At 41.2% G+C, this 70,609-nt stretch overlaps 7 protein-coding genes across 7 annotated transcripts in view; all 7 read left to right on the top strand.

Annotated features, from left to right (window-relative positions):
• LOC114593431 (vomeronasal type-2 receptor 26-like) overlaps positions 1–192 on the top strand; it is a 900-nt gene extending 708 nt beyond the window's left edge. Inside the window, exon 1 of the mRNA XM_028721766.2 lies at positions 1–192. This exon is cut by the window's left edge and continues 708 nt beyond it. Coding sequence (XP_028577599.2) covers positions 1–192 — 192 coding nt within the window.
• Positions 193–2,082: 1,890 nt separating this feature from the next.
• On the top strand, positions 2,083–13,609 carry LOC114583347 (vomeronasal type-2 receptor 26-like). The gene is made up of 6 exons (XM_077918079.1): positions 2,083–2,300; positions 2,856–3,147; positions 3,583–4,383; positions 7,961–8,188; positions 10,373–10,499; positions 12,708–13,609. The coding sequence occupies exons 1-6, from the start codon at positions 2,083–2,085 to the stop codon at positions 13,607–13,609; spliced, it is 2,568 nt and encodes an 855-aa protein (XP_077774205.1).
• Positions 13,610–16,020: 2,411 nt separating this feature from the next.
• LOC114583348 (vomeronasal type-2 receptor 26-like) lies at positions 16,021–26,233 on the top strand. The gene is made up of 6 exons (XM_077918078.1): positions 16,021–16,238; positions 16,783–17,074; positions 17,626–18,486; positions 21,768–21,995; positions 23,767–23,893; positions 25,335–26,233. Exons 1-6 carry the CDS (start codon positions 16,021–16,023, stop codon positions 26,231–26,233), a joined length of 2,625 nt encoding a protein of 874 aa, XP_077774204.1.
• Positions 26,234–29,607: 3,374 nt separating this feature from the next.
• On the top strand, positions 29,608–38,314 carry LOC114582805 (vomeronasal type-2 receptor 26-like). Its single transcript, XM_028704089.2, has 6 exons — positions 29,608–29,825; positions 30,413–30,704; positions 31,085–31,945; positions 33,362–33,589; positions 35,411–35,537; positions 36,779–38,314. Exons 1-6 carry the CDS (start codon positions 29,608–29,610, stop codon positions 37,681–37,683), a joined length of 2,631 nt encoding a protein of 876 aa, XP_028559922.2. The 3' UTR covers positions 37,684–38,314.
• A 3,621-nt stretch (positions 38,315–41,935) lies between these two features.
• On the top strand, positions 41,936–49,446 carry LOC114583349 (vomeronasal type-2 receptor 26-like). The gene is made up of 6 exons (XM_077918077.1): positions 41,936–42,153; positions 42,839–43,130; positions 43,566–44,366; positions 46,085–46,312; positions 47,649–47,775; positions 48,545–49,446. The coding sequence occupies exons 1-6, from the start codon at positions 41,936–41,938 to the stop codon at positions 49,444–49,446; spliced, it is 2,568 nt and encodes an 855-aa protein (XP_077774203.1).
• A 3,136-nt stretch (positions 49,447–52,582) lies between these two features.
• On the top strand, positions 52,583–63,293 carry LOC114583350 (vomeronasal type-2 receptor 26-like). Its single transcript, XM_077918076.1, has 5 exons — positions 52,583–52,800; positions 53,475–53,766; positions 55,901–56,128; positions 57,050–57,176; positions 62,392–63,293. Exons 1-5 carry the CDS (start codon positions 52,583–52,585, stop codon positions 63,291–63,293), a joined length of 1,767 nt encoding a protein of 588 aa, XP_077774202.1.
• A 4,722-nt stretch (positions 63,294–68,015) lies between these two features.
• LOC114583352 (vomeronasal type-2 receptor 26-like) overlaps positions 68,016–70,609 on the top strand; it is a 6,463-nt gene continuing 3,869 nt past the window's right edge. The window contains exons 1-2 of the mRNA XM_077918075.1: positions 68,016–68,233; positions 68,698–68,989. Coding sequence (XP_077774201.1) covers positions 68,016–68,233; positions 68,698–68,989 — 510 coding nt within the window. The remainder of the gene's footprint in view (positions 68,234–68,697; positions 68,990–70,609) is intronic.

Genomic DNA, 70,609 nt, shown 5'->3' with positions numbered 1-70,609 from the left:
TGCAGTGTTTGGTTATCTTTTGTTCCTACCTACATGAGCACAAAGGGGAAATACATGGTGGCTGTGGAGATCTTCTCTATCTTAGCCTCCAGTGCTGGCTTGTTGGGTTGCATCTTTTCCCCAAAATGTTACATTATTTTGCTGAAGCCTAAGCTGAACAGTAGGGATCTCTTAATTAGAAGGAAGTCTTGAAGAATGCATGAGAGTATCTATTTTCTATATTGTATAGGCCGGGAATTTGTGTCCAACCATTGCATTGTCACATTGTCTAAATGAGGAATCTGGGGAGGGGCGGTCATTGTATGAAACCAAACCCACTGGTCAAATGTGCTGATCAAGCTGGAACAGCAAGAAAAGGAACTGAGCAGGGATTATTAATGAAAAACTAAGGATCTGAGGAGCCTGTTATAATGAGACACCTCAAGTGAGTTGGAAATAGGGAAACAGGAGTCCAGTGCATCTATCACTGTTTGATGCAGAATGTCAGGAGACTCCAATGAACTCCACATTTACGCCTTCATGCATGGAAATAGGATCCCTCTTGGAGAGTGTTGGGGTCACATTTATAATACATCTAATGAAATAACATACTTATACAGGGATTTGCTACCTTCAAATATTACTCCTTCTAATGATATAAAATCATTCATCATACATGAGCAGCTCATATTCTGCTATTGCGTATTTTAGCTCTTAATATTATATCAATCTATATATTATTATGAATTCAGGCTGGGATGGGGAGATGTAGGCTGCATGTGAGTTTCTTGTAACTCCTGGGTTATAAGGCTAATTCTGAGTTGAGATTGCAGTAAGCTTTATTTTACTTTGTCTTAAAACAGCAGTGTTTGATGTCTGTTTAAATCCAAGGCTACACCTTTAGGGATGTTAATGCTGTGAACCGCTCCATCATAGGCTCAAGTCGTATGTATGTATGTATAAATAAATAAATAAATAAAACATGTATCTTAAAAAGTCACAGTCTCTGCTGTGCATAATTACAAAAAAAAAAAAAAAGACAAAGTTTGGATCAGGGCCTGAAGCCCCAGCAATCTCACACCACTTAGAGATTGGGGTGGAGTGCAAGAATAAGTTTGCCTGCCCTTAAATTATATTCCCATTTGTAAAGCACAAAGAAAGGGAAAAACGTATTTCTGGCACAACCATTTAAATTTTGGCAAGGAAAGATGTGACAAGATGAGATAAGGAAAGTGAGACGCAGGAATAACAAGAGGTAATATTGAGCACTGCCGACAAATTACAAATGTCTTTCCCTGTTGGTGGACATGCTTCATTTTAGTTTCTCCAGCATAAAATGTGATGCTTTTCTCCCATCCATTGGCAAGACATGGAGACCAACTCATGCAATTGTTGTTCATTCATGTGAAATTTGAAAGGAATGTAATTAGGGGAAAACTCCGCTCTCCCTAGGTTTCTTCTTTCCAGGTCAGAATTTCCAGAGGCCAGTGCTACAGTCAAACATGTTCCTTTCCTCCCTCTCTTGAGAGCAAAGGGTTGTATTTCCAGTATTTTTTCCTCCTCGTTTATTATTGTAAGCCAAAATCTTATGCAGCTAAGAGGATATGAAAACTTCTGTTAGGAAAGATGCACAACTGACTATCTTCCCTTTAATTATCAAAATAACTGTAATTAAAGTTCCCACTTGTCTAACCAACTCATGGACTTGCTCAGTACACTATCAAAGCTAATGAGGAAGTCTGTGAAAGGTACTATAATTGAGCCTTTCAAAGCCTGGTGCCCTTGGACTGTATTGGATCACAAACCCATCAAATGCAGTCAGCTTTGAATGCTGTGAATTGCAGTCTAAAATATCTGAAGGATATAAGGTTGGAGAAGCCTGATAAAAATATATCACCTCCAGCAATCACAGCTAGACCTAAGAATCATAAAGAAGCAAGGATCCATCAGTGTCATCACTATTCCCACCCACCCACAGTTTTCACAGTCTGGATTTCAGATATATGAGCAGACTAAAAGGTCAACTAGGTCAAACTACTTCAGTCTCATAAGCTGTAATAGTACTAGGGGCATCTTAGTGCATAGGGGAAAATAGTACCAAGGATGGTGGCATTATTGGTCTTGCTGCTGATTCTACTTCCTCATGCAATAAGCAAATCTCCCATTGTTAACTGCCATGTCCATGATCCACACACTCCACTTCATCAGTATCATGCGGAAGGAGACCTCATCATTGGTGGCATCGCCTCTCACAGCATCATCATCTCCATTTCAATACCCTTCATTGAAAAACCCCCACCAACATTGCTTGAAGAGCTAAAGTAAGACCTGGGTAATTTCTCTTTTGCATTTTTATTCCTTCTTTGGGCAATGAAGCAAATCAGTTTAAGAGGTGGGGTGGCTAAACGGTGGTCCTGAAGTGGTTGTTTGACTCCAACAGTTGCAGCCAACAATGTCCATTGATAATAATAGAAGTGTTAACAATTTATATCAGGAATATTTTAAAGTCTGTGCTCCCTTACGATAGAATTTTCCCCTATCTGCCTTTTCTGCCATTGTAGGTAAGGAGGAGGATCACTTGTAGTGATACCTGTTCAAGATAATTTAAATAATTGCAGTAATAAAAAATACAAATGAGCAATGCTTTTTCCAAAAAAAAAAAAAAAGTTTAGTTGTACCCTCATTTTCCTACTTATATTGAAATACTGCCCCTCAATGAGACCAAACTTAGATTCACAAAATGTTTTGGGGGTATGTGTACCCCTGCGTCTCCCAAGAAAGAAAGCAGTGCTAATGAGGATAGTGTAGAACTGAGTTGTGATAAATTTACAAAGAGTTACATGCCCTTCTGATGGAAAATGAAACTCTTTTTTTAGTGCGGTGCCAAAGAATTACCAGCACATCCTGGCCTTGCAATTTGCAGTGAAGGAGATCAATGAAAACCCTCAGCTCTTACCCAATGTCACTTTAGGCTTCCGCATCTATGACAGCTATTTCAATGCCAAATGGACCTCTTATGCCACAATGTTACTCATATCCACACTGGAAACATTTGTCCCCAACTACATCTGTGACATCAACAAAAACTTGATAGCCATCATTGGGGGACTGGACTCCCAAACTTCCCTTCATGTGGCAACAATCTTGGATATCTATAAGGTTCCGCAGGTGAGATATGCATCTCTTTGTCAAGTTATGGGAACCTAAGATATCCAAATAGATTTTGATAAATCAATGTGCACATTTCAAATAATCAGGCATGCCATGCTAATGACAGAGCCAAGTTAAGAGATAAAGCCTTGATAACACATAGGTTATTGCTTCAGATGTCCCTTTTGGCCTAGCCAGTTCCTGATATATGATAACAGCTGATTGGCAGGTGAGAATCGCTTGGCTTAGCAAAAATAGCATGCACAGGCCAAATGGTGAGGATTGGAAGGCCCAATTGGAGATTGCCCCAGTGATGCTTGTATTACACAAATCTAATACCTAAAAGTTATTGTTGCTTCTGTCTCTTTCTCCTCCTCCAACAACTATGTTTAGCTGATATATGGCCCTGCTCCAGTGATGAATGATAAAACCCCAGGCCTTCTCTTCTACCAGATGACACCCAAGGAAACCCGCCAGTATAAGGGGATCCTGTCTTTGCTTCTGCATTTCAGGTGGATATGGATTGGGATCCTTACTTTCTATGATGAGAATGCAGAAAGATTTGTGCAAATTGTGGTTCCACTATTTTCCCAGAGTGGCCTCTGTTTTGCCTTCATAGAAAGAAGTCACACATTAACTTACGTCACTGAAATTAACAATATGTTTAAACTGGGGGCAAAAATTCATGACAAAATAAACGATAGCAAAGCCAATGTAGTCTTGTTTTATGGAGAATCAAATTCTGGGGCATTTTTTCGATGGTTGCCTTACCTATCAGAACTGGAACAAAGTTCAAATACCCCAAAAGGTAAAGTGTGGATTATGACAGCCCAGGTAGAGCTCACTTCTTTTGTCTATCAACGGACTTGGGATACAGAAATACTCCATGGGGTTCTCTCATTCACAACTCACTCAAATGATCCACCAGGATTTCGTCAATTTGTCCAGAGCAAAACCCCTTCCAGCCCCAAAGGAGATGGCTTCATTTTGGACTTCTGGCAACAGGCATTTGGCTGTGTATTTCCAAATCGAGTGGTTGGCAGTGTGAGGGGAGATATTTGCACTGGGCAAGAGAAGCTGGAGAATCTTCCTGGTCCTTTCTTTGAAATGAGCATGACCAGCCACAGCTACAACATCTACAATGCTGTCTATGCTGTGACCCATGCTTTACATGCCATGTCTACATCCCGAGGCAAACACAGACCAGTAATGATCAGGGGAGGAGTCAAATTTCAGAATCAATTGCTTTGGCAGGTAATGGGCTGAACACCCTGAAAGAGGTTCAAAACATGTTCTGTTTGCTTTTCTATCTATTGTCACTTTCCTATGTAACCCCAGCAAGGGTCCCCAATGTCGGTGCAGCAATGCTCTTGAACAGGGGTCAGCAAACTTTTTCAGCAGGGGGCCGTCCACTGTCCCTCAGGCCTTGTATATATTTTTTTTTTGGGGGGGGGGGATGAACAATTTCCTTTGAGCCACAAATAACCCAGAGATGCATTTTAAATAAAAGCAAGCATTCTACTCATGTAAAAACATGCTGATTCCCAGACCGTTCGTAGGCTGGATATAAAAGGTGATTGAGCCGGATCCGGCCCCCGGGCCTTAGTTTGCCTACCCATGCTCTTGAAATCTTCCCCATCTGCCTCCAAAGCACCTTCCTCTATTCACTGCCCTTTGGCCATGAGATAGTTGCTTTATCTCTCTTGAAATGCAAATACAGTATTGGTTTTTCTACAGATATCACCATATTGTCTGCAAATGCTTTCAGTTGATATTGTCTCTTTCCCAATCTTATGTTTTAATATCTTGATTACTTCTTATTCTTTGCACCAGTACTTCTAAAACTCTTATAAACAACAAATGTGACAATGAGCAGCCTTGTCTCATTCCTTTAGTTATTTTACAGTTCTCAGTCAGGACACTATTTACTATAAACTTAGCTGACTGTTTTGTATATATTGCCTTAACTCCTTTTATAAAAGTGTCTCCACAACTCATATGCTCTAAGACTTTAAACGTAAAATCCCTGGCACGATTATAAAATGCTTTCTTGGCATCGAGAAACATTAAACCCAATTGTTTTTCATTTCTCACTTGCAAGTATTCTCATATATCAATTACATTTCTAATATTATCTTTCATTTGTCTTTTTGGGGAAAATCCAGCTGGACATGGTGGATTACCTCTTTTAATACCTGTTTCAACCTATTTGCTAATATGTTTGCAAAAAGTTTATAATTATTATTCCACAAAGATATAGGTTGATAATTTTTTTTGCTAGTCAGGATCTCTGTCTTGTTTAGAAATCAAAGTTATATAAGCATTCTTCCAGGATTCTGGCAGCTCCCCTGTATTTAAAATCATATTCATAATGTCCTTTAATTGTTGTATTAGATACTTCTGCAACTTCTTATAGTATATTGCTGAAAGACCATCAGATCCTGGTGCTTTCAAAGGCTTTTCCTGTAAAATTGCTTGCTGTAATTCCATCATTGTAACCGGTGCATTCAAAGTTGTCATTTTATCTATTGGTATTTTAGACATTCCACTGTCCTATAGATGTTTTTGCATTTCATCTAAATTACCCCATTTCCCACAAAATAATTCCGTATAAAAACACACAAATTGGTCTCTTATTTCTTTAGGACTTTCCACAACTCTACCTGCTACATTAATTTTATTTATACAGGCTATCGCTTGCCTTTGTTCTCATTTGCCATGCGAATAATTTCCCTGGTCTATTAGCCAGCTCAAATTGTTTCTCAAATTTTGTCTCCTGTTTCAAATTGATTTCAAAATAATCTTTTAATATCTCCGCCCTTTTCTAATATATCTTTAACTTTTAATAAATTCTCATTTAATTTCCCTTTCAATGGGGAATTTTGCCCTCTTCTTAATTCCATAATAATAGAGCATCCACTTTTTGTCAATAAAGGATTTATGGCTCTGTGTTCAGGTGCTGCTGGAGATCATAAAAATCTGTAATTTAAAATGAACTTTAAAATGTGAGAAAGTCTTGGCTTAAATATTATAGATATAAAAATAGAAGAAATAAAAAAATCTGCTTTACTCCAATGTTGATATTTCAAAACAATTCCTAAAATTATGGAGAAAATAAAAATCTTTGTCAGGATAGCAGGATATTCCATAAATTGGACAAAATCAGAGATTTTACCAAATAGGGCCAAGGGCTACATTGTATAGAAAACATCAATTTAGGATGTGCAGAGACTTTATTAAATACTTGGGTATAATGATTTCATCAGATATAGACCAAACTGTAAAATTAAATTTGAATCAAATTATAAATGAGATTTCTTTTGATATTGAAAGGTGGGGACTTCTAAACCTCTCCCTTTGGGGGAAAGGTTAATGTCCTCAAAATGAACGTTGCTCCAAAGTTTTTATACATTCTAAGAGGATTAACAAAATATATTCCCAAACTATACTTACAAAAACCAAATCAGCTATTTAGATCATGCCTGTGGGGTACAAAGCCACCAAAAATATCACTACATAAAATGCAACTTCCAACTAAGGAAGGCAGCTTTGGGTTTCATGCTGCTACAAGATTTAATCTCTGCAACAAAACCAAAAAACCCTACACTTGCCCTAAACTCTACTCAACAGGAAGAAATATGATTTAGAATATGATAGACAAAAATGGAGTGAAGAGTTAGGTCCAGTCGTGACCGACTCGGGTTGCAGCGCTCATCTTGCTTTACTGGCCGAGGGAGCCGGCGTACAGCTTCCGGGTCATGTGGCCAGCATGACTAAGCTGCTTCTGGAGAACCAGAGCAGTGCACGGAAACGCCGTTTACCTTCCCGCTGGAGCGGTACCTATTTATCTACTTGCACTTTGACGTGCTTTCGAACTGCTAGGTTGGCAGGAGCAGGGACCGAGCAACGGGAGCTCACCCCGTCGCGGGGATTCGAACTGCTGACCTTCTGATCAGCAAGTCCTAGGCTCTGTGGTTTAACCCATAGCGCCACCGCATCCCACAGCTACCCCAAGAGTTAGGGGTACAGATAACAAATTATATATGGGAGTCAAATATAAAATCAACAGAAATAGCCTCTATGGATCTCAGACTAAGACTTATTCAACAGAAAATAATATTCAGAGTCCACTGGACTCCAGCAAAACTATACCAGAAGAAATTAACAAGTGCAGACAATTGCTGGAGATGTGGGAGTAAAAATGTGAACTTAATACACATGTTGATTAACTGCCCGATTATAAGATCGTTTTGGTGTGAGGTGAGGAGTAATAAAAATAAATTGTTATTTATAGGAACTGAATTTAATTCTAAATTATATTCCGGAAACGTGGGAGATTTCAAGGGGTCAAAAAAAATTGGATGTACTGTGCTATATTGGAAGCAAAAAACCTTTTTTTGATGAACTGGAAGAGCTGCAAAAAGATTCCATTGATCACATGGATTGATAATATGGACAGATTAGCTACATACAAACGAATTGCATGTCGACGCACAATAAGAATAGATAAATATGAAGAAATCTGGAACGAATATTTAAGTGATAAGGCAGATAGTGGTGGGAAGTAGAGGGAGGAGAGAGAGGTGGGAAAGTATTGTTGTTGTTTTTAAAAAGGTATAGTCATAGGTATATCATTGTATCCAAATTTGAATTGTCAAATTGTGCTATTACTGTTATTATGGTGTTTGTAGTATATGTCTTTTGCAGTTGATGTTTGTATCAAAAAATTGATTAAATATTTTTTAAAAAAAAAAAAACTTGCGATGAAAGTGAACATCATGATTGTCCCTTGCTGAATTGAGGCCTTTCTATACTTTCTCTTTATATCTAGCTCCATCATTTTCTGAGGGGTATCTCATTTAACAACAGCGCTGGGGATAAGATTTCCTTGGACCAGAATGGGGAGATATTGGCTGGATTTGATATTACCAATTGGATCGTTTCCTCCAACCAATCCTTTCAGAGAGTGAAGGTAGGAGGGGTGGATTCCCTGGCTCCTCCACAGCAAATGTTGACCATCAATGAGGGAGCCATAAAATGGCACCATTGGTTTAACCAGGTAGGATGTGAACATCACCCATTTGTTAATGCGAACACTTTAACATAACATACAAAGATAATTTCATTGTGCATTTTTCAGCCTTTATAAAATCGGATTAAAAATAGCACAAGCTATGTATTAATGTTATAAGCTAAATGCACAGCCTCTATACTGGTTCCTGTTACACTGAAAATGAATATATTAACTGACAATATGAAGAAGTGAATTCTAAAAAGATTTTGTTGATATTCAATATATTGTTATGAGTTTGAAGGATCAGTCTGGGTGAAACCCAGGTTCCCTGTGCTGAACTACAGTGGTGCCTCGCAAGACGAAATTAATTCGTTCCGCGAGTTTTGTCGTCTTGCGATTTTTTTCGTCTTGCGAAGCACGGTTTCGGAAAAGTTTTGGAAAAGCTTCAAAAATCACCAAAGTCTTCAAAAACCTCAAAAAAGGCTACCACATCACGTGCTATGAGTTGCTCCTTGAAGTCAAGTCGCAACTGTATTAACGGTGTTAAGAAAAAGGAAACAAACTTGCAAGACGTTTCCGTCTTGCGAAGCAAGCCCATAGGGAAAATCGTCTTGCGAAGCAGCTCAAAAAACAAAAAACCCTTTCGACTTGCGGGGTTTTTGTCTTGCGAGGCATTCGTCTTGTGAGGTACCACTGCAGTTTAAATAAAGCCGTAATTCAATACAAATTGTACCCAATGGGCCAACCTAGATAGTATCTGAAATATGTGGGCTGCCACACATCTGTGCCTATGTCCCAAATTTATGACAATGCTTTGATAAGGAACAAACATGATGGGACATCAACTTTTACTTAAGTCCCATAACAAAAGCTTAATCCCTATAACCTCTGGTTGTTATATTCCTAAAGGTAAAGGTACCCCTGCCCGTACGGGCCAGTCGTGTCCGACTCTAGGGTTGTGCGCCCATCTCACTTAAGAGGCCGGGGGCCAGCACTGTCCGGAGACACTTCCGGGTCACATGGCCAGCGTGATGAAGCTGCTCTGGCAAGCCAGCACCAGCGCAGCACACGGAAATGCCGTTTACCTTCCCACTATAAAGCGGTACCTATTTATCTACTTGCACTTAGGGGTGCTTTCGAACTGCTAGGTGGGCAGGAGCTGGGACCGAAGGACAGGAGCTCACCCCGCCGCGGGGATTTGAACTGCCGACCATGCGATCGGCAAGCCCTAGGCGCTGAGGTTTTACCCACAGCGCCACCCGCGTCCCAAACTATATTCCTAGACAGAAGTAAAGAACAAAGTAAGGTCTTTGGTGTTTAAAATGTTTTGTACAATATCATCAACAAGGGAGTCCTTACACCTCCCTGTACCTTGGTACCCTCTGGCAGTCACTAAGGATCATTTTCAAGGGCATCTGAATGCTCCCCCTTTGATACTGATATGAAGCCCACAGTTGAATAGCTCAGTGGAGTTACCTGCCATCACTTATAGAGCAGTGACTCTCTATTGTGGCTTGCTAAAAGACTCAAGGCAAGGATGTGTGATGATAATATAATACAGATTGCACAAAAACACATTGGATCACACCACACAGTTTGTTTAATTCACATGATAATTTTAAAAATAGAATTGCATTAAGATAAAAAATAAAAGGTTGCTTCTAGCTCCCATATGCTTTAATGGGCAAGGAATATATTAATTATGTTGTTCAATTGTTCGATTCTCAAAAATCTATTAATAGTTTTATAAAAAAGTAAAGCATTAGTCATGTTTGAACGACTCTGACCTTTGTCAACCAATGAAAGTGTGTCATTCTTGACAAACCTGAACAAATTGCATCAGTGGTTTTCACCAAAATTAGAAAGAAGCCTATCTATGGCTTGCAGGTACAAATATTTCAGTAAAACAGGGGACCATTTGGAATTGTAGTCCCAAACATCTGGAGGGCCGGAGTTTGTCTGTGCTTGCTATAGAGGATATAAAAAACATTACTAGCCACAAAAGTAACTGCAAAAAAACAATTTATTGGAGTTTGCACATTGAGTCAATGGAAAATGCCAGAAAATGAGTCAAAATGGAATTGAAACAAGCTATTAAATGAATTCCTGAAATGAATGTTGTTGTTCTTTTGCAAATCCCTTTTAAGGAAGAGCTTAACTTTTCCTTTTAGCTTTTCTTTGAACCCACTTATTTTAAACATATATCTCTCTCTCTCATTTGTGTATTAGACACAGCCTAAGTCTGTATGTACTGAGAGCTGCCGCCCTGGTTTTTGCAGGAAAGTGAAGGAGGGGGAAGCATTTTGCTGCTATGATTGCATCCCATGTCCAGAAGGGAAGATTTCAGACAAAGAGGGTAAGAAATTTACTGCATATATTTATAGTTTGTTGCCTCTAATCGAGAACATGCATATGAAATGATGCATTCACCAAGATTCCATTTGACAGTTTATGAAATATTGAGAAATCTGGCTGAAGAGGGACTAATGAAAGTGTGTGTGTGTGTGTGTGTGTGTGTGTGTGTGTGTGTGAGAGAGAGAGAGAGAGAGAGAGAGAGAGAGAGAGAGAGAGAGAGAATTTGTGATTGTGGATGTTGAATGCTGTTAATAAGGAAGAATCCTATAGAAAGATCCACCAGGATTAGTATAAAGTGGATTTTCAGATGAGCCAGGAGGGTTCTGTAACAGCTGGAAGTATGTAATCATATCGCCCTCATCCAGGCTTACAAATAATATATTTTTCCTTAAAATAATATTTGAATGTGCATTTACTTTCTGGTAACATATTTAAACATGTATTCAGATGCACATCAACTTCAGAGAATTGTGTCGTAATGTTTGATGAAGTGTGAAACAGAAAACAGTTAAAAGGTGTTGATTAGGTCATCAAATGTAGAAATTTGCAAAGACTGAATTACACTATCATTCCTTAATTAAGGAGTGAGTAAGTGTGAGCAACTACCAAGTGTGGGCAAGGTTCTGAAGCGAGTGGTCACAGACCAGACCCATGTGGTTTTGGAAGAAACTGATCTTCTGGATCCATTTCAATTGGGGTTTAGGCCTGCTTATGGCACAGAAACTGCTTTATGATGACCTCTGTCAAGAGAGAGACAAGGGAAACATGTCCCTGTTCATTCTTCTCGACCTCTCAGCATCTTTCAATACCATCAACCATTGTATCCTTGTGGAGCAACTCTCCGAACTAGGGTTGGGTGGCACCGCTTTGAGGTGGTTCCAGTCCTACTTGGATGGTCGTTCCCAGAGGGTGTTACTTGGGGGGTGCTTTTTAGCCCCGTGGAACCTTCAATGTGGGGTTCCTGTCCGAACCTTCAATGTGGGGTTCCAATCCTATCCGACATGTTGTTTAACATCTATATGAAACCGCTGGGTGGGGTTATTCGGAGGTTTGGAGTACGTTGTCAGCAGTATGCTGATGACAGTCAGCTCTTTTTCTCCTTTACATCTGCAGATGAGGCAGTGGAAGTGCTGAACCAGTGTCTTGCCTTGGTAATGGACTGGATGAGAGCCAACAAACTGAAGTTCAATCCAGATAAGACTAAGGCACTGTTAGTGGGTGGTTCCCTAGACCAGATGGCTGGGAGGTCACCTGCTCCTGATGGGGTTATACTTCCTCTGAAGGAGCAGATTCGTAGCATGGGGGTACTCCTGGATCCTTTGCTGTCGCTCAGGGCTCAGGTGGCCTCAGTGGCCCAGAGTGCCTTCCATCAGTTTCAGCTGGTGACCCAGCTATGCCCCTATCTGGACAGGGATACCCTAACTACTGTTGTCTACGCTCTAGAAACTTCAAGGTTATATTACTGCAATGTGTTATGTGTAGGACTGCCTCTGAAGATGGTTCAGAAACTTCAGCTAGTGCAGAATTCAGAGGCCAGGTTGCTCACTGGAGCAAGACGGTTTGAGCATATTACACTGATCCTGGTCCAACTGCTATCAATTAGTTTCCGGGCCCAATTTGAAGTGCTGGTTTTGACTTATAAAGCCTTAAAGGACTCAGGACCGCAATACCTCAAGGACCGCCTCTTCCCATATGAACCTACTTGGTCCCTGAGATCATCTTCTGAGGTCCTCTTTCGCGTGTCTCCTTCTCAAGAGGTCCGGAGCGTGGCTACATGAGAATGGGTGTTTTCTGCAGTGGCTCCCCATCTATGGAATGCCTTTTTAACCACGCCATTGGTTGATCTTATTGTGAGACATCCAGATATAGGGGGGTGTATAAATTGAATGAATGAATAATAGAACAGTGAAAGGAAATTTTTAGTTGGCTTCTGGCTGTAGATCAAGAAGTGTCGTTGTGGCCCTCGTGCTTTTTGTCTCAATCAGTATTCTACATCGGATAGGTGAAATGGGCATGGGTCTATCATTTTTAATCTTTATTGTTTGGAACTCCTTGAACACTCTTTAAAATATTTTAATTATGTATTATCAAGGTCCTACTTTAATTTTTAAAAAACTGGTCCAAAATGTTGAAATAAAAAAAAATAGAAGAAGAGTAGCGGCATGTTGGTCATAATTTTGGGATAAAACACCATGTTTTTCTTTCTCAGACATGAATGACTGCTATGAATGTGAAGATGAAAAGTATCCAAACAAATATAGGAATATATGTATTCCCAAGAGTGCAACTTTCTTGTCCTTTGAAGAACCTTTGGGCATCAGCTTAGCCTGTTCTGCTCTTTCCTTTGCTTTCATTACAGCACTGGTACTGGAAATATTTGTGAAGCACAGGGACACTCCCGTTGTGAAAGCCAACAACCGGGACCTCACCTACACTCTGCTCATCTCCCTCTTGCTTTGCTTTCTTTCTGTATTACTGTTCATCGGATATCCTGACAAGGTGACGTGTCTCCTCCGACAAACTGCTTTTGGCATCATCTTCTCAGTGGCTGTTTCTTGTGTGCTGGCAAAAACCATCACTGTAGTTCTGGCTTTCATGGCCACAAAACCAGGATCCCGGATGAGGAAGTGGGTGGGGAAGGGACTGGCAAACTCTATTGTCCTTTCCTGCTCCCTTATCCAAGCAGCCATCTGCACTGTATGGCTGGTGATCTCTCCTCCATTCCCTAATCTTGACATGAAGTCAGTGGCTGAAGAAATTGTACTGGAGTGCAATGAGGGGACTGCGACCTTCTTTTACTGTGTCTTGGGCTACATGGGCTTCCTAGCTGTGGTCAGTTTCACTGTGGCTTTCCTTGCCCGGAAATTACCTGACAGTTTCAATGAAGCCAAGTTCATCACTTTCAGCATGTTGGTCTTTTGCAGTGTTTGGTTATCCTTTGTTCCTTCCTACATGAGCACAAAGGGGAAATACATGGTGGCTGTGGAGATCTTCTCTATCTTAGCCTCCAGTGCTGGCTTGTTGGGTTGCATCTTTTCCCCAAAATGTTACATCATTTTGCTGAGGCCTGAGCTGAACAGTAGGGAACACCTAATAAGAAGAAAATCCTGAAGAAATAAAAAATCTCTGTGACTGGTTATAATACCTAGTATAGCAATTTGCATGTATCCCTGAAAAGAAGCACCCAGAATTCTTTTCAGGCTACCACTCCGCAGGATTTAACCCTCCTCTGATGTCTCCTTTCCCTGCTTGTTCCCAACTCTAATTAGAATTCTTAACACACCAATTAAATACTAGCCCTACCTCCAAATTGCTCTGAGGATGGATGCAAGGCAGGGCCATTGTTCCCTCAGCCAGCCCAATCCAGGGCCCCAGATTGCACCCCCAGATCACAAAGGCTGTGCAGATGTCCACTGAGCATGTCTATTGCCTATAAATCCCCACTACTTGCCGTCTTTCAACACACTGAGTCCCCCATATTCAGCAATCCCAGACCTAATTTAACTTTTCCTCTGCTGACTATGAACTCTGCATTTGTCATTCTTCGGCCTCGGCACTGTACTATTCTGCCCTGATGCTCTTTCCCACAACTTTTCCACACTAGAGATGAACAGTTTTACCCTGTCTAATCCCATCTTATTTTTCTGCATGTAGCTGTGTTAATATACATCCTGCCCCACTCCAGTGGAGATTTTTAGGATAATTCGGTGGGTATCCCTTAAAATGCACATAAAACCGCCCAGTACTATAAGGTTTATGAAGGACCTAGCACTGTTTAATGAAGAAGGTCAGGAGATTCCAATGAACTCCACATTTACACCTTCATGCATGTTAGTAGGGTCCCACTAGGAGAGTTGGAGTCACATTATAATACATCTAATGAAATAAAATGCCTATACAAGGATCTTGTACCATCAAATATTACTCTCTCTAATGGTATACAATCAATCATTGGACTTGAACAGCTTGTATTCTGCTATTTCTTGGTTTTGGTCTTGTGTATTTTAGCTTTTAATATTGTATCATTTTATACACTGTTATGAATTTGGGCTGGGACAATGGGTAGCAGGCTGCATGTAAGATCCTTCCATCCCCTGGATCCAGAAAGTATTAAAATATATAAAATTTAAGCGAGGGTACCTTCCTCTGTTGAGGTGATTGCCTGGGTGATGGGCCATTAGGGGAACAAAAGAAAGAAGGCTGTATGAAAGACATGAAATGGTTGGGGCCCCTCCCTCAATTGGTTGGAAGGACAAAGCCTGGGTTTAGATGTGACATGGAAATAAAGCAGCAAGCTTTATTTGATGTTTGAGCAATGTTAGAGCAATGTTTGATATCTGTTTGACTCCAAAGGCTACAGCTATGACAAAAACTACATCTTTAAGGGGTGCTAATGCTGTGAACACATCTATCGTAGGCACGGGTTGTATATATGTGGAAATAAACCATATATCCTAAAAACGCCACCGTCTCTGCTGTGCCTCATTCCAAAAGGAATCATAAAGGCTGGGTGAGCACCTGACGCCCCAGGACGCTCACACCACATAGAGATCAGGGTGGTGTGCAAGAATAAGTATGTCTGCCATTAAATTGTATTCCCGTTTGTAAAGTGCAAAGGAAGGGTAAAAATAAAAACGTATTTCTGGCACAACCGTTTAAATTTTGGCAAGGAAAGAAGTGACAAAATGAGATAAGCAAAAAGAGACACAAGAAGAGGTAATATTGAGCACTGCCAATGAATTAGAAATGTGTTTCCGTGTTGGTGGAGACATTACCCATGCCTCATTTTAGTTTCTCCAGCATAAAAACTGGAGTTTTTCTCCCATTCATTGGCAAGACAAGGAGACAAACTAATGAAGTTGCTGTACTTTCATGTGAACTTTGCATGTAATGTAAGTAGTGGAAGAAACCTCTCCGTAGGTTTCTTCTTTCCAGGTCAGAATTTCAAGAGGCCAATGCTGTGATCAAACATGTTCATTTTCTCCCTCTCTTGAGACCAAAGGGTTGTCTTTCCAGAATTTTCTTTCTTATAGTTCATTATTGTAAGCCCAAATCACATGCATCTAAGAGGAAATTAAAACTTCTGTTAAGAAAGACACACAAGTGACTATCCTGCCTTCAATTATCAAAAGAACTGTAATTAATGTTCCCTCTTGTCTAACCACCTCATGGACTTGCACAGAACACTATCAAAGCTAATTGAGAAAGTCTGTGAAAGGTGCCATAATTGAGCCTTTCAAAGCCTGGTGCCGTTGGACAGTTTTGGATCACAACCCCATCACCTTTAGCCAGCTTTGAATGCTGTGAATTGTAGCCCAAAACATCTGAAGGATACAAGGTTGGAGAAGCCTGATAAAAATATATTACCTCCACAAATCACAGCTAGACTTAGGAATCAGAAACCAGCAAGGATCCATCAGTGTCATCACTGATGACCAATTAGGTCAATTAGATGAGACTACTTCACTCTCAAAAGCTGTACTAGGGGGATCTTAAGAGTATAGGGGGAAATTGTACTAAAGATGGTGGCATTATTGGTCTTACTTCTGTTTCTACCTCCTCATGTAATATGCAAACTTCAAATTCTTAAATGCCATGTCCATGATCCATATACTCCACTTCATCAGTATCATCAGGAAGGAGACCTCATCATTGGTGGCATAGCCTCTCAAAACATCATCGTCTCCAGTTCAGTACCCTTCGCTGAAAAACCCCTACCAACATTGTTTGAAGGGCTAAAGTAAGAACTGAATAATTTCTCTTCTGTATTCTGATTCCTTCTTTGGACACCGGAGCCATTAGTTATAGGAGAATGGTAGCTAAACTGTGGCTCTGGACTCCATCAGTTCCCATCAACAGTGTCAATCAATAATAATGGGCATTGTAGTACCATTTTCCCCACTAAATCAAACATTCAGGTATCATACGAAGACATGTAATACTTTTGTGGAAATAACTGCATCACTTTTGCTTCCAGGTCCCAAGACAATGAAATAAGGGCAGGACTTCTACACAAATTATGAAGCCTGCCTTAAAAATGTAGACCAGGAACATTTTGAAGTCTGCATTCCACACCCATAGAATTTCACGTCCATCCCTTTTCTACAATTCTAGGCAAGGAGGATGACTTGTAGGGATACCTGTTCAATAGTTTCCTCAACTGCGAAAATAGTTAAATAAATGCAGGAATAAATAATACTAATGAGGATGATGTAGAACTGTGTTGTGATAAATTTACAAAGTGCTACATGCCCTTCTGATAGAAAATGAAAATCTCTTTTTAGTGTGGTGGCAAAGAATTACCAGCACATCCTGGCCTTGCAGTTTGCAGTGAAGGAGATAAACGAAAAGCCTCAGCTCTTACCCAATGTCACTTTAGGCTTCCACATCTATGACAGTTATTTCAATGTGAAATGGACCTTTTATGCCACAATGTTACTCATATCCACACTGGAAACATTTGTCCCCAACTACATCTGTGACATCAACAAAAACTTGATAGCCATCATTGGGGGACTGGACTCCCAAACCTCTCTTCATGTGGCAACAATCTTGGATATCTATAAGGTTCCACAGGTAATAAATATATCCCTCTGTCAACTTATGGGAACTTTGCACATCAAGATTAATTTGGATATATACAGTTCTTTTTTTCTGGGTGGATGCAGGGGTATTCATACCCCTAAATATTTTGTGAATATTTGTACTTTTGTCCATTTACTGTATTTAGTGTTCTCGATTTGAAGTATAAAATGGTGATTTTCATGGGTCAAAATGACAGTAGCCATAAACTTTTCTTTAAAAAAAAGCACTGGATATATAAATGTGCACATTTCAAATAACCATGTTTATCCATGGTTATCCAAGCTAAGAGATAAAGTTTTGATAGCACGTATTGTTTTGCTTCAGACGTTCCTTTTGGCCTAGCCATTGCCTGCTATATGATAACAGCTGATAGGCAGGTGAGAATCACTTGGCTTAGCAAAAAATAGCATGCACAGGCCAAATGGCGAGGATTAGAAGGCCCAGTTTGAAGTTGCCCCAATGTTGCTCTTAATACATAAATCTAAAAAATAAAAGCTATTTCTGCTTCTGTCTCTTTCTCCTACTATCACAACGATGTTTAGCTGATATATGGCCCTGCTCCAGTGATGAATGATAAAACCCCAGGCCTTGTCTTCTACCAGATGATGCCCAAGGAAGACCACCAGTATAAGGGGATCCTGTCTTTGCTTCTGCATTTCAGGTGGATATGGATTGGGATCCTTACTTTCTATGATGAGAATGCAGAAAGATTTGTGCAAACTGTGGTTCCACTTTATTCCCAGAGTGGCATCTGTTTTGCCTTCATAGAAAGAAGTGACAAACTTACTTATCTCACGGAAATGAATGATATGTTTAAACTGGGGGCAAAAATACATGACAAAATAAATGATAGCAAAGCCAATGTAGTGTTGGTTTATGGAGAATCATATGCTCTAGCCTATTTTAGATGGTTGCCTTACCTATCAGAACTGGAACAAAGTTCAAATAAGCCAAAGGCTAAAGTGTGGATTATGACAGCCCAGGTGGAGCTCACTTCTTTTGTCTATCAACGGACTTGGGATACAGAAATACTCCATGGGGTTCTCTCATTCACAACTCACTCAAATGATCCACCAGGATTTCATCAATTTGTCAAGAGCAAAATCCCTTCCAGCCCGAAAGGAGATGGCTTCATTTTGGACTTCTGGCAACAGGCATTTGGCTGTGTATTTCCAAATCGAGTGGTTGGCAGTGTGAAGGGGGATATTTGCACTGGACAAGAGAAGCTGGAGAATCTTCCTGGTCCTTTCTTTGAAATGAGCATGACCAGCCACAGCTACAACATCTACAATGCTGTCTATGCTGTGGCCCATGCTTTACATGCCATGTCTACATCCCGAGTCAAACACAGACCAGTAATGATCAGGGGAGGAGTGAAGTTTCAGAATCAACCACTGTGGCAGGTACTGGGATGAACATCCTTCCTGAAAGAGGTTCAAAAGCCTTTGGTTTTATACCTTTGCTAATTGTCATTTTTCCTAAGCAACCATAGCAGGGGTCAGCCATGTGGGTGCAGCAATGCTCTTGAAATCTTCCCCAGGTGCCCCCAAACCACTTCCTCTGTTCACTGCCCTTTGGCCATGAGATGGCTGCTTTATCTCTCTTGAAAGGCATATAAAGCCAAATGGGAACTTCTCCACCTGCTTTTCTAGGTTCAAGTTCAGCCTACTGGACTTCCCTGCCTATTGACATCAGACAGACACCTTCACTGTATTCATTTAGGCACCTGCTTGAAATATTTTTGCTTAGGCAAGGCACATATTTTACATTCACATATTTTAATCTCCTTGCATTTTAAGGACTATAGAGAGCAAAGTGATATATTTTAGACAACAAAATGAACAGAGCACCCACTTTCCTGTTAATAAAGTTTTTAATCACTGTGTGTGCATTTGCTGCTGGAGATCTTAAAAATCTGTATTTGAAATGAACTTCCAAATGTGATAAATTCCTGGCTTAAATCTTATATGTTGTTGTTGTTGTTTAGTCATTTAGTGGTGTCCGACTCTTTGTGACACCATGGACCAGAGCACGCCAGGCACGCCTGTCTTCCACTGCCTCCCGCAGTTTGGTCAAACTCATGCTGGTAGCTTCGAGAACACTGTCCATCCATCTCGTCCTCTGTCGTCCCCTTCTCCTTGTGCCCTCCATCTTTCCCAACATCAGGGTCTTTTCCAGGGAGTCTTCTCTTATCGTGATGTGGCCAAAGTATTGGAGCCTCAGCTTCACGATCTGTCTTTGCAGTGAGCACTCAGGGCTGATTTCCTTAAGAATGGATCGGTTTGATCTTCTTGCAGTCCATGGGACTCTCCAGAGTCTCCTCCAGCACCATAATTCAAGAGCTTCAATTCTTCAGTGACCAGCCTTCTTTATCGTCCAGCTCTCACTTCCATACATCACTACTGGGAAAACCATAGCTTTAACTATACGGACCTTTGTTGGCAAGGTGATGTCTCTGCTTTTTAGGATGCTGTCTAGGTTTGTCAGGACGCAGGTGGCGCTGTGGGTAAAACCTCAATGCCTAGGACTTGCCGATCGTATGTTCGGCGGTTCGAATCCCCGCGGCGGGGTGAGCTCCCGTCATTCAGTCCCAGCTCCTGCCCACCTAGCAGTTTGAAAGCAACCCTAAATGCAAGTAGATAAATAGGTACCACTTTATAGCGGGAAGGTAAATGGCGTTTCCGTGTGCTGCACTGGTGCTGGCTCGCCAGAGCAGCTTCGTCACGCTGGCCACGTGACCCGGAAGTGTCTTCGGACAGCGCTGGCTCCCAGCCTTTTAAGTGAGATGAGCGCACAACCCTAGAGTCGGACACGACTGGCTCGTCCAGGCAGGGGTACCTTTACCTTTACCTTTACTAGGTTTGTCATTGCTTTTCTCCCAAGAAGCAGGTGTCTTTTAATTTTGTGGCTGCTGTCACCATCCGCAGTGATCATGGAGCACAAGAAAATCTCTCACTGCCTCCATTTCTTCCCCTTCTATTTGCCAGGAGGTGATGGGACCAGTGGCCATGATCTTCGTTTTTTGTTTTTTTTTATGTTGAGCTTCAGACCATATTTTGCGCTCTCCTCTTTTACCCTCATTAAAAGGTTCTTTAATTCCTCCTCACTTTCTGCCATCAAGGTTGTGTCATCTGCATATCTGAGGTTGTTGATATTTCTTCCGGCAATCTTAATTCCGGTTTGGGATTCATCCAGCCCAGCCTTTTGCATGATGAATTCTGCATATAAGTTAAATAAGCAGGGAGACAATATACAGCCTTGTCGTACTCCTTTCCCAATTTTGAACCAATCAGTTGTTCCATATCCAGTTCTAACTTTAGCTTCTTGTCCCACATAGAAATTTCTCAGGAGACAGATGAGGTGATCAGGCACTCCCATTTCTTTAAGAACTTGCCATAGTCTGCTGTGGTCAACACAATCAAAGGCTTTTGCATAGTCAATGAAGCAGAAGTAGATGTCTTTCTGAAACTCTCTAGCTTTCTCCATAATCCAGAGCATGTTTGCAATTTGGTCTCTGGTTCCTCTGCCCTTTCGAAATCCAGCTTACACTTCTGGGAGTTCTCGATCCACATACTGCTTAAGCCTGCCTTGTAGAAGTTTAAGCATAACCTTGTTAGCATGTGAAATGAGTGCAATTGTGCGGTAGTTGGAGCATTCTTTGGCACTGCCCTTCTTTGGAATTGGGATGTAGACTGATCTTCTCCAATCCTCTGGCTACTGCTGGGTTTTCCAAATTTGCTGGCATATTGAATGTAGCACCTTAACAGCATCATCTTATAAAATTTTAAATAGTTCAGCTGGAATACCATCACTTCCACTGGCCTTGTTATTTGCAGTGCTTTCTAAGGCCCATTTGACTTCACTCTCCAGGATGTCTGGCTCAAGGTCAGCAACCACACTAGCTGGGGTGTAGGAGCCATCCATATCTTTCTGGTATAATTCCTCTGTGTATTCTTGCCACCTCTTCTTGATGTCTTCTGCTTCTGTTAGGTCCTTACCACTTTTGTCCTTTATTATAGTAATCTTTGTACGAAATGTTCCTTTCATATCTCCAGTTTTCTTGAACAGATCTCTGGTTCTTCCCATTCTATTGTTTTCCTCTATTTCTTTGCATTGCTCGTTTAAGAAGGCCTTCTTGTCTCTCCTTGCTGTTTTTTGGAAATCTGCATTCAATTTCCTGTATCTTTCACTATCTCCCTCACATTTTGCTTGCCTTCTCTACCCCGCTATTTGTAAGGCCTCGTTGGACAGCCACTTTGCTTTCTTGCATTTCCTTTTCATTGGGATGGTTTTCGTTGCTGCCTCCTGTATAATCTTACGAGCCTCCATAGTTCTTCAGGCACTCTGTCCACCAAATCTAAATCCTTAAACTTCTTCCTCACTTCCACTGTGTATTCATAGGGGATTTGATTTAGATTGCATCTTACCAGCCCAGTGGTTTTTCCTACTTTCTTCAATTTAAGCTTGAATTTTGCTATAAGAAACTGATGATCTGAGCCACAGTCAGCTCAAGGTCTTGTTTTTGGTGACTCTATCTTATATAATATATATAAATAAAAAGATCAAAAGAAAACTGCTTTCCTCCAAGGTGGGTATTTGGAAACATGACATGAAAGTGAACATCATGATTGTCTCTTGCTGAATTGAAGCCTTTTCTATACTATCTCTTTCTTTTTCTATCAAGCTCCATTATTTTCTGAAGGGTATCTCATTTAACAACAGCGCTGGGGATAAGATTTCCTTGGACCAGAATGGGGAGATATTGGCTGGATTTGATATTACCAATTGGATTGTTTCCTCCAACCAATCCTTTCAGAGAGTGAAGGTAGGAGGGGTGGATTCCCTGGCTCCTCCACAGCAAGCGCTGACCATCAATGAGGGAGCCATAAAATGGCACCATTGGTTCAACCAGGTAGGATGCGAACATCAGCCCTTTGTAACATTGAACACATTAACATAACAAAAAAGATAATTTCACTGTACATTGTTCAACCTTTATAAACTAAATGCACAGTCTCTGTACTGGTTCCAGTTACACTGAAAGTAAATATGTTAACTGACAACTTGAAGAAGTGAATCCTAAATAGATTTTGATGATATCAAATATATTGTTATGCGTTTGGAGGATCAGTCTGGATGAAACCCTGGTTCACATTACAATTCTGGGGTCCTGCACCAGCGAGGGGAGAATGCATAAAGGGAAGTTTGCTGGACTAGTTCCTTTGTCAAGGTAATGTCTTTGACTGCCTAGTTAAGACCTATGGATTGCAGATATAGATATTTCAGTTTAAAAAGGGTCCATATGTCAATTTTCAGCACTTTCTCCACTATGGCTCTTTTTACAAAATTGGTTTAAAGTTTCGACACATTTGAACACCTCACAAGTCAGATTATGCATGCCATGTTACAAGGTTTAAGAATGAGCACTCACACGTTACATTGTGGGTGCCCTTTGCGGGATCGCATGCGGTGGTACAGTTCCCAGGGAACATACTGGCAAACAGGGACTGGCCTGCCTCTCAGTGTTCCTTTTTAGAGGTTCATGCCCTGTCTCAGTAGTCAAGTTTCATTGCTTGGAAGTGGGGCCAGTCATATATATATATATATATGGGGGTGGAGCCGACATTATCCAGGCAGTCGGCTCAGGAGCTTCAAGTTACTTTAATGTTTTATTGTTTGCTCGTTAACTTTTTCTTCCTGTTTAGTGGGTGCTGATGCAGTCTATGGCTGGTTACTGTTGAAGGACCGGGAAGAAATTTTCCTGCATTGGCAGGTTTTGTCTTCCCCGTAGCAATTAGTCACAGCTTTGGAGGTTATGGCCTTGGGTGGAATCCTTTAGTCTTTTCTTCCCTATATGGCGGGGCGGGGGGCTGAAGTGGTGAGTCACACCCCTGCAGTGGCGATTCCAGGGTCCCCCTCTTAAAGGGGTTTTATATATGGGTGTCATTGGCCATACATTGAAAGGTCGTCAGTGAACTACCCTGCGTGCGGGGATATGGGCTTGGCTACCTGCTACACTTACATCTCGCAGAGCACCCCCATATCCCATTTACCCTGATGTGCCCCAGTTCCCCCAGCTGGGGGGCTGGGAGGGATACATGCCCAAGGTCTAAGCTAAGGTCTTCATACATTTGGAAGTTTAATAAAGTTGTGGCCTAATTTTAATTCCATATAACGATGTCAGAGTCTTTATTCCTTCCTTATGATCCCTGGGGGCTGGGGCTGTCGCTGCTTGGTCACACAATAGTGAGTGTGTAACACTGAGGCTTTACATTTGTAGACGTCACAAGTCAGATTATGCATGCCATGTTTCAAGGTTTAGAATAACAGGTGTATAACTCTGAGGTTTAATTTTCATTAAGCGGCACCACCACAACCCTTTAATGCCACTTTGGCAGAAAGAGGACTATAGAGGATATTAAAAACAGTACTATCCACAACAGTAACTGCAAAAAACACACACAAAAAACCCACCACCAATTTATTGGAGTTTGCACATTGAGTCAAAGGAAAATGCCAGAAAATGAGTCAAAATGGAATTGAAACAACCTATTAAATGAATTCCTGAAATGAATGTTGTTGTTCTTTTGCAAATCCCTTTTAAGGAAGAGCTTAACTTTTCCTTTTAGCTTTTCTTTGAGTCCACTTATTTTAAACATCTCTCTCTTTCATTTGTGTTCTAGACACAGCCTAAGTCTGTATGTACTGAAAGCTGCCGCCCTGGTTTTTGCAGGAAAGTGAAGGAGGGGGAAGCATTTTGCTGCTACGATTGCATCCCATGTCCAGAAGGGAAGATTTCTGACCAGGAGGGTAAGAAATTCAGTATATATAACATGCATTCATCAAGATTCCTTTTTACTGTTCATGAAATATTGAAAAATCTTGCTGAAAGACCTAAGGAAAGTGTGTGTGTGATAATTTGTGATTGTAGATGTTGACTGTTATTCTTAAGTAAGAATCCTATAGCAAGATCCACCAGGTTGAACAGGATAAGTATAAAGTGGATTTTCAGATGAGCCAGGAGGTTTGTGTAACAGCTGGAAATTTGTCCTTATATCTCCCTCATGCAGGCTGAGCTGAGTGATATGCTTCTTAAACTGGTGTCAGCTTTGAAAGGGGAATATTACAGGGGTTGAAATGGGGGGGGGGTGTACTTAGGATACAATGCATGAATCCCATTCAGCTTGGTCACTTGACCTAGAAACCCAGCATAAATTAAGCCAGTAAAATACTATTTTAAAAGCTTGTTTATTGGCTCACTAAACCATGCTCCTGAATGGATTTTGGATCTGGTGTACTTTATGCCAGTCAGCAACCTTTTTCAGCGATGGGCCAGTCCACTGTCCCTCAGACCATGTGGTGGGATAGACTATATTTTGAAAAAATAATAATGAATGAATTTGTATGCCCCAAAAATAACCCAGAGATGCATTTTAAATAAAAGAACACATTCTGCTCATGTAAAAACACAATGATTCCTGGACCGTACGCGGGCCGGATTGAGAAGGCGATTGGGCCACATCCGGCCACCGGGCCTTAGTTTGCCTACCCCTGCTTTATGCCATCTTAATTTCTGCCAGGCTTGCATTATGTCATATTCTTGGCATGGATTTTCTCCCTAAATGTGAAATGTTCTTCTACAGCAGATCTTGAAATCTGTTTTGACACTTTGGCTAGAGTTGAATCAATCCCTGTTACTTTCACAATTTTTTTGTCCATGATTTGTTTGATTGATTACATACTTAATCATGCATTTTCTATCAAAATGTGTGTAGGCATATATATTTTTCTTCACAAATAATATTTGAATGTGCATTTACGTTTAGTAACGTATTTAAATATGTATTTTGATGCCCTTAAACATCAGAGAATTGTGCTGTAATGTTTGGATAAGTTTGAAATACATAAATCCAGGGAACAGTTGAAAGGTGTAGATTAAATCATCAAATGTAGAAATTTGCAAAATCTCAATTATGAAGGAGTAACTAAATGTGAGCAACTTGAACAATGATAGGAAAATTTGAGTTGGCTTCTAGTCGGAGATCAGGAAAGGTCTTTGTGGTCCTATCTCTTGCATTTTGCCTGAATCAGTATTACACATTGGATAGGTGAGAAGGGAACGGTTCCATCAGTTGTGTTTTTATTGTTTTAAACTCCTTGTACACTTTTAAAATCATTTTAATTATGTATTTACAGGCAGTGGAATGTTGCTCATATTTTTGGGATTAAGGACCATGTTTTTCTTTCACAGACATGAATGACTGCTATGAATGTGAAGATGAAAAGTATCCAAACAAAGATAAGAATATATGTATTCCCAAACGTGCAACCTTCTTGTCCTTTGAAGAACCTCTGGGCCTCAGCTTAGCCTGTTCTGCTCTTTCCTTTGCTTTCATTACAGCACTGGTACTGGAAATATTTGTGAAGCACAGGGACACTCCCGTTGTGAAAGCCAACAACCGGGACCTCACCTACGCTCTGCTCATCTCCCTCTTGCTTTGCTTCCTTTCTGCATTACTGTTCATCGGATATCCTGACAAGGTGACGTGTCTCCTCCGACAAACTGCTTTTGGCATCATCTTCTCAGTGGCTGTTTCTTGTGTGCTGGCAAAAACCATCACTGTCGTTCTGGCTTTCATGGCCACAAAACCAGGATCCCGGATGAGGAAGTGGGTGGGGAAGGGACTGGCTAATTCTATTGTCCTCTCCTGCTCCCTTATCCAAGCACTCATCTGCACTCTATGGCTGGTGATCTCTCCTCCATTCCCTAATCTTGACATGAAGTCAGTGGCTGAAGAAATTATACTAGAGTGCAATGAGGGGACTGCAACCTTCTTTTACTGTGTCTTGGGCTACATGGGCTTCCTAGCTTTGGTCAGTTTCACTGTGGCTTTCCTTGCCCGGAAATTACCTGACAGTTTCAACGAAGCCAAGTTCATCACTTTCAGCATGTTGGTCTTTTGCAGTGTTTGGTTATCCTTTGTTCCTTCCTACATGAGCACAAAGGGGAAATACATGGTGGCTGTGGAGATCTTCTCTATCTTAGCCTCCAGTGGTGGGTTGTTGGGTTGCATCTTTTGCCCAAAATGTTACATTATTTTGCTGAGGCCTGAGCTGAACAATAGGGAGCATCTAATAAGAAGAAAATGATGAAGAAATCAAGGGTCTGTGTCACTGGATATAATATTTAGTTCAGGGATTTGTATGCATCCCTTAAAAGAAGCACCCAGAATCCTCTTCAGGCAACCACTCCACAGGATTTAACCCTCCTCTGCTGTCAGTCAAAAAGTGGGAAGGAGATGGTGTGTCTCCTTTCCCTGTCCACTCCCAACTTTAATCAGAATTTTTAAAATACCAATTAAATATTAGGCCTTCCCCCAAACTGCTCTAAGGATGAATACAGGGCAGGGCAGTTGTTCCCTTGGTCTGCCCAATCCAGGACCCTAGATTTCACCCCCAGATCAAGTAGGGTGTGCAGATGCCCACTGAGCACTACTATTGCCTACATATCTCCACTACCTGCCCTCTTTCACTGCACTGATGCCCCTATATTCAGCAATTCCAGACCTGATTTTTCCTCTGCTGACTATGAACTCTGCATTTGTTATCATTAGGTCATGGCAGTGTATTATTCTGCTCTTAGGCTTTGTCCCACAACTATTCAGCAGTAGAGATGAACAATTTTACACTGTCTAATCCTATCTTATTTTTCTGCATGTGGCTGTGTTAATGTACATCCTGCCCCATTGTAGTGGAACACACAATATGGTCACCACCTGTATACATAATTGCAACTGGCAATGACTTCGGCTGGCAGGCACTCATGAAGGCCTCGTGGGTTGGTTGCTGATATGCATGGTTTGCTGGTAAGTTGACAGGATACCAACATAAGTGACATAAGAGGTCGGTCTTTTTTTCAGCCAGAATTCACTGGAACTCAGTTCTGTCACCTCTCAGGTAGGCGCCATTGCCATTATAAGAGAACAAGGGAGGCATTCATACAGAGTTTTGGCAATTCTTTTTCTAGAAAAATAGCACTGAGAAGGGGCATTCGGGTGGATCCTTGGTGGCAATGGGCAGGAAGAGGGGCCCCCTCCTAGTGATCCTGTGGGGTTCCCCAGGAGTGGCTCACACCATAGGGGCTTCCGTAACTAAGGGTTATGTTTCACCACTTTCCTTTCCACATTGAAGGAACTTTTATCTCTTCAGATTAAGAAGTATGAATGAATTAGAATATTAGAATTAAAATGCACCCATGTAAGTATTGTATTGCATTGATTATAACATAGTGCCTGAAATCTCATTTCCCCGAACCCATCTGTAATAAAAGTTTGCTCTTGAAATGTCTGTGTTGTGAATTTCTGGGTTTAGAACTGTTTAGGCACATTTTCAGGGCACCATGAGTTTGACTCTCAAAAGAGATCCACCTCTCATACATGCATGTTTTTAGAGGTTCATGGGTAAATTATGTGTGCATGCATCTCCCAGCACTTCCTGGGTATCTGCATAATAGCATAGCCAGAACTCCCCCCCCCCCGCCTTCTATATTGGTACATCTGACAACATTATTTTGTTGAGACCAGAACTGAATGATAGGGATCTATTAATTAGAAGGAGGCCTTGAAAAAAGCACAAGAGTATTTCTTTGCTTCAGTGTACAGGCTGGGAATTTGTGTCCATCCAACACATTATCACATTGTCAACATGAGGAATGCGGGGGGGGGGTCATTGTATAAGACCACACTTGCTGATCAAATTTGCTGATCAAGCTGGAACAGCTTGACAAGGAATTGAGCACAAAGTTATCAATGAGAAACAGAGAAAGATCTGGGAAACCAATTAGGAAGAGGCACCTCAAGTGAGTTAGCGATAGGGAAAGAGAAGTCCAGAGTATCCATCACTGTTTGATGCAGAAGGTCAGGGGATTCCAATAAACTCCACATTTACACCTTCATGCATGGTAGTAGGATCCCTCTTGGAGAGTTTTGGGGTCGCATTATGATACATTTAATGAAACAAAATTCCTATACAGGGATCTGCTACCTTCAAATATTACTCTTTCTAATGGTATAAAATCATCCATCATACATGAGTTACCCATATTCTGCTATTTCTTTTTCTTGCTGAATTGCAATTTAGATTTTTAATATTATATCATTTTATATACTGTTATGAATTTGGACTGGGACAGGGAGAAGTAGACTGCATGTCAGATCCTTCTAATTCCTGGATCCAGCAAGTGTTAAAATATAAGCCAGGCTACCTTCCTGTGTTGAGGTGACTGCCTGGGTGATGGGCCATTAGTAGAATAAAGGAAAGGGGGCTCTATGTGAGACAGGAAATGGTTGGGACCCTGAATAGGTTGAAAGGAAAAAGCCCGGGTTTAGAGTTGAAAGTTTGCACTGATGCGACGTAGAAATAAAGCAGCAAGCAGGAGAAAGGGTCAGAGAGCAATGTTTGAATTCAAGGCTACAGTTAAGAGGGGGGGGAATAAAGACTTTAGGGGTGTTAATGCTGTGAACCACCACCCCCCATCATAGGTTCAGGACGTATATAATGTGTAAATAAACCATATATCCTAAAAATGCCAAACTCTCTGCTGTGCCTCATTCCAAAAGTAAACACAAATCCTGGCTGAGCGCCTCAAGTCCCAGGAATCTAACACCACTTAGAGATTGGGGTGGTGGGCAAGAATCAGTATGTCCGCCCTTAAATTATATTCCTATTTGTAAAGCACAAAGAAAGGGAAAGGGGGAAATAATAATGTATTTGTGGCACAACTGTTTAAATTTTGGCAAGGAAAAAAGTGACAAAAGGAGAGAAGGAACAGGAGATACAAGAATAACAAGAGGTAAAATTGAGCACTGCCAACGAATTAAAAATTTGTTCCATGTTGGAGAAGACAGAATTTCAAGAGGCCAGTGTTATGATCAAACACGTTCATTTCCTCCCTCTCTTGAGAACAAAGGGTTACATTTCCAGTATTTTTTCTTCTTCTTCAAAATCTTATGCAGCTAAGTGGAAATAAAAACATCCATAAAGAAAGACACACAAGTGACTATCTACCCTTCAATTATGAAAAGCAATATAATTAAAGTTTCCATTTATCAAACCACCTCATGGACTTGCACAGTACACTATCAAAGTTAATGAGAAAGTCTGTGAGAGATACTGTAATTGAGCCTTTCAAAGTCTGGTGCCCTTGGACTTTTCTGGATCACAACCTCATCACCTGTAGCCAGCTTTGAATGCTGTGAACTGTAGCCCAAAACATCTGAGGGATACAAGGTTAGAGGAGGCTGATAAAAATATATTACCTCCAGCAATCACAGCTAGACTTAGGAATCAGAAACCATCAGCAAGGATCCATCAGCACTATCAATATTTTATTTTTTCCAGTTTTCACAGTCTAGATTTCAGACATATGAGCAGGCTAAAAGGACAATTGGGTCAAATTAATTCCATCTCAAAAGAAGTAATATTACAAGGGGGATTTTTGATTATACGGAGCAATTGTACCAAGAATGGTGGCATTGTTCTTCTTGCTGCTGATTCTACTGCCTCATGCAATATGCAAGCCTCCCATTGTTAAATGCCATGTCCATGATCCATACACTCCACTTCATCAGTATCATCAGGAAGGAGACCTCATCATTGGTGGCATAGCCTCTCACAGCATCATCGTCTCCAGTTCAATAGCATTCACTGAAAACCCCCCACCAACATTGCTTGAAGAGATAGAGTAAGAACTGAATAATTTCTCTTCTGTATTCTGATTCCTTCTTTGGGCACTGGATTGATCATTTTTAGTGGAGGGGTGGCTAAACTTTGGCCCTGCAGTGGTTGTTGGACTCCATCAGTTCCATCGATAATAATGGACATAGTAGTATAACAACATCTAGAGAGCCACAGTTCTCCGTCCTTGACCTAGAGGCAGAACTAATGTTTGGGTCAAAGGAGATATGTTGTAAGAGAAATCTGATCAGGAGGAATTTCCACAAATTTGAAGAAAATGTTGCCACTTCCCCCACTGATTTAAACATTCAGGTATCATATGAAGACATGTAATATTGTTCTGTAAATAACTGTATCACTTTTGCGTCAGGGCTCCAAGACAATGAAATAAGGGTAGGACTTCTACACAGATGATGAAGCCAGCATTAAAAAATGTGTATCAGGGACATTTTAAAGGCAATTTCTTCCCCTTTAAAAAAAAGTTAAATAAATGCTGTAAAATATAATACTAATGAGGATGATGTAGAACCGTGTTGTGATAAATTTACAAGGTGTTACATGCTCTTCTGATGGAAAATAAAACTCTCTTTTTAGAGTGGTGACTAAGAATTACCAGCACATCCTGGCCTTGCAATTTGCAGTGAAAGAGATCAACGAAAACCCTCAGCTCTTACCCAATGTCACTTTAGGCTTCCACATCTATGACAGCTATTTCAATGCCAAATGGACCTCTCATGCCACAATGTTACTCATATCCACACTGGAAACATTTGTCCCCAACTACATCTGTGACAACAAGAAAAACTTGATAGCCATCATTGGAGGACTCGACTCCCAAACTTCCCTTCATGTGGCAACAATCTTGGATATCTATAAGGTTCCACAGGTGAGATGTGCATCTCTTTGTCACCTTACGGGAATTTAACACATCTAGATACATTCTGATAAATGAACGCACACATTTCAAATAATCACGTGGGCCACGCTAATGGCAGATCCAAGTTAAGAAATCAAGTATAGATAGCACATATATTATTGCTTCAGACATCCCTTTTGGCCTAGCCAGTTCCTGATAAATGATAACAGCTCATTGGCAGGTGAGTATCACTTGGCTTAGCAAAAAGGGCTTAGCATGGGCAACCCAAAGGGCAAGGATTAGAAGGCCCAATTGGAAAATGCCCCAACAGTGCTCTTAATACACAAATCTAATATAAAAAAGTTATTTTTGCCTCTGTCTCTTTCTCCTCCTTCCACAACTACGTTTAGCTCATATATGGCCCTGCTCCAGTGATGAATGATAAAACCCCAGGCCTTGTCTTCTACCAGATGGTGCGCAAGGAAGACCACCAGTATAAGGGGATCCTGTCTTTGCTTCTGCATTTCAGGTGGATATGGATCGGGATCCTAACATTCTATGATGAGAATGCAGAAAGATTTGTGCAAACTGTGGCTCCACTATTTTCCCAGAGTGGCATTTGCTTCGCCTTCATAGAAAGAAGTCACAAATCTACATATGTCACTGAAATTAACGATATGTTTAAATTGGGGGCAAAAATAAATGACAGAATAAATGATAGCAAAGCCAATGTAGTCTTGTTTTATGGAGAATCATATGCTCTGGCATTTTTTAGATGGTTGCCTTACCTATCAGAACTGGAACAAAGTTCAAATACCCCAAAAGGTAAAGTGTGGATCATGACAGCCCAGGTGGAGCTCACTTCTTTTGTCTATCAACGGACATGGGATACAGAGAGACTCCATGGGGTTCTCTCATTCACAACCCACTCGAATGATCCACCAGGATTTCATAAATTTGTCAAGAGCAAAACCCCTTCCAACCCAAAAGGAGATGGCTTCATTTTGGACTTCTGGCAACAGGCATTTGGCTGTGTATTTCCAAATCGAGTGGTTGGCATTGTGAAGGGGGATATTTGCACAGGACAAGAGAAGCTGGAGAATCTTCCTGGTCCTTTCTTTGAAATGAGCATGACCAGCCACAGCTACAACATCTACAATGCTGTCTATGCTGTGGCCCATGCTTTACATGCCATGTCTACATCCCGAGGCAAACACAGACCAGTAATGATCAGGGGAGGATTGAAGTTTCAGAATCAGCCACTGTGGCAGGTACTGGATTGCACACCCTTCCTCAAAGAGGTGCAAAACATGTTCTGTTTGCCTTTTATATCTGTCCATTTGGTTAACTGTCATTTTCCCTATGCAACCACAGCAGGGGTCAGCAATGTGGGTGCAGCAATGGTCTTGAAATCTTCCCCAGATGCCCTCAAAACCACTTCCTCTATTCACTGCCTTTTGGCCACGAGACGCACATAGAGCCAAATGGGAACTTCTCCACATGCTTTTTTAGCTTCACTTTCAGCCCACTGGACTTCTCTGCCTATTAACATCAGACAGAGACCTTTACTGCATTCATTTAGGCACCTGCTTAAAATATTTTTGATTGGGCAAGTCACATGGGTGTTGACGTATTTTGATCTCCTTGCATTATACTGCTAATTTTTATTATTATTATTGGTTGAAAAACTGGATTTATTGCAATTTTTATTATTTTAGATATTTTAAATTTCTTCTTTTAAATGGTTTCAACTTAAAGTAGAAATACTGAAAGAGAACAAAAGAAAATGAATTCCATCCAAGCATGATATAGCCAACTTCTAGACTTTGCCTTTATCACCATTACTTCTTTAACCTGTTTCTTCAACTATTAATAGTAACCTCTTAGTGTCAGTATATGGAAACATCACAGCTGCAGACAGCCAGATTGTTGACATCACATGATATGCCTATCTGTGGGAAAGAAGAATTTCCCAGGACGTTCACAGGCTGGATAAATCTTTGTGAAGAGTGTAATTTGAAACCTTCCAACTGCGCATGTTCAGGAAGTTTGTCAGACGTGCTAGAAGAACTGAACTGAAAGGACGTGTTTTTCTCTAGTGCTGTAATGTCAGAAATAAACATCATGTAAATAGATTTCTGACTTATTTTCTTTCCCCTGCGGAAGCAGGAGGGAGGGGTTGTGCATTTTACCCACGCTTGGGAAAATGTCGCCCATCAAAATCTCCCTGGTCTGTCTGGATATCAGCCAGAGGAGGTTACTGGTAAGCAAGCTCCGAGGACAGTGAGAGGGGCCAGCCTCTGAGGAGGGGGCTTGCAAACCGACACTTAGATGAGCATGGGATTGTTTTCCCATTTACCTCTGAAGTTGGTGTATAAAAGGAATAATATATCACGTAGCATAGCATATAGTGTCTATAGAGAGCAATGTGATGTATTTTAGACAACAAAATGAACAGAGCACCCACTTTCCACTAATAAATTATTAGTGTGTGTGCATTTGCTGCAGGAGATCTTAAAAATCTGTAATTTGAAATGAACTTCCAAATGTGAGAAATACCTGGCTATATATGAAAATAAATCTGCTTTCCGCCAAGGTGGATATTTGGAAACCTGCCATAAAAAGTGAACATCATAGTTATCTCTTGCTAAATTGAAGCCTTTTCTATACTTTCTCTTTCTATCCAGCTCCATCATTTTCTGAGGGGTATCTCATTTAACAACAGCGCTGGGGATAAGATTTCCTTGGACCAGAATGGGGAGATATTGGCTGGATTTGATATTACCAATTGGATTCTTTCCTCCAACCAGTCCTTTCAGAGAGTGAAGGTAGGAGGGGTGGATTCCCTGGCTCCTCCACAGCAAGCGTTGACCATCAATGAGGGAGCCATAAAATGGCACCATTGGTTTAACCAGGTAGGATGCGAACATCACCCATTTGTGATTTTAAACACTTTAACATAACATACAAAGATAATTTCATTATACATTCTTCAGCCTTTATAAAATTGGAGTAAAGATTAAAGACAGAACAAGCTATGTATTAATGTTATAAGCTGAATGCACAGCCTCTATACTGGTTCCTTTAACACTGGAAATGAATGTATTAATTGACAACTTAAAAAAGTGAATTCTATTGAATTCTATTCTATATATTCTACTGAATATATTGTTATGAGTTTGGAGGATCAGTCTGATTTCAAGCCTGGTTCCCATTCCGATCCTGGGATCCTGCATCAGTGAGAGGAGAACACATAAAGGGAAGCTTGCAGAACTAGTATAAATAAAGCCATATGCTTGCATGTTTAAATAAAGCCATATATGCTCAAGACTCTGTGGTCTCCACTGAGCTTACTTAAAAGGAAATCTAAGTCCTGATTCTCTCACTGCTCAGAGCCTGATGTAGCATATAACAATATAAATGCAAATTGCACCCAATGGGCCAACCTAGATAGTATCTCAAATACTTGGGCTGCCACACATCTGTGCCTATATTTATAACAATGCTGAGAGAAGGAAGAAACATGATGTGACATCAGCTTTTACATAACCCCCGTAACAAAAACCTAATCCCTATAACTTCTGGTTGTTATATTCCTAGACAGAACAAAAGAACAATGTAAAGTCATTGGTGTTTAATATAGTCTGTTCAATATCATCAACAAGGAAGTCCTTACCCGCTTCTGTACCTCAGTACCCCTTGGCTGTCACTATGAATCATTCCCTGGGGCATCTGAATGCTCCTCCTTCGATACTGATATTAAGCCCACAAATGAATAGCTGAGTGGAGAATTAGATGCCACCATCTACTGGATAGAGAGCAATGGCTCTGTATTGTGGCTTTGCTAAAAGACCCAAGGCAAGAATGTGGGGTGCTGTAATACACATTGCACAAAAACACTTTTGATCAGACCACATGGGTTGAATTTTAAACAAAATATTTTGTTTAATTAAAAAGATATTTTAAAAAATAGATGGTTGCTTCTAGCTCCCATATTCTTTAATGGGCAAGGAAAACATTAATCATGTAGCTGAACTGTTACTTTTTCAGAATTCACAAATAAAAACAATAAAAAATTAAAACATTAGTCATCTTTGAACCACTCTGACCTTTGGCAAGCCAATGACAGCATGTCATTTTTGAGAAGCGAATAAATTGCATCAGTGGTTTTCACCAAAATTAGAAAGCAAACCTATGGCTTGCAGGTATAAATATTACAGTAAAATAAACATTTCAGTAAAAAAAGGGGGGTCCATATGTCAATTTTCAACACTTTCTAAACGGTGGCTCCTTTTAAAAAATTCGTATGAATTTTTGACACATTTGTAGACCTCACAAAGCAGACTATGCATCCCACAATTCAAGATTTTAGAATAGCAGGTGTATAACTCTATCTGATGTCAACTTTGCATTAAGTGACACCACCACAATGTCACTGTGGCAGAAAGAGGTGTGCATACCTAGTCAGAGTCCTGACTAAAGAGGATGTTAAAAACATTACTATCCACAACAGTAACTGCAAAAAACAACGATTTATTGGAGTTTGCACATTGTGTCAATGGGAAATGTCAGAAAATGAGTCCAATTTGGAATTGAAACAACCTATTAAGTGAATTGCGGAAATGAATGTTGTTGATCTTTTGCAAATCCCTTTTAAGGAAGAGCTTAACTTCCCCTTTTAGCTTTTCTTTGAGTCCACTTATTTTATACATCTCTCTCTTTCATTTGTGTAATAGACACAGCCTAAGTCTGTATGTACTGAGAGTTGCCGCCCTGGTTTTTGCAGGAAAGTGAAGGAGGGGGAAGCATTTTGCTGCTACGATTGCATCCCATGTCCAGAAGGGAAGATTTCAGACAAGGAGGGTAAGAAATTTACTGTCTATATTTATAACTTGTTGCCTCTGATCCAAGAACATGCATATAAAATTATGCAATCACCAAGATTCCTTTTTACACCTTATGAAATATTTAGAAATCTAGCAGAAGAGGGACCTAATGAAGGTATGTGTGTGTGTGATAAATTGTGATGTTGAATGCTATTATTAAGGAAGAATCATATAGCAAGCTCCACCGGGGTGAACAGGATTAGTAGAAAGTGGATTTTCAGATGAGCCAGAATGAGCATTCTGTAACAGCTGGAAATATCATATAGGGTTGAGACCAGGGTGGGGGGTGTCCTTAGAATACAATGCATGAAGGCTATTCAGCTTGGTCACATGATTTGGAAACCCAACCTAAATTAAGCTAATGAAAAGGGTGGTGTAACCCCAACACTATTTTAAAAGTTTGTTTTCTATCTGACAAGCTTTAGGTAGCTCAATCAATGGCAGCCCTGATCCTGAATGCATTTTGCATCTAGTACACTTTATGCTGTCTTAATTTATGGCGGGATTCCATTTCACCATCATCTTGGCATAGTATTTGTCCTTATTTGTGAAATCATCTTCTACAGCAGTCCCTGAAATCTGTTTTGACACTTTGACTAGAGATGGCAGAATCCCTTTTACTTTCACATATTTTTGCCCATTTTTCTGTTGATTTATTATATACTTAATCCTGCATTTTCTCTTGAAATGTGCTTAGACATTTATTTTTCCCTTACAAACACTATTTCAATGTCCACTTACTTTCTGGTAACATATTTAAACATTTATTTTGATGCCCTGAAACTTCAGAGAATTGTGCCGTAATGTATGGAGAAGTGTGAAATACTTAAATCCAGAAAACAGTTGAAAGATGTTGAAAGGTCACAGAATGTTGAAATTTGCAAAAACTGAATTACACAATCACTCCTTAATGAAGGAGTAAGTAAGTGGGAGCAACAAAAAGAGTGAGAGCAAAATTTAAGTTGGCTTCTGTATATAGATCAGGAAGTGTATGTGTGTCCCCCCCCCCCCTTGAATTTTAACATCATCAGTATTCAACATGGGTACATCATTTTCAATATTAATTGTTTTGAACTCCTTATACGCTTTTGTATTCACAAGATCAAACTTTAATTTTTAAAAACCGGTTCAAAATATTGAAAAAAACAAACAATAGAGGAAGCGGAGTGGCATGTTGGTCATTTTTTTGGATTGAAGAACCATGTTTTTCTTTCTCAGACATGAATGACTGCTATGAATGTGAAGATGAAAAGTATCCAAACAAAAATAAGACTATATGTATTCCCAAATGTGCAACCTTCTTGTCCTTTGAAGAACCTCTGGGCCTCAGCTTAGCCTCTTCTGCTCTTTCCTTTGCTTTCATTACAGCACTGGTACTAGAAATATTTGTGAAGCACAGGGACACTCCCGTTGTGAAAGCCAACAACCGGGACCTCACCTACGCTCTGCTCATCTCCCTCTTGCTTTGCTTCCTTTCTGCATTACTGTTCATCGGATATCCTGACAAGGTGACGTGTCTCCTCCGACAAACTGCTTTTGGCATCATCTTCTCAGTGGCTGTTTCTTGTGTGCTGGCAAAAACCATCACTGTGGTTCTGGCTTTCATGGCCACAAAACCAGGATCCAGAATGAGGAAGTGGGTGGGGAAGGGACTGGCAAACTCTATTGTCCTCTCCTGCTCCCTTATCCAAGCAGTCATCTGCACTGTATGGCTGGTGATCTCTCCTCCATTCCCTAATGCTGACATGAAGTCAGTGGCTGAAGAAATTGTACTAGAGTGCAATGAGGGGACGGTGACCTTCTTTTACTGTGTCTTGGGCTACATGGGCTTCCTAGCTTTGGTCAGTTTCACTGTGGCTTTCCTCGCCCGGAAATTACCTGACAGTTTCAACGAAGCCAAGTTCATCACTTTCAGTATGTTGGTCTTTTGCAGTGTTTGGTTATCCTTTGTTCCTTCCTACATGAGCACAAAGGGGAAATACATGGTGGCTGTGGAGATCTTCTCTATCTTAGCCTCCAGTGCTGGCTTGTTGGGTTGCATCTTTTCCCCAAAATGTTACATTATTTTGCTGAAGCCTGAGCTGAACAATAGGGAACACCTAATAAGAAGAAAATTTTCTTAAACTGAACATAATACATAGACTAGTTTATATCTGAAGAGAAATTCCAATTCACATATCGAACCAATTCTTTTTCAAAATCAAATCTTTGTTTAGAAAATGCCTTTAGAGCTCTTCAGTTTCCAAGAATATCTGTGCAAAAAATGCAAATATGGATAAAATGAAGAGGATTTGGAATCCGAATCTTAGAATTGTATCACCAAGCATGCTTACTGTCAGGTACACAATTCTGGAGACCCATAACTGAAAACAACTGTCCAAACGGGGCTGCTTTGGAATATTCCTTTCTAGCACCTCTAGAAAGATGGGAAGGACTTGAGTCTAAATACATTAATACTCAATATGCTATTGAAACAATAACTTTAATTCTAACAAAATGGCACCACATGTCCCAAAAATATAAATTTTACCCTTTCTTCCTCAACAAAATGACTTTGTGGGGAAACCCATCTTTAATAATCGGGAAAGAAATGGTTGTATGGAGGAGGTGGATCAATTTGGGTATATTAATGTTAGACCAGCTAATAAATGAAGAGGGGGAATTTTATGCATATTCCATTTTAAGAGACAAATACAGATTGCCTACAAATGCTCAATGCAAATATCTCCAGATATATTGAAGCATTTGATTGATTCTTATGCAACAAAAAAGGTGGCCCTTGACATATATAAATCTTAGTTAGTAGCAAACTAATTTGATATACAGGCATTGAGGGAGGGTTGGAATAAGAAATTAGAGACCTCATTTTTGACCACACAGTTGGACACTGTTTTTAATGCTATAATAAGGGTGTCTGTGGACCTTAAACTGAGGCTCATACAACAAGAAATAATATTTAGAATATACTGGATCCCATGTTGTTTGCTTTTAAAAGGGCTATTTAAGGTATCTAACTGTTGGAGATGCAATAGGGATAATCCTATATTGAAAGGTTTTTGGCAGAAGGAAACTGAAACTATCCACAGAACTGTGTGGAACAACTTTACATTTACAGAGCAAGATATCCTCTTGAATTATACACAAAGTGCATGGAATAATATGAGTGGACTCTCCATGCCCTTACCACAGAAAAAAGACTGATACTGATAAATTGGGAAAAATAAACATGTTGCTGCGTTCTATGATTGGATTGAAGAATTATATAACCTAAAACATGAAGAAAATTTCTCTTTCTCTTTTTTTCTCTTTTATTTACGTCTCACCGTGTTTAGTCCACATATAATTATGTACTTTTTGAACTTTAAATAAAGATGTTTAAAGGGCGGCGGGGGGGGGGGGGGAATAACCAAGAAGAAAATGCTGAAGAAATCAAAAGTATGTGACATTGGCTATAATATTTAGTTCAGAGATTTGTATGCATCTCAAAAGAAGCACCCAGAATCCTCTTCAGGCTAACACTGCACAGGATTAAACTCTCCTCTGTTGTCAGTCAAAGTGGCAAGGAGATGGTGTGTCTCCTTCATCTGCCTGCTTCCAACTTTAATCAGAATTTTTAAAACACCAATAAAATATTAGCCCTGCCCCCAACTTGCTCTGTGGATGGATACAGTGCAGGGCCAGTGTTCCCTTCACCAGCCCAATCAAGGGCCACAGATTTCACACCCAGATCAGGTTAGCTGTGCAGATGCCTATTACCTGCAAATCTCCACTACTTGCCCTCTTTCAACATGCTGAGTCCCATCTTCAGCAATTCCAGATCTACTGTACCTGCTCACTGTGAACTCTGTGTTTGTGGTTCTTAGGTCTCGGCACTGTACTTTTCTGCCCTGATAGTCTTCCCCACAAATATTCCATACTAGAGATGTAACAATTTTACCATGTCTAATCCCATATTACTTTTCTGCATGTGGCTGTTAATGTATATCCTGCCCCATTCTAGTGGAGATTTTTTAGGATAAGTTTGTGGAAATCTTTTTAAAAATGCACATAACAACAGTCACAAAAAATAACACACTGAGTACTATAAGGTTTATGAAGGACCTACTCTATCTTTTCCCCCCACATGCTTTCTTCAAAACTCTAAATCTGACAGATAATCTGGGTAAAAATGTTTTGCCATCCGTCTCAAACTAAGAAAGACTCAAGACACCAGTTTAAGTTGGGGAAAGGGGCACTGGGCAGGAAGAAGGGCCCACTTCTAGTGATTCCATGGGGTTTCCCTCGAGTGGTTGAAACCATAGAAACTTCTGTAACTAGGGGTTATGTTTCACCACTTTCTTTTCCCCTTTGAATGAACTCTTCTCCTTTGAAATTATGGAGTATGAATGAATTAGAATATTAGAATTAAAATATACCCATGAAAGCATTACATTGCAATATTGTAACATAGTTGCTGAAGCCTCATTACCCACCACCCTACTGTAATAAAAGTTTGCTTTTCAAATTCTCTGTGTTGTGAATTTCTGAGTTTAGAAGTGTTTAGGCACATTTGAAGGGCACCATGTGTTTGACTTACAAAACAGAGCCACCTCTTATATGTGTATGTTTAGAGGTTCATAGGTAGATTACATGTACATGCATCTCCCAACACTTCCTGGGCATCAGGATAAAAGCATAGCCAGAATTCTTCTCTTTATTAACTGAGTATTCCATATTGGTACATCTGCTCTACAATATTTGTTTGAGACCTGAACTAAATGATAGGGATTGATTATTTAAAAGGAAGTCTTGTAGAATGCATGAGTTTCACTTTCCTATATTGTATTGACTAGAAATTTGCGTCCATCCATGACATTGTCACAGTGTCTAAATGAGGAATCTGGGGAGGGGTCATTTTATGATACCAAACTCATTGATCAAATTTGCTGATGAAGCTGGAGCAGCAAGACAAGGAACTGAACATGAGGTTATCAATGAGAAAGAAAGAAAGACCTGGAGAGCCAATTAGAAAGAGATACTCAAAGTGAGTTGGAGATAGTGAAAGAGTAGTCCAGCGCATCTATCCCTGTTGATGCAGAAGGTCAGAAGACTCCAAGGAACTCCACATTGAAACCTTCATGCATGGCAGTAGGATCCCTGTTGGAGAGCTTTGGGGTCACATTATGATACATCCAATGAAATAAAATTACAATACAGGGATCTGCTACCTTCAAATATTACTCTTTCTACTGATATAAAATCATTTATTGTAATTGAACAGCTCATATTCCGCCATTTTTGTTCTTGCTGTTGTGTATTTTATATACGGTTATGAATTTGGGCTGGAACGGGGGGAAGTAGGCTGCATGTCAGATCCTTCTAATCCCTGGATCCAGAAAGTGTTAAAATATAAGCCAGGCTAGCTTCCTGTGTTGAGGTGATTGCTTGGGTGATGGGCCATTGGGAGAACAAAGGAAAGGGGGCTCTATGTGGGAGAAGAAATGGTTTGAGCCCCTCCATCATTTGGGTGGAAGGACAAAGCCTGGGTTTAGAGTTGAGAGTTTGCAATGATGTGACTTTTCTTTTCTTTTCTTTTCTTTTCTTTTCTTTTCTTTTCTTTTCTTTTATTATAAAACAGAAAAGTTGAAAGTCTGTTTGAATCCAAAGGCTACAGCTATGAGAAAAACGAGACCCTTTGGGATATTCATGCTGTGATCACCTCCATCGTAGGCTTAGGTCGTATAATATTGTAGCGTTTATAACATTTATTAATATTAGAACTTTCCAGGTCAGAACTTTCAAGAGGCCAGTGCTATCATCAAACATATTCATTTCCTCCCTCTCTTGAGACCAAAGGTTTGTATTTTCAGTATTTTTTTTGCATCTTGTTTATTACTGTAAGGCAAAACCATATGCAGCTAAGAGGAAATGAAAACTTCTGTTCAGAAAAACACACAAGCGTCTGTCTTCCCTTTAATTATCCAAAGAACTATAATTAATGTTCCCTTGTGTCAAAGCACATCATAAAATTGCAAAGTACACTATCCAAGCTAATGAGAAAGTCTCTGAAAGGTATTATAACAGAGCCTTCCAAAGTCTGGTGCCATTGGACTGCTCTGGATCACAACCCCATCACCTGCAGCCAGCTTTGAATGTTTTGAATTGTGTAAGGAAGCCTTACAAAAATATATTACCTCCAGCAATCACTGTTAGACTTAGGAATCAGAAACCAGCAAGGATCCATCAGTGTCATCACTATTTTTTTCACCAGTTTTCACAGTATGGATTTCAGACATATGAGCAGACTAATAGGCCAATCAGGTCAGTCTACTTCAATCTCCAATGCTGTAAAATAACAAGGGGGATCTTAATTTGCAGGGAAAGATTGTGCCAAAGATGGTGGCATTATTGGTCTTGTTGCTGACTCTACTTCCTCGTGCAATATGCAAACCTCCCATTGTTAAATGCCATGTCCATGATCCATACACTCCACTTCATCAGTATCATCAGGAAGGAGACCTCATCATTGGTGGCATAGCCTCTCACAGCATCATCCTCTCCAGTTCAATAGCCTTCACTGAAAAACCCCCACCAACATTGCTTGAAGAGCTATAGTAAGACCTTGATAATTTTACTTCTACGTTTTGTTTCCTTCTTTGGACACTGCGGAGATTAATTTTAGAGGAGGGGTGGATAAACTGTGGCCATGCAGTGGTTGTTTGACTCCATGAGATCCAGCCAAGAATATCCATCAATTATAATGGATATTGGTGGACAACAACATCTGGAGGCCACAGTTCTCCACCCTTCTCCTAGAGGCAGAACTACTGTTTGGATCAAAGGAGATATGATGTGGGAGAAATGTGGTCAGGAGGATCTCCACTAGTTTAAAGAAATTTTTGCCAGTTCCCCCACTGAATTAAACATTCAGGTATAATATGAAGACATGTCATATTGTTCTGTAAATAACTGCATCACTTTTGCTTCAGGGCCCCAAGAGAATGAGAAAAGGACACAGATTATGAAACCAGCATTAAAGATGTGTATTAGGGACATTTTAAAGTCTGCACTCCGCTCCCATAGAATTTTCCCCTACATCCCTTTTCTACCATTTTAGGCAAAGTGGAGGATCACTTGTAGTGATACCTGTTCAAGAGTTTCCTCCTCTGCAAAAAAAAAAAAAACCCTTCAATAATTACAGTAATAAATAATACTAATGAGGATGATGTAGAACTGAGCTGTGGTAAATTTACAAAGTGTTACATGCCCTTCTGATAAAAAATGAAAATCTCTTTTTAGTGTGGTACCTAAGAATTACCAGCATATACTAGCCTTGCAATTTGCAGTGGAAGAGATCAACGGAAACCCTCAGCTCTTACCCAATGTCACTTTCGGCTTCCGTATCTATGACACCTATTTCAATGTGAAATGGACCTTTTATGCCACAATGTTACTCTTATCCACACTGGAAACATTTGTCCCCAACTACATCTGTGACATCAAGAAAAACTTAATAGCCATCATTGGGGGACTGGACTCCCAAACCTCCCTTCATGTGGCAACAATCTTGGATATCTATAAGATTCCACAGGTGAGATATATATCTCTCTGACATGTCATGGAAACTAGGCACATCCAGATAGATTTGGATAATAAAATGTGCACATTTCAAATAATCAGGTGGGCCATGATAATGGCAGATCCAAGGTAAGAAATAAACTCTAGATAGCACATAAATTATTGTTTCAGGTCTCCCTCTGGGCCTAGCCAATGCCTGATCTATGATAACAGCTGATTGGCAGGTGACTGTTGCTTGGCTAAACAAAAATAGCATGGGCAGCCCAACTGGTGAGGATTGGAAGGCCCAAATGGAAATTGCCCCAGTGATGTTTATAATACACACTTCTAATATATATATAAAACTGCTGCTTCTGTCTCTTTCGCCTCCTACCACAACTATGTTTAGCTCATATATGGCCCTGCTCCAGTGGTGAATGATAAAACTCCAGGCCTTTTCTTCTACCAGATGATGCCCAAGGAAGCCCACCAGTATAAGGGGATCCTGTCTTTGCTTCTGCATTTCAAGTGGATATGGATTGGAATCCTTACTTTCTATGATGAGAATGCAGAAAGATTTGTGCAAACTGTAGTTCCACTTTATTCCCAGAATGGCATCTGTTTTGCCTTCATAGAAAGAAGTCACAAACCTACTTATGTCACTGAAATTAGCAGTTTGTTTAAACTGGGGGCAAAAATACATGACAAAATAAATGATAGCAAAGCCAATGTGGTGTTGTTTTATGGAGAATCAAATTCTGGGGCATATTTCAGGTGGTTTCCTTACCTATCAGAACTGGAACAAAGTTCAAATACCCCAAAAGGTAAAGTGTGGATTATGACAGCCCAGGTGGAGCTCACTTCTTTTGTCTATCAACGGACTTGGGATACAGAAATACTCCATGGGGTTCTCTCATTCACAACTCACTCAAATGATCCACCAGGATTTCGTCAATTTGTCCAGAGCAAAAACCCTTCCAGCCCAAAAGGAGATGGCTTTATTCTGGACTTCTGGCAACAGGCATTTGGCTGTGTATTTCCAAATCAAGTGGTTGGCAGTGTGAAGGGGGATATTTGCACTGGGCAAGAGAAGCTGGAGAATCTTCCTGGCCCTTTCTTTGAAATGAGCATGACTAGCCACAGCTACAACATCTACAATGCTGTCTATGCTGTGGCCCATGCTTTACATGCCATGTCTACATCCCGAGGCAAACACAGACCAGTAATGATCAGTGGAGGAATGAAGTTTCAGATTCAGCCGCTGTGGCAGGTAATGGGCTGCACACCCTTCCTGAAACAGTTTCAAAACATGTTCTCTTTGCCTTTTTCTATCAATCTATTCCTTTGCTGTCACTTTTCCTATGCAACCACAGCAGGGGTCACCAATGCTCTTGAAATCTTCCCCAGGTGCCCCCAAAGCCACTTCCCCAATTAACTGCCCTTTGGCCATGTGATAGTTGCCATATCTCTCTTGAAATGCCAGAACCTCCCGGGGATCGACCAGTCGTTCCCAATCGACCTGTTGAACATCCCTGGCATATAGTGTCTATAGGGAGCAAGATGATATATTACAGAGAACAAAATGAACAGAGCACCCACTTTCCTGTCAATTAAGTATTTATGCTTTACATGCCGTGTCTACGTCCCAAGTCAAACACAGACTAGTAATGATCAGCGGAGGAATGAAGTTTGACAAACAACCTCTGTGGCAGGTACTGGGTTGATTGCCCTTCCTGAAATAGGTTCAAAACATGTTCTGTTTGCCTTTTCTATCTCTCCATTAGGTTAACTATCACTTTTTTCTAAGCAACCACAGATTTTTGCACTTGAAATCTTCCCCAGGTGCCCCCAAAGCCACTGCCTCAATTCACTGTCCTTTGGCCATGAGATAGTTGCTTTATCTCTCTTGAAATGCACATAGTGACAAATGGGAACATCTCCACATGCTTTTCTAGGTTCATATACAGCCTACTAGACTTCCCTGTCTATTGTCATTAGACAAACACCTTCATTGTATTCATTTAGGCACCTGTATTTGTTTAGGCAAATCTGACAGTCACATGTATGTTGACATTATTTAATCTTTCATTTTACTGCTAATTTTTATTATTTTAAAAGTTTTAAATTTCTTCTTTTAAACTGTTTGAACTTAAAGTAGAAATACAGAAAGAGAAAAAAAGGAATGAATTCTATCCAAGCATGATATAGCCAACTTCAAGATTTTGCTTCTTCAACCTGTTGTTTCAACTATTCATGCCAACCTCTTAGATCAGCATGGGGCTGATTCCTCATTTACCTCTGAAGTTGGAGTATCAAAGGAATGATATATCACATAGCATAGATATAGAGTCAAAAAAGAGCTTTCTAACTTTCTAAAGCTTTTTATGGTTGTGTGAGCATTTGCTGCAGATCTTAATTTAATTTAAAATGAACTTCCAAATATGAGAAATGCTTGGCTTAAATCTTCAAGGTAAAAGTACCCCTGACCGTTAGGTCCAGTCACAGGCGACTCTGGGGTTGCACGCTCATCTCGCTTTACTGGCCGAGGGAGCCGGTGTCTTTCCATAGACAACTTCCAGGTCATGTGACCAGCATGACTAAGCTGCTTCTGGCAAACCAGAGCAGTGCACGGAAATGCCGTTTACCTTCCCACCAGAGTGGTACCTATTTATCTGCTTGCATTTTGACGTGCTTTCCAACTTCTAGGTGAGCAGGAGCTGGGACCGAAAAATGGGAGCTCACCCCGTCACGGGGATTCGAATAGCTGACCTTCTGATCGGCAAGTCCAATAGGCTCAGTGATTTAGACCACAGCGCCACCCACGTCCTGGCTTAAATCTTATATACTGTATATAAAAAAAGAAAGATGGAAAGAAAACCACTTTCCTCCAAGGTGAATATTTGGAAACCTGACATAAAAGTAAACATCATGATTGTGTCCTGCTAAATTGAAGCCTTTTCTCTACTTTCTCTTTCTTTTTCTATCTAGCTCCATCATTTTCTGAGGGGTATCTCATTTAACAACAGCGCTGGGGATAAAATTTCCTTTGACCAGAATGGGGAGATAGTAGCTGGAATTGATATTACCAATTGGATTCTTTCCTCCAACCAGTCCTTTCAGAGGGTGAAGGTAGGAGGGGTGGATTCCCTGGCTCCTCCACATCAAGTATTGACCATCAATGAGGGAGCCATCAAATGGCACCATTGGTTTAACCAGGTAGGATGCAACCATCAGCCAGACATTTTCACTGTATATTGTTCAGCTTTTATAAAATTGGATTATAGATGGCACAAGCTTTGAATTAATGTTATTAGCTAAATGCACAGCCTCTATACTGGTTTCTGTTATACTGAAATGAATATATTGAATGAGAACCTGAAGAAGTGAATTCTAAAAAGATTTTTATGATATTGAATATATTGTTATGGGTTTGGAGGATCAGTCTGGATGAAACCCTGGTTTACATTACAGTTCTGGGCTCCTGCATCAGTGAGGGGAGAACAGATAAAGGGAAGACTGGTGGCTGAGAGTGGCCACCGGGACCACAAAACACCGGTCCTGAGAGATCTCCATTGACTCCCAGTATGTTTCCAAGCACAATTCCAAGTGTTGGTGCTGACCTTTAAAGCCCTAAATGGCCTCTGTCCTGTATACCTGAAGGAGCCTCTCCACCCCCATCGTTCAGCCTGGACACTGAGATCCAGCGCCGAGGGCCTTCTGGCGGTTCCCTCATTACGAGAAGTGAGGTTACAGGGAACCAGACAGAGGGCCTTCTCGGCAGTGGCGCCCGCCCTGTGGAACTCCCTCCCTTCAGATGTGAAGGAAATAAGCAGCTATTTTATCTTTTAAAGACATCTGAAGGCAGCCTTGTTTAGGGAAGTTTTTAATATTTAATGCTGTATTGTTTTTAACACTCGATTGGAAGCCGCCCAGAGTGGCTGAGGAAACTCAGCCAGATGGGCGGGGTAGAAATAATAAGTTTGCTATACTACTTAATGGCATTGACTGGCTAGTTAAGACCAATGGATTGCAGGTATAAATATTTCATTTTCAAATGGGACCTTATGTTAATTTTCAGCACTTTCTAAACTGTGGCTCCTTTTACAAAATGGGTATAAGGTTTTGACACATTTGCACACCTCAAAAGGCAGATTATGAATGCCATGTTTCAAGGTTTTGCAATAGCAGGTGTATAACTCTGGAGCTTAATTTGCATTGACACAACCACAACCCCTTAATGTCACAGTGGCAGAAAGAACCTTGACTATAGACGATAATATTAAAAACTTTACTGTCTACAATAGCAACTGCAAAAAACAACAATTTATTGGAGTTTGCACATCGAGTCACTCATAAATGTCAGGAAATGAGTCAAAATGGAATTGAAACAGGCTAGTAAGTGAATTTCTGAAAATAATGTTCTCTTGCAAATCCCTTTTAAGGAAGAGCTTAACTTCCCTTTTTAGCTTTTCTTTGAGTCCACTTATTTTATACATCTCTCTCTCTCTCTCTCTCTCTCTCTCTCTCTCTCTCTCTCTCATTTGTATTCTAGACACAGCCTGACTCTGTATGTACTGAGAGCTGCCGCCCTGGTTTTTGCAGGAAGATGAAGGAGGGAGAAGCATTTTGCTGCTACGATTGCATCCCATGTCCAGAAGGGAAGATTTCGGACCAGGAAGGTAAGTAGTTTACTGTATATATTTATAACTTGTTGCCTCTAATCAAGAACATGCGTATGAAATGATGCATTCACCAATATTACAGTTGACAGTTCATGAAATATTGAGAAATCTTGCTGAAGAGGGACTAATGAAAGTGTGTGTGATAATTTGTGATTGTGGATGTTGAATGCTGTTAATAAGGAAGAATGCTATAGAAAGATCCACCAGGATTAGTATAATGAGCCAGGAGGGTTCTGTAAAAAGCTGGAAGTTTGCCATCATATCTCCCTCATCCAGGCTTACAAATGATATATTTTCCCTTAAAATAATATATGAATGTGCATTTACTTCCGGGTAAAATATTTAAACATGTATTTTGATGCCCTTAAACTTCGGAGAATCGTGCCGTAATGTTTGGAGAAGTGTGAAATATTGAAATCCAGGAAATAGTTGAAAGGTCTTGATGTAAAAATTTGCAAAGTCTCAAGTACACAATCACTCCTTAATTAAAGAATAAATAATTGTGAGCAACTAGAACAATGACGGGAAAAACTGAGTTGGGTTCTGAATGTAGATCAGGAAGGGTCTCTGTGGCCCTCCCTCTTGCATTTTGCCTCAGTCGGTATTCTAGAATGGATAGGTGAGAAGGGCATGGTTCCAACATTTTAGTCTTTATTTTTTAAAACTCCTTGTACACTTTTTAAATCATTTTAATTATGTATTTACAAGCAGTGGTATGTTGGTCATATTATTGGTATTAAGAACCATGTTTTGGTTTTTTTCTCAGACATGAATGACTGTTATGAGTGTGAAGTTGAAAAATATCCAAACAAACATCGGAATTTATGTATTCCCAAGCGTGCAACTTTCTTGTCCTTTGAAGAACCTCTGGGCCTCAGCTTAGCCTGTTCTGCTCTTTCCTTTGCTTTCATTACAGCACTGGTATTGAAAATATTTGTAAAACACAGGGACACTCCCGTTGTGAAAGCCAACAACCGGGACCTCACCTACGCTCTGCTCATCTCCCTCTTGCTTTGCTTCTTTTCTGCATTACTGTTCATCGGATATCCTGACAAGGTGACATGTCTCCTCCGGCAAACTGCTTTTGGCATCATCTTCTCAGTGGCTGTTTCTTGTGTACTGGCAAAAACCATCACTGTGGTTCTGGCTTTCATGGCCACAAAACCAGGATCCCGGATGAGGAAGTGGGTGGGGAAGGGACTGGCAAACTCTATTGTCCTCTCCTGCTCCCTTATCCAAGCAGTCATCTGCACTCTGTGGCTGGTGATCTCTCCTCCATTCCCTAATATTGATATGAAGTCAGTGGCTGAAGAAATTGTACTGGAGTGCAATGAGGGGACTGTGACCTTCTTTTACTGTGTCTTGGGCTACATGGGCTTCCTAGCTCTGGTCAGTTTCACTGTGGCTTTCCTTGCCAGGAAGTTACCTGACAGTTTCAATGAAGCCAAGTTCATCACTTTCAGCATGTTGGTCTTTTGCAGTGTTTGGTTATCCTTTGTTCCTTCCTACATGAGCACAAAGGGGAAATACATGGTGGCTGTGGAGATCTTCTCTATCTTAGTCTCCAGTGGTGGGTTGTTGGGTTGCATCTTTTCCCCAAAATGTTACATTATTTTGCTGAGGCCTGAGCTGAACAGTAGGGAGCACCTAATAAGAAGAAATTGCTGAAGAAATCAAATGTCTGTGTCTTGGCTATAATTGCTAGTAAAACCATTTCTATGTATCCCTGAAAAGAAGCACCCAGAAACCTCCTCAATCTACCATATTCACCTTTTCCAGATACACTGTATCATTTCCTCTGCTCACTGTGATGTCTGCATTTGTTATTCTTGTACGTCGGCACTGTACTCTTCTACCCTCATACTCTTTCCCACAACTTTTCAGGAGCAGAGATGAAAATTTTTACCCTGTCTAATGGAAATCCTTTAAAAACTGAACATAAAAACAGTCACACAATATAAGCACTGAGTACTAAAAGGTTTATGAAGGACATGTTCTATCTCCCCCCCCCCTTTCTTCCTTCAATTCTTTAAATCTGAAAGATAATCTGGGTAAAAAAAACTTGCCATCACATTCACATCATGGAAGACTCAGGACACCACTTTAAGTTGGGGGAAAGGTTATACACTGGTATCTCGGGTTACAGATGCTTCAGTTTATGGAATTTCAGGTTGCGCACCGCGCCGAACCCAGAAGTATCGGGTTACTTCTGAATTTCAGCGCTCACGCATGTGCAGAAATACTAAATCACGCTTTGCGCATGTGCAGAAGCGCTGAATCGTGACCCGCACGTGCAGACGCAGCGCTATGGGTTGCGAGCGCTGCGCGTTGTGATCGTGCCTCCCACACGGATCACGTTCCCAACCCAAGGTTCCACTGTATTCATTAAATACAACATTAAGGAAAGCTTATTCTAACGATTTGCCCATAGCAGCCGAGATAAACTATTACCATGACCACATCAAAGAAAGGGAAAGGGCTAAATAAATTCCCAGCCAATTTAAAGGGAAATAAATATGTCAAACACTCAATACATAGTTATTTGAGATTCCAATCATTTTGGGTTGGGCTGGATTCCTCTGGTTTTTATTCCAATAATGATCTCTACTTCTTGGCACTATACTCAAAAGCAAATAAAAATAAAAAGAGAAGAAACAAAAGATAAAGCTGGAGAATTGCACGAGGAAGAAAGGGAGAATGGGAAGCTTTTTGGGGTCGTCGTCCCCACAATGCCAAATGGCTTCATTCTTGCTGTTGTTTGTTTGAATCTTTAGGTTGCTTGCCTCTCTGTAGTCAGAGCCTGGATAAATGCTTCTGTGTTGTTGCATTTTCAAACGTTTTTTAGCGGTGAAATAATAAATGTGTACAGGTCAGATGAAGTACCAGCAATTCTCCATTTGTGTGGAGGTTGTTTTCCGGGTCATTACATGAATCAGTAGTCTCACGTACGCCTGTTACGCCTCTGTTCCACATCCTTTCAGGGCCAAAATGATGCGAGCATCGGCAGTCAAAAGTCCATCAGGCACACACAACATGCTCGTCGCCTGTACACTTAATTGCAACCGGCAATGACTTGGGTGGGAGGAACTCAAAAAGGCCTGGTGGGCTGATTGCTGATGTTCTAGGTTTGGTAGTAAGTTGACAGTGTACCAAATAACCACAGAAGAGACCAATACCAACTTATCACATTGACAGAAGCGTCTGGGCTTTTCTTCAGCCAGACCTCAGTTCTGCCACCTCTCAGGTTGAGGTATTCATGCGGAGTTCCGCCACCTCTTTTTCTTGAAAAATAGCACTGAAAAGGAGCACTGGGCTGCGTCCTTGGTGGCACATTATTTTGTTAACAACTGAACTGAACAATAGGGATAGGAATTGAGCACTAGGTTATCAGTGAGAAGGAGAGGCAGATCTTTTGAACCAATAAGAATGAGAAACCTCAAGTGAGTTGGAAACAGGGAAAGAGGCGTCCAGCACATCTTTCACTGTAGATGAGAATGTCAGGAGACTCCAGTGAACTCCACATTTACTCCTTCATGCATGGTAGTAGGATCCCTCTTGGAGAGCTTTGGGGTCACATTGTCATACATTTAATGAAACAAAATTCTTATACAGGGATCTGCTACCTTCAAATATTATTTATTCTAATGGTATACAATCATTCATTGTACATAAACAGCTCATAGTCTGCTATTTCATGTTTTTGTTTTATATTTTACCATTCAATATTACATCATTTTACATACACTTATGAATTTGGGCTGGGACAGGGAAAAGTAGGCTGCATGTCAGATCATTCTAACCCCTGGATTCAGCAAGTGTTAAAATATAAGCCAGGCTACCTTCCTGTGTTGAGGTGATTGCTTGGGTGATGGGCCATTGCGAGAACAAAGGAAAGGGGGCACTATGTGGGAGAAGAAATGTTTGGAGCCCCTCCATCATTTGGGTGGAAGGACAAAGCCTGGGTTTAGAGTTGAGAGTTTGCAGTGATGTGTCCTAGAAAGCAGCAAGCTTTCTTTTATTTTATTTTAAAACAGAAATGTTTGATTTCTGTTTGAATCCAAAGGCTACAGCTATGAGAAAAACTAGACCCTACAGGGGTATTAATGCTGTGAATAACACCATCATAGGCTCAGGTTGTATAATATTGTAACATTTATAACATTTATTAATATTATAACTTTCCAGGTCAGAATTTTAAGAGGCCAGTGCTATCATCAAACATATTCATTTCCTCCCTCTCTTGAGACCAAAGGGTTGTATTTTCAGTATTTTTCCCCATCTTATTTATTACTGTAAGCCAAAAGCATATGCAGCTAAGAGGAAATGAAAACTTCTGTTCAGAAAAACACACAAGTGACTATCTTCCCTTTAATTATCCAAAGAACTATAATTAATGTTTCCTTGTGTCAAAGCACCTCATGGACTTGCAAAGTACACTATCCAAGCTAATGATAAAGACTGTGAAAGGTATTATAACTGAGCCTTTCAAAGTCTGGTGCCCTTGAACTGCTCTGGTTTACAACCCCATCACCTGCAGCCAGGTTTGAATGTTGTGACTTGTGGTGCAAAACATCTGAAGAAGCCTTACAAAAATATACTACCTCCAGCAATCACAGCTAGGCTTAGGAATCAGAAACCTTCAAGGATCCATCAGTATCATAACTATTTTTTTTCATCAGTTTTCACTGTATGGATTTCAGACATATGAACAGACTAAAAGGTCAATCAAGTCAGACTACTTCAGTCACAAAAGCTGTAATAGTTGTAGGGGCATCTTAGTGTATAGGGGAAAATTGTACCAAGGATGGTGGCATTATTGGTCTTGCTGCTGATTCTACTTTCTCATGCATTATGCAAACCTCCCATTGTTAAATGCCACATCCATGATCCATACACTCCACTTCATCAGTATCACCAGGAAGGAGACCTCATCCTTGGTGGCATAGCCTCTCACAGCATCATCGTCTCCATTGCAATAGCCTTCACCGAAAACCCCCCACCAACATTGCTGGAAGAACTAAAGTAAGAACTGGATAGTTTCACTTCTACATTTTGATTCCTTCTTTGCATACTGCAGAGATTAATTTTAGAGGAAGGGTGGATAAACTGTGGGTGTGCAGTGGTTGCTCGACTCCATCAGTTGCATTAATAATAATGGACATTGTTGGACAGCAACATCTGGAGGGGCACAGTTCTCCACCCTTGTCCTAGAGGCAGAACTACTATTTAGGTCGAAATATATGTGATGTGGGAGAAATGTGGTCTGGAGGATCTCCACTAGAAATTGTTTCCACTTTCCACACTAAATTAAACATTCAGGTATCATATGAAGACATGTAATATTCTTGTAGAAATAACTGCATCACTTTTACTTCAGGGCCCCGAGAGAAAGAAATAAGGACAGAACTTCTACACAGATGATAAAGCCAGCATTTAAAATCTACATCAGGGACATTTTAAAATCTGTGATCCCCCTCCTATAGAATTTCCTCCTATATTCCTTTTCTACCGTTGTAGGCAAGGCAGAGGATCACTTGTAGTGATTCATGTTCAAGAGCTTCCTCCCCTGCAAAAATAAAAAACCTTAAATAATTACAGTAATAAATACTACTAATGAGGATGATGTAGAACTAAGCAGCGATAAATTTACAAAGTGTTACAAGCCCTTCTGATAGAAAATGAAACTCTCTTTTTAGTGTGGTACCTAAGAACTACCAGCACATCCTGGCCTTGCAGTTTGCAGTGAAGGAGATCAATGAAAACCCTCAGCTCTTACCCAATGTCACTTTAGGCTTCCGCATCTATGACAGCTATTTCAATGCCAAATGGACCTCACATGCCACAATGTTGCTCATATCCACACTGGAAACATTTGTCCCCAACTACATCTGTGACATCAAGAACAACTTGATAGCCATCATTGGGGGACTGGACTCCCAAACTTCCCTTCATGTGGCAACAATCTTGGATATCTATAAGGTTCCACAGGTGAGAGAGAGAAATCACTGACATGTCATGGGAGATATACACATCCAGATAGATTTGGATAAATAAATGAGCAGATTTCATATAATCAGGTGGGCCATGCTAATGAGAGATTCAAGCTAAGAAATAAAGTCTAGGTAGCACATATGTTTTTGCTTCAGATATCCCTTTTGGCCTTGTCATTTCCTGATATATGATAAGAACTGATTGGCATCTGAGTGTAGTTTGTCTTAACAAAATAGCATGTGCAGCCAAAAATAAAGGAATGGAATCCCAAAGTGGAAATCGCCCCAGTGAGGCTTATAATACACAAATCGAATATCTAAAAGTTATTGTTGCTTCTGCCTCTTTCTCCTCTTATCAAAACTACGTTTAGCTGATATATGGCCCTGCTCCAGTGATGAATGATAAAACCCCAGGCCTTTTCTTCTACCAGATGACGCCCAAGGAAGCCCACCAGTATAAGGGGATCCTATCTTTGCTACTGCATTTCCGGTGGATATGGATTGGAATCCTTACTTTCTATGATGAGAATGCAGAAAGATTTGTGCAAACTGTGGTTCCTTTTTTTGCGGAGAATGGCATCTGTTTTGCCTTCATAGAAAGAAGCCACAAATACACTTATGTCACTGAAATTAACAATATGTTTAAACTGGGGGCAAAAATAAATGACAAAATAAATGATAGCAAAGCAAATGTGGTGTTGGCTTATGGAGAATCATATGCTCTGGCACTTTTTAGGTGGTTGCCTTACCTATCAGAACTGGAACAAAGTTCAAATACCCCGAAAGGTAAAGTGTGGATCATGACAGCCCAGGTGGAGCTCACCTCTTTTGTCTTTCAACGGACTTGGGATACAGAAATACTCCATGGGGTTCTCTCTTTCACAACTCACTCGAATGATCCACCAGGATTTCATCAATTTGTCCAGAGCAAAACACCTTCCAGTCCAAAAGGAGATGGCTTCATTTTGGACTTCTGGCAACAGGCATTTGGCTGTGTATTTCCAAATCAAGTTGTTGGCAGTGTGAGGGGAGATGTTTGCACTGGGCAAGAGAAGCTGGAGAATCTTCCTGGTCCTTTCTTTGAAATGAGCATGACCAGCCACAGCTACAACATCTACAATGCTGTCTATGCTGTGGCCCATGCTTTACATGCCATGTCTACATCCCGAGGCAAACACAGACCAGTAATGATCAGGGGAGGAGTGAAGTTTCACACAAAACCGCTGTGGCAGGTACTGGACTGCACACCTTTCCTCAAAGAGGTGCAAAACATGTTCTGTTTGCCTTTTATATCTGTCCATTTGGTTAACTGTCATTTTCCCTATGCAACCACAGCAGGGGTCAGCAATGTGGGTGCTGCAATGCTCTTGAAATCTTCCCCACCTTCCCCCAAAGCCACTTCCTCAATTCACTGCCCTTTGGCCATGAGATAGTTGCTTTATCTCTCTTGAAATGCACATAGTGACAAATGGGAACTTCTCCACGTGCTTTTCTATGTTCAAATTCAGCCTACTGGACTTCCCTTCCTATTGACAACAGACGGACACCATCACTATATTCATTTACACACCTGCTGAAAACCTAATTGTTTGGGAAAGCCTACGCAATCACATGGGTGTTGACGTATTTTATTCTCCTTTCATTTCTTGCGAATTTTAATTATTTTAAAAGTTTATTTCAACTATTTTAAAAGTTTCCTTCAACTATTCATACCAACCTCTTAGATGAGCATGGGACTGATTTCCCATCTACCACTGAAGTTGGAGTATCAAAGGAATAATATATCGAATAGCATATAAAGTCTATAGAGAGCAAAGTGATATATTTTAGACAACAAAATGAAGAGAGCACCCAGTTTTTCATGGCTGTGTGTGCATTTCCTGCGGGAGATCTTAAGAATCTGTAATTTGAAACGAACTTCCAAATGTGACAAATTCTTGGCTTAAATCTCATATATATATATATGAGATTTTCATCTCATATATATGATGAAAATCATATATATGATTTTCATCTCATATATATATATGATGAAAAGAAAACTGCTTTCCTCCAAGCATGCCATGAAAGTGAACATCATTATTTTCTCTTGCTGAATTGAAGCCTTTTCTATACTTTCTCTTTCTATCTAGCTTCATCATTTTCTGAGGGATATCTCATTTAACAACAGTGCTGGGGATAAGATTTCCTTGGACCAGAATGGGGAGATATTGGCTGGATTTGATATTACCAATTGGATCGTTTTCTCCAACCAATCCTTTCAGAGAGTGAAGGTAGGAGGGGTGGATTCCCTGGCTCCTCCACAGCAAGCGTTGACCATCAATGAGGGAGCCATAAAATGGCACCATTGGTTTAACCAGGTAGGATGCGAACATCAGCCATTTGTGATTTTGAAGACTTTAACATAAGGTACAAAGATATATCCAGGTATAATTTCACTGTACATTCTTCAGCCTTATAAAATTGGATTAAAGATAGCACAACCTATGAATTAATGTTATAAGCTAAATGCACAGTCTCTATACTGGTTCCAGTTACACTCAAAGTGAATATGTTAACTGACAACTTGAAGAAGTAAATCCTAAATAGATTTTGATCTTGAATATATTGTTATGAGTTTGGAGGATCAGTCTGGATGAAAACCTGGTTCACATTACAATTCTGGGGTCCTGCACCAGTGAGGGGAGAATAAATAAAGGGAAGTTTGCTGGACTAGTTCCTTTGTCAAGGTAATGGCTTTGACTGGCTAGTTAAGACCTATGCACTGCAGGCATAAATATTTCAGTTTTAAAAGAGTCCATGTGTCAATTTTCAGCACTTTCTAAACTGTGGCTCCTTTTACAAAATTGGTATAAAGTTTTGACACATTTGTACACCTCCCAAGGCAGATTATGCATGCCATGTTTCAAGGTTTTAGTATAGCAGGTGTATAACTTTGAGGCTTAATTTGCAGTAGGGAAACCACCACAACCCTTTAATGTCACTTTGGCAGAAAGAGGTTTTCATACAGAGTCAGAGCCCTGATTATAGAGGATACTAAAATCATCACTAAACACAACAGTAACTGCAAAAAACAACAACAATTTATTGGCGTTTGCACATTGAGTCACTGGGAAACGTCAGAAAATGAGTCCAAATAGAATTGAAACAAGCTATTAAATGAATTCCTGAAGTGAATGCTGTTGTTCTTTTGCAAATCCATTTAAGGAGGAGTTTAATTGCCACTTTTAGCTTTTCTTTCAGTCCACTTATTTTATATATCTCTTTCATTTGTGTATTAGACACAGCCGAAGTCTGTATGTACTGAAAGATGCCGTCCTGGTTTTTGCAGGAAGGTGAAGGAGGGGGAAGCATTTTGCTGCTACGATTGCATCCCATGTCCAGAAGGGAAGATTTCAGACAAAGAGGGTAAGAAATTTACTGTCTTTATTTATAGCTTGTTGCCTCTAATCGATAACATCCATATGAAGTCATGCATTCACCAGGGTTCCATTTGACAGTTCATGAAATATTGAGAAATCTTGCTGAAGAGGGACATAATGAAAGTGTGTGTGTGTGTGTGTGAGAGAGAGAGAGAGAGAGAGAGAATTTGTAATTGGTTCCAGTTACACTCAAAGTGAATATGTTAAATGACAAATTGAAGAAGAGAATCCTAAATAGATTTTGCTGATACTGAATATATTGTTATGAGTTTGGAGGATGAATCTGGTTGAAACTCTGGTTCAGACTACAATTCTGAGAACCCAGCCAGATGGGAGAACTATAAATAAATTATTATCATCATCATCATCATAATTTATTATTTATACCCCGCCCATCTGGCTGGGCTTCCCCAGCCACTCTGGGCGGCTCCCAAAAGAATATTAAAATACTATAATACATCAAACATTAAAACATTAAAAGCTTCCCGAAACAGGGCTGCCTTCAGATGTCTTCTAAAAGCCTGGTAGTTGTTGTTCTCTTTGACATCTGGTGGGAGGGTTTCCACAGGGAAGGCGCCACTACCGAGAAGGCCCTCTGCCTGGTTCCCTGTAACTTGGCTTCTCGCAGTGAGGGAACCGCCAGAAGGCCCTCGGTGCTGGACCTCAGTGTCCGGGTAGAACGATGGGGGTGGAGACGCTCCTTCAGATATACTGGACCAAGGCCGTTTAGGGCTTTAAACGTCAGCACCAACACTTTGAATTGTGCTCGGAAACGTACTGGGAGCCAATGTAGGTCTTTCAAGACCGGTGTTATGTGGTCTCTGCGGCCGCTCCCAGTCACCAGTCTAACTGCCGCGTTCTGGATTAGTTGTAGTTTCCGGGTCACCTTCAAAGGTAGCCCCACGTAGAGCGCATTGCAGTAATCCAAGCGGGAGATAACCAGAGCATGCACCACTCTGGCGAGGCAGTCCGCAGGCAGATAGGGTCTCAGCCTGCGTACCAGGTGGAGCTGGTAAACAGCTGCCCTGGACACAGATTTGACCTGTGCCTCCATGGAAAGCTGTGAGTCCAAAATGACTCCCAGGCTGCGCACCTGGTCCTTCAGAGGCACAGTTACCCCATTCAGGACCAGGGAATCCTCCACACCTGCCCGCCTCCTGTCCCCCAAAAACAGTACTTCTGTCTTGTCAGGATTCAACCTCAATCTGTTAGCCGCCATCCAACCTCCAACCGCCTCCAGGCACTCACACAGGACCTTCACTGCCTTCACTGGTTCTGATTTGAAAGAGAGGTAGAGCTGGGTATCATCCACATGCTGATGAACACCCAGCCCAAATCCCCTGATGATCTCTCCCAGCGGCTTCATGTAGATGTTGAAAAGCATGAGGGAGAGGACAGAACCCTGAGGCACCCCACAAGTGAGGGCCCAGGGGTCTGAACACTCATCCCCCACCACCACTTTCTGAACACGGCCCAGGAGGAAGGAGCGGAACCACTGTATAACAGTGCCCCCAGCTCCCAGTCCCTCAAGACGGTCCAGAAGGATGTTATGGTCGATGGTATCAAACGCCGCTGAGAGATCCAGCAGAACTAGGAAACAGCTCTCACCTTTGTCCCTAGCCCGCCGGAGATCATCAACCAGTGCGACCAAGGCAGTTTCAGTCCCATGATGAGGCCTGAATCCCGACTGGAAGGGATCCAAATGGTCTGCTTCTTCCAGGCGTGCCTGGAGTTGTTCAGCAACCACTCGCTCAATCACCTTGCCCAAGAATTGAAGATTTGAGACTGGGCGATAGTTGGCTATCGTGGCCGCATCTAAAGATGGCTTTTAAAGAAGCGGTTTAATAACCGCCTCTTTCAGCGGGTCTGGAAAGGCTCCCTCACGGAGGGAAGCATTCACCACCCCCCGAAGCCCATCGCCCAGTCCTTCCCGGCTAGCTTTTATAAGCCAGGATGGGCAAGGATCAAGGAGACAAGTGGTTGGTTTCACTCGTCCAAGCAGCCTGTCCACATCCTCGGGGTAACAGATTGGAATTGATCCCACACAACTTGACTAGACAGGACTCTAGCACTCTCCCGCCCCAGCCCTGCTCCCACGGTGGAGTCTACCTCTTCTCGAATCTGAGCGACTTTATCTGCAAAAAACTTTGCAAAGTCATTGCAGGAGATCATGTGGCCCGTACTGGGCCCCGATGTCGCAGGTGGTTCCGCTAAATTGCGAACCACCTGCTGCAGTCTCCTGCTGCTGTTTTCCGCAGATGCAATAGAGGCGGTGAAGAAAGTCTTCTTCGCCATCGCTATCGCCACTTGGTAGGCTCGACATTGAGCTCTAACCCGTGTCCGGTCAGATTCAGAATGGGTTATCAGCCACCGGCGCTCTAGCCGTCTCAACGATTGTTTCATTGCCCTCAGATCCGTGGAAAACCACGGGGCTGTCCGGGCTCCATGCAATCGGAGAGGGCGCTTCGGAGCCAGACAGTCAATAGCCCTGGTTAACTCTGCATTCCAGCGGGCCACCAGGGAATCAGCTGAAAGGCCATTAACTTGGGATAAAACATCCCCTACCACTCTCTGGAAATTATTTGGATCCATTAAGTGGCGGGGGCGGACCATCTGAATCGGTCCCGCCTCCCTGCAGAGGGGAAGGGTCGCGGAGAAGTCCAGTTGCACCAGGAAGTGATCTGACCATGGCACTTCTTTGGTTTCGCTTTTACTTAGTGTCAGATCACCAACATCCATAGAGGTGAACACCAGGTCTAAGGCATGCCTGTGGCTATGATTTGGGCCAGACTTATTCAGGGACAGCCCCATGGAGGCCATGCTTTCCATGAAGTCCCGAGCGGCCCCTTGTAAGGTCGTGCGGGCATGGATGTTAAAATCCCCTAGGACAACCAAACTAGGTGTCTCCAGGAGGACATCCGCCACGACCTGAAGCAGCTCGGGCAGGGAATCCTTGGTGCAGCGGGGAGGTCGGTACACCAATAGGAATCCTGTACTGCCCCTATTGCCCAACTTCCAGAACATGCACTCAGAGAACTGGGTCTTTCCAATAGGACGCCTGGTGCAAACTAATGACTTCCTAAAAATCACTGCAACCCCCCTCCCCGCCCACAAGTCCTGGATTGCTGTGCGTAAGAGAAACCTGGTGGGCAAGCAGCGGCAAGGACGGGCCCATCTGCTTCATCCAACCAGGTCTCTGTCACACATGCCAGGTCATATCCTCCATCCACAATCAGATCGTGGATGGCAGTGGTTTTATTCATCATTGACCTGGCATTGCACAGCAACACTTTCAGGTCATGTGGGTTTCCCTTGTTGATTCCAGTATCCTTCCGGTCAGGACCAGACCTGGAGGCAGGGATAGTCCTCAGACAACGACTAAGCCTGCTTCCTCGGTAATGACATGGTCTGGTCTTAGCGTAACTCCTCCTCCTACCCATGATCACTGAGATCGGTTGTCCGAGTGCATCCCCCCCTGTGGAACCTGCCCCAGCCACTTTGTTTGCTGGGACCCACTCCCAGGCAGCCCTGACCCCTCCCCTTAAAATCAAATTAAAGCCTATACAAAAAACAAACTAACAGAACAATAAAACTATATAAACAAAAAACAAAGTTACAAACACAACATAATTAAATTAAACAAATTCCCACACCCAACTAAACACCCACCCCACCCTACGCACCCGAGGCCTCCCTGGAGCCCCATAAGCTGTGGAGGTGAGTATGGGGCCCGCCCCCAGGCCAAAGGTGGAGAATGGGCTTGCAGGGGAGAGGTCCTCCCCACAAACTCACGGCAGAGCGGCAGCAGCAATGTCCCGAGGCCTCCTTGGAGCCTTATATGCTGAGGTGGAGTATGGGGCCCGCCCCCAGGCCCAAGGTGGGAAAAGGGCTTCAGGGGGGAGTGGTCCTCCCCACAAACTCACGGCAGAGTGGCAGCAGCCACAATATTAGTGATTGTGGATGTTGAATGCTGTTATAAGGAAGAATCCTATAGCAAGATCCACCAGCTTGAACAAGATTAGTATAAAGTAGATTTTCAGATGAGCCAGGAGGTTTCTGTAGCAGCTGAAAATATGCCTTTATATCAGGGTTGAGACCAGGGTGGGGTTAGAATACAATTCATGAAGGTTATTCAGCTTGGTCACAATACCTGGAAACCCAGCCTAAATTAAGCTAATGAAAAGGGTGGTGTAACCCCAACACTATTTTAAAAGCTTGTTTTCTCTCTGATAGCCTTTGAACTGCTCAACCAGTGGCATCCCTGCTTCAGAATGGATTTTAGATCTGCTGTACTTTATGCCGTCATAATTTATGCCCGGCTTGCATTATGCCATCATCTTGGCATAGTACGGCTACCTAAATGTAATATCTTCCTCTACAGCAGATCTTGAAATCAGTTTTGACACTTTGGCTACAGATGGCTGAATCTGTTTCTAGCTTTTGTTACTTTCACATATTTTTGCCCATAATTAATTTGTTTAATTATATACTTATTCCTGCATTTTCTCTCAAAATGTCTTTAGGAATATATATATTTTCTTACAAATATTTGAATCTGTGTTTATTTTCTGGTAACATATTTAAACATGTATTTTTATGCCCTTATACTTCAGAAAATTGTGCCGTAATGTTTGGAGAAGTGTGAAATACTTAAATCCAGGAACTGATTGAAAGGTGTTGATTAAGTTTTCAAATGTTGAAATTTGCAAAGACTGAATTACACAAATACAGTGGTACCTCTGGTTACGTCTGCTTCATGTTATATTCAGGGTTACTTCCAAATTCGCCACTCACGCATGCAGAGAAGCGTGTGCTTCTACCAACCCGTGCGTGTGCAGACGCGCTGCTGCGGGTTGCGCTCTTTTCATGTTGCAAACGGGCCTGCAGAACGGATCCCGTTTGCAACCAGAGGTACCACTGTACTCCTTAATTAGGGAGTAAGTAAGTGTTAGCAACTAGATCTGTGACAGGTTAATTTGAGTTGGCTTCTAGCCAGAGAACAGGAAGTCTCTCTGTGGCCTTGCATTTTGCCTCAATCAGTATTTTACATCCAATATGTGAGAAGGACAAGTTTCCACCATTTTCAATTTCCATTGTTCAGAACTCATTGTATCCTTTTTTAATCATTTTAATTATGTATTTACAAGCAGTGGCATGTTGCTCATATTTTTCAGATTAAGAACCATGCTTTTCTTTCTTAGACGTGAATGACTGCTACGAATGTGAAGATGAAAACTATCCAAGCAAAAATAAGACTATATGTATTCCTAAGCATACAACATTCTTGTCCTTTGAAGAACCTCTGGGCCTCAGCTTAGCCACTTCTGCTCTTTCCTTTGCTTTCATTACAGCACTGGTACTGGAAATATTTGTGAAACACAGGGACACTCCTGTTGTGAAAGCCAACAACCGGGACCTCACCTACGCTCTACTCATCTCCCTCTTGCTTTGCTTCCTTTCCTCATTACTGTTCATCGGATATCCTGACAAGGTGACATGTCTCCTCCGACAAACTGCTTTTGGCATCATCTTCTCAGTGGCTGTTTCTTGTGTGCTGGCAAAAACCATCACTGTGGTTCTGGCTTTCATGGCCACAAAACCAGGATCCCGGATGAGGAAGTGGGTGGGGAAGGGACTGGAAAACTCTATTGTCCTTTCCTGCTCCCTTATCCAAGCACTCATCTGCACTCTGTGGCTGGTGATCTCTCCTCCATTCCCTAATGTTGATATGAATTCAGTGGCTGAAGAAATTGTACTGGAGTGCAATGAGGGGACTGTGACCTTCTTTTACTGTGTCTTGGGCTACATGGGCTTCCTAGCTATGGTCAGTTTCACTGTGGCTTTCCTTGCCCGGAAATTACCTGACAGTTTCAATGAAGCCAAGTTCATCACTTTCAGCATGTTGGTCTTTTGCAGTGTTTGGTTATCCTTTGTTCCTTCCTACATGAGCACAAAGGGGAAATACATGGTGGCTGTGGAGATCTTCTCTATCTTAGCCTCCAGTGGTGGGTTGTTGGGTTGCATCTTTTCCCCAAAATGTTACATTATTTTGCTGAGGCCTGAGCTGAACAATAGGGAGCATCTAATAAGAAGAAAATTCTGAAGAAATCAACTGTCTGTATCATTGGCTATAATAATTTGTCCAAGGATTTGTATGTATCCCTGAAGAGAAGCACCTAGATTCCTCTTCAGGCTACCACTCCACAGAATTTAACCCTCCTCCGTTTTCAGTCAAAAAGTGGGAAGGAGATGACTTTTAAAACAACAATTAAATATTAGCCCTGCCCCCAAATTGCTGTGGGGATGTATACAGGACAGGGCAGTTGTTCCCTCAGCCAGCGCAATCCAGGGCCCCATATTTCGCCCCCAGATAAGGTAGGCTGTGCAGATGCCCACTGAGCATATATATTGCCTGAAAATCTCCACTACCTGAACTGTTTCAAAGCACTGAGTCCCCAGCAAGTCCAGATCTACTGTATATTTTCCTCTGCTCACCGTGAACTGTGCATTTGTTATTCTTAGGCCTCATCACTGTACTATTCTGCTCTCATGCTCTTCCCCGCAACTAATTCGCACTAGAGATGAGCAGTTTTACACTGTCTAATCCCATTTTATTTTTCTGTGTGTAGCTGTGTTAATATACATCCCTGTATCATTTCAGTGGGAGATTTTGTAGGATTGGTCTGTAGAAATCCTTTAAAACTGAACATAAAAACATTCACAAAATATAAACACTAAGTGCTGTAAAGTTCATGAAGGAGCTGCTCTGTCTCTCCTCTACCCCCCCCCCCCCTCCACTTGCTTTCTTCAAAACTGTAAATCTCACTGTTAGTCTGGGTAAAAATGCTTTGCCATCACACCCACACCAAGGAAGACTCAAAACACCAATTTAAATTAGAGGAAAGGTTATATTCATTAAATATAACATTAGGGAAAACGTAACCATTTGCCATTAGCAGCAGAGAAAGACAATTACCATAAGTTGGCAGGATACCAACAAAATGACAGAAGAGCCTGGGCTAGTTCTTATTCTTGCTGTTGTGTATTTTAGCCTTTAATATTTTGTATACTGTTACGAATTTGGGCTAGAACGGAGGGAAGTAGGCTGCATATCAGATCCTTCTAATCCCTGGATCCAGAATGTGTTAAAATATAAGCCAGGCTGGAGGGAATCAAAGAATGAAGAAGTTTGTAGTTGGCTCAACAAATTCAATGGAAGTGAGAGCTGGACCATAAAGAAGGATGATCGCCGAAGAATTGATGCTTTTGAATTATGGTGCTGGAGAAGACTTTTGAGAGTCCCATGGACTGCAAGAAGATCAAACGCATCCATTATTAAGGAAATCAGCCCTGAGTGCTCACTGGAAGGACAGATCGTGAAGCTGAGGCTCCAGTACTTTGGCCACCTCATGAGAAGAGAAGACTCCCTGGAGAAGACACTGATTCTAGGAAAGATGGAGGGCACAAGGAGAAGGGGGCGACAGAGGACGAGATGGTTGGATAGTGTTTTCGAGGTTACCAGCATGAGTTTGACCAAACTGCGGGAGGTAGTGGAGGACAGAGGTGCCTGGCGTGCTCTAGTCCATGGGGTCACGAAGAGTTGGACACGACTAAACAACTAAACAACAACAACAACAACAACAAATTCAATTAAGACTTTAAGGAGCAGTCTGCAAGTATCCTGACTTTGTGCCCCACTCTGAGACATTTTGGAAAAGCGGACAAGTGGTTTTAATATGCTTCCCCTGGAAAAGCACTGGATCTCCCCAGTGTTTACTGGGAAACTGTACTAAATGGCCTTGGACCTAATTAGGACTAAAAGGGGAAACTGGCTGTTCTGAAAACAATGAAAGGTCGGGGAGCAGGGCAGCTAGAGATGAGCTCAGACGCTGAGACTATGGCATTTTTGTATCAATGGAAAAGAGAATTTATGGAAAGTATGGCTAAGATATCAGAGACCATCACTACCAGATTGGATCAATATAATAACACAGTGGAAGAACCAGAAACAAGAAGAATAAACTCAGGGGAGACTCTTGGGCAAAGACAGGAGGGAAAGTTTGTAAAGGGGGAAGGCCTAATGGTTATGAAGAAAACCCGAAAGGAAAGAGTAGGGAGGTTTGAAGGGCAGTATACACAGAAAGCATTTGAGGAAGTATTGGTAAAATCACCAGTGTCAAGACAAGAGGAGCTGAAATTGGAAAGGGCCCTAATTGGTAGCTGCTTCTTGAGGAGCCTTAAATAAGACTACAGTGGTACCTCGGGTTACATACGCCTCAGGTTACATACGCTTCAGGTTACAGACTCCGCTAACCCAGAAATAGTGCTTCAGGTTAAGAACTTTGCTTCAGGATGAGAATAGAAATTGTGCTCTGGCGGCGTGGCAGCAGCAGGAGGCCCCATTAGCTAAAGTGGTGCTTCAGGTTAAGAACAGTTTCAGGTTAAGTACGGACCTCCGGAACGAATTAAGTACTTAACCCAAGGTACCACTGTACAGGCAGGAAATAGCTAGAGAAATTTTGGTGAAATCACAACCATGGAGACAGAAACTTGGAAGTAGGAGGGCTGAAATTGGGAATTGCCCTAATAGGAAGCCCCTTCCAGAGGAGATTTAAATATGCCAAAGTAAGAAAAAAGAATGGGTAATAGTCTGGGGATTTTTATGTATTTATTTATTAGGTACTAGCGGTTGTAAATAAATCGGGATATCAGCAGACATGGATTAAACGCTTGCAAAAAGCAACGATAAGGATAATTTTAAAAGGGGAAATAGTCTGTAAGCATCAATGTGTAATATAAAAAGTGGTTTGAATGTTTAAAATATCTGTGCAGTATATCATAAGTTTAATTGTTTAGTAGTGGGGAAATTGGGTAAAGGGATCTGGAATGTAAGATGATTTGGTTTATTTAAAGAAATAGAAGAGGGGGTGGAGGGAAGTCTGGGGGGAGGGGTAAAAACATTTTATTTTTTGTTATTTTTTAATGTTAATGTGATATGTGCAGAGTAACTTCGTATTGATATAATGTGGCATATACTGGATTTTTGTAACTGAAAATTAATAAAAATTATTTTACCAAAAGAAAAAAAAGCCAGGCTTTCTTCCTGTGTTGAGGTGATTGCCTGGGTGATGGGCCATTAGGAGAATAAAGGAAAGGGGGCTCTATATGAGACACAAAATGGTTGGGGCACTTCCCTCAATTCGTTGGAAGGCCAAAGCCTGGGTTTATAGTTGAGAGTTTGAAGTGATGTGACCTAGAAATAAAGCAACAAACTGGAGAAAGAGTCCAAGAGCAATGTTTTATGTCTGTCTGAATGTAAAGGCTCCTAGTATGAGGAAAAACTTGACATTTAAGGGGTGCTAATGCTGTGAACCCCTCCATCGTAGGCTCAGATCGTATATACAGTGGTACCTCGGGTTAAGAACCTAATTCGTTCTGGAGGTCCGTTTTTAACCTGAAACTGTTCTTAACCTGAAGCACCACTTTAGCTATTGGGGCCTCCCGCTGCCACTGCGCCACCACATGATTTCTGTTCTCATCCTGAAGCAAAGTTCTTAACCCGGGGTACTATTTCTGGGTTAGCGGAGTGTGTAACCTGAAGCGTATGTAACCCGAGGTACCACTGTATGTGTAAATAAACCATAGATACTAAAAACGCGACAGTCTCTGCTGTGCCTCATTCCAAAATGAAACACAAAGCCTGGCTGAGCGCCTGAAGACCTGGGAATCTAACACCACTTAGAGACTGGGGTGGAGTACAAGAATAAATATGTCTGTCCTTAAATTATATTCCCATTTGTAGAGCAAAAAGTAAGGGAAGGGGAAATATAATAACCTTTCTGGCACAACTTTTTACATTTTGGCAAGGGAAATAGTGACAAAATGAGTTAAGAAAAAAGAGACACAAGAATAAAAAGAGCTAATATTGAGCACTGCCAATGAACTAGAAATGTCTTTTCGTGCTTGCAGAAACATAAACCATGTCTGATTTTAGTTTCTCATGCATAAAAGCTGGTGCCATCTGTTGGCAAGACATGGAGACCAACTAATGCAATTGTTGTTTATTCATGTGAACTTTGAATGCATTTACAGATGGGTAGCCGTGTTGGTCTGCCATAGTCAAAACAAAAAAAAATCCTTCCAGTAGCACCTTAAAGACCATTTGAATTTGAATGCATTGTAAGTAGTTGAAAGCTCCTCCTCTCCCTAGGTTTCTTCTTTCCATGTCAGAATTTCAATAAGCTGGTGCTATGATTTCCAGTGATTTTTTTTCTTGTTGTTTATCATTGTAAGTCAAAATCTCATGCAGCTAAGAGGAAATAAAAACTTCTGTTAAGAAAGACACACAAGTGACTATCTTCCCATTAATTATCAAAAGAACTGTAATTAAAGTTCCCACTTGTCAAAGCACCTCATGGTATTGCACAGTACACTATCAAAGCTAATGAGAAAGTCTGTGAAAGGTACTATAATTGAGCCTATAAAAGATTGGTGCCCTTGGACTGTTTGGGATTACAACCCCAGCACCTGCAGCCAGCTTAGAATGCAGTGAATCGTGGCCCAAAACATCTGAGGGATAAAATGTTGGATGAGGCTAATAAAAATATATTACCTCCAGAAATCACAGCTGGAGGTGGGAATCAGAAACCAGCAAAGATCCATCAGTGTCATCACTATTCCCCCCCCCCCACCTCCCCCAGTTTTCACATTCTGGATTTCAGATATATGAGCAGACTAAAAGGCCAACTAGGTCAGACTACTTCAGTCTCATAAGCTGTAACACTACTAGGGGGATCTTAGTTTATAGAGGGAAACTGTACCAAGGATGGTGGCATTAATGGTCTTGCTGCTGATTCTACTGCCTCATGCAATATGCAAGTCTCCCATTGTTAAATGCCATGTCCATGATCCATACAATCCACTTCATCGGTATCACTGGGAAGGAGACCTCATCATTGGTGGCATAGCCTCTCACAGCATCATCGTCTCCATTTCAATAGCCTTCACCGAAAAACCCCCACCAACATTGCTGGAAGAGCTAAAGTAAGAACTGGATAATTTCATTTCTGCATTTTGATTGCTTATTTCGACACTGAAGTGATGAGATTTAGAGGAAGGGTGACTAAACTGTGGGCTTGCACTGGTTGTTGGACTCCATCAGTTCCAGCCAGTAATGTCCAGCAATAATAATAGACATTGTAGTAGAGCAACATCTGGAGGGCCACAGTTCTCCACCCTTGTCCTAGAGGCAGAATTACTGTTTGGGTGAAAAGAGATGTGATGTGGGAGAAATGTAAAATGTACCAGTATATCAGGGATATTTTAAAGACTGTGCTCCCCTCCCATATAATTTTCCCCTACATCCCTTATGAGCAAGTAGCAGGATTCCTTGTAGTGATATCTGCTCAAGAGTTTCCTCCCCTGTAAAAAAAAAAGTTAAATAATTGCAGTAATAAATAATACTAATGAGAATGAGGTTCAACTGAGTTGTAAAACTCTGTCTTTAGTGTGGTGCCTAAGAATTACCAGCACATTCTGGCCTTGCAATTTGCAGTAAAGGAGATCAACGAAAACCCTCAGCTCTTACCCAATGTCACTTTAGGCTTCGACATTTATGACAGCTATTTCAATGCCAAATGGACCTCTCATGCCACAATGTTGCTCATATCCACACTGGAAACATTTGTCCCCAACTACATCTGTGACATCAAGAAAAACTTGATAGCCATCATTGGGGGACTGGACTCCCAAACTTCCCTTCATGTGGCAACAATCTTGGATATCTATAAGGTTCCACAGGTGAGATATATATATATATCTCTGTCAAGTTATGGGAACATCCAGGTAGATTTGGATTAATAAATGTGCACATTTCAAATAATGAGATGGGCCCTTCTAATGGTAGATCCAAGCTAAGAAATAAAGTATTTTTAGCACATAAGTTATTACTTAAGATGTCCCTTCAGGTCTAGCCAATGCCTGATATATGATAACAGGTGACTGGCAGGTGATTGTCACTTGGCTAAGCAGAAATATCATGGGCAGTCCAAATGGCAAGGACTGGAAGGCCCAAATGGAAATTGCCCCAAAGTTGCTCATAATACACAAAGCTAAGTTATTGTTGCTTCTGTCTCTTTCTCCTCCTACCACAACTACGTTTAGCTGATATATGGCCCTGCTCCAGTGATGAATGATAAAACCCCAGGCCTTTTCTTCTACCAGATGGTGCCTAAGGAAGCCCACCAGTATAAGGGGATCCTGTCTTTGCTTCTGCATTTCCAGTGGATATGGATTGGGATCCTGACTTTCTATGACGAGAATGCAGAAAGATTTGTGCAAACTGTGGTTCCCCTTTTTTCCCAGAGTGGCATCTGTTTCGCCTTCATAGAAAGAAGTCACAAACCTACTTATGTTACTGAAATTAACGTTATGTTTAAACTGGGGGCAAAAATAAATGACAGAATAAATGATAGCAAAGCCAATGTAGTCTTGTTTTATGGAGAATCTTATGCTCTGGCATTTTTTAGATGGTTGCCTTACCTATCAGAACTGGAACAAAGTTCAAATACCCCAAAAGGTAAAGTGTGGATTATGACAGCCCAGGTGGAGCTCACTTCTTTTGTCTATCAACAGACTTGGGATACAGAAATACTCCATGGGGTTCTCTCATTCACAACTCACTCAAATGATCCACCAGGATTTCGTCAATTTGTCCAGAGCAAAACCCCTTCCAGCCCAAAAGGAGATGGCTTCATTTTGGACTTCTGGCAACAGGCATTTGGCTGTGTATTTCCAAATCGAGTTGTTAGCAGTGTGAAGGGAGATATTTGCACTGGGCAAGAGAAGCTGGAGAATCTTCCTGGTCCTTTCTTTGAAATGAGCATGACCAGCCACAGCTACAACATCTACAATGCTGTCTATGCTGTGGCCCATGCTTTACATGCCATGTCTACATCCCGAGGCAAACACAGACCAGTAATGATCAGGGAAGGAATGGAATTTCAGAATCAACATCTGTGGCAGGTAATGGGTTGAATACCCTTGATGAAAGAGTTTCAAAAGCCTTTGATTTTATACATTTGCAAACTTTGGTTTTATACCTTTCCTATGCAACCACAGCAGGGGTCAACAATGTGGGTGCAGCAGTGCTCTTGAAATCTTCCCCAGCTGCCCCCAAACCACTTCCTCTATTCACTACCCTTTGGGCATGAGATGGTTGCTTTATCTCTCTTGAAATGCATATAAAGGCAAATGGGAACTTCTCCACCTGCTTTTCTAGGTTCAAGTTCAGCCTACTGGACTTCCCTGCCTATTGACATCAGACAGACACCTTCACTGTATTTATTTAGGCACCTGCTTAAAACATGGTTTTTTTCCGGCATGCCTACCTAGACAAATGGGTATTGATGTACTTTAATC

This window comes from Podarcis muralis, chromosome 13, assembly GCF_964188315.1.
Source record: "Podarcis muralis chromosome 13, rPodMur119.hap1.1, whole genome shotgun sequence".
NCBI lineage: Eukaryota > Metazoa > Chordata > Lepidosauria > Squamata > Lacertidae > Podarcis > Podarcis muralis.
Note: the sequence above shows the minus strand (reverse complement) of the source record. Positions and strands in the feature narration are given on the sequence as shown.

Coding starts and splice junctions, on each gene's coding strand:
- LOC114583347 (XM_077918079.1), top strand. CDS start 2,083: ATGGTGGCATTATTGGTCTTGCTGCTGATTCTACTTCCTCATGCAATA. Junction 2,301..2,855: donor ACATTGCTTGAAGAGCTAAA/GTAAGACCTGGG, acceptor CTCTTTTTTTAG/TGCGGTGCCAAAGAATTACC. Junction 4,384..7,960: donor AGAATCAATTGCTTTGGCAG/GTAATGGGCTGA, acceptor CTTTATATCTAG/CTCCATCATTTTCTGAGGGG.
- LOC114583348 (XM_077918078.1), top strand. CDS start 16,021: ATGGTGGCATTATTGGTCTTACTTCTGTTTCTACCTCCTCATGTAATA. Junction 16,239..16,782: donor ACATTGTTTGAAGGGCTAAA/GTAAGAACTGAA, acceptor ATCTCTTTTTAG/TGTGGTGGCAAAGAATTACC. Junction 23,894..25,334: donor GAAGATTTCTGACCAGGAGG/GTAAGAAATTCA, acceptor TTTCTTTCACAG/ACATGAATGACTGCTATGAA.
- LOC114582805 (XM_028704089.2), top strand. CDS start 29,608: ATGGTGGCATTGTTCTTCTTGCTGCTGATTCTACTGCCTCATGCAATA. Junction 29,826..30,412: donor ACATTGCTTGAAGAGATAGA/GTAAGAACTGAA, acceptor CTCTCTTTTTAG/AGTGGTGACTAAGAATTACC. Junction 35,538..36,778: donor GAAGATTTCAGACAAGGAGG/GTAAGAAATTTA, acceptor TTTCTTTCTCAG/ACATGAATGACTGCTATGAA.
- LOC114583349 (XM_077918077.1), top strand. CDS start 41,936: ATGGTGGCATTATTGGTCTTGTTGCTGACTCTACTTCCTCGTGCAATA. Junction 42,154..42,838: donor ACATTGCTTGAAGAGCTATA/GTAAGACCTTGA, acceptor ATCTCTTTTTAG/TGTGGTACCTAAGAATTACC. Junction 47,776..48,544: donor GAAGATTTCGGACCAGGAAG/GTAAGTAGTTTA, acceptor TTTTTTTCTCAG/ACATGAATGACTGTTATGAG.
- LOC114583350 (XM_077918076.1), top strand. CDS start 52,583: ATGGTGGCATTATTGGTCTTGCTGCTGATTCTACTTTCTCATGCATTA. Junction 52,801..53,474: donor ACATTGCTGGAAGAACTAAA/GTAAGAACTGGA, acceptor CTCTCTTTTTAG/TGTGGTACCTAAGAACTACC. Junction 56,129..57,049: donor GGCACCATTGGTTTAACCAG/GTAGGATGCGAA, acceptor TTTGTGTATTAG/ACACAGCCGAAGTCTGTATG.